This window comes from Otolemur garnettii, unplaced genomic scaffold (assembly GCF_000181295.1).
Source record: "Otolemur garnettii isolate 467f Iridium unplaced genomic scaffold, OtoGar3 scaffold00004, whole genome shotgun sequence".
NCBI lineage: Eukaryota > Metazoa > Chordata > Mammalia > Primates > Galagidae > Otolemur > Otolemur garnettii.
In genome coordinates, this window is record NW_003852399.1 from 23,671,038 (window position 1) to 23,743,126 (window position 72,089).

Below are 72,089 nucleotides of genomic sequence, written 5' to 3' on the forward strand. Positions count from 1 at the left end.
GTGAGCTGTAATGCCACGGCACTCTACCCAGGGGGACAGCTTGAGGCTCTGTCTTAAAAAGAAAAAAAAAAAAGAAATGTCAAATTAGACAAATCGTAGTATTTTTGCAAAATACTTTGAATTACCATTTCCCTTTCTGTCTCAGCTTTGGGGGTGAGTGGGGAATAATAGCACATGCTCATTTTGAAATCAAACAACAGAAAAGTGTATAAGGGAGAAAGGAAATGTTTTCCCCATTATTAACCCCTATCATAGTCCCACCCCCCCCAAAAAACAACTATTCTTAATTACTTGGTATGTGTATATTTCCAGTCCTTATACATAGACACATGTACACACATGACAGTATTGAATACAAACTAAATAGAATTATCATGTACCTGTTAGGTAGGTCACTACAGAAATTTTGAGATAGACTGTGTTAAGGTCCATCATTTCACTCTCAAGAAATGCAGTTGACAGCCTCCTTTCTGATTCGCCTGTGCAAGTTTCAATGTGCTGATCTTATCAGTGTTGCTGGGAGGGCTTCATTTATTTCCAACCATACAGATTTTACATTTCCTGATTTTTGTGTATCTTAAAACTTTTGGAGTGACCCCTGTACTATAACTTGCCTTTTTACGATAACAATGCATCCTGGGCATCTTTCTCTATGAACGCTTCTGGTTCCTTTATGTGTTTCATAATATTTTCACAGTATTCTACTATAAATTATATAATTAGTTACATATTTCAGATGCTTTCATTAATACCAATCAATAATATTCTAGTAAAATGTTCCTAATACAACTACTAATATTGATTACTAATATTCTAGGGTAATGCTAAACCCTATCTGCATTTATTTCACTTATTCAGTAACTTGTTTATTGCCAGGTGCCATCTGGAATGTAAGTATCATTAAAGCAAGGGCCTGTCCCAAGTTCCCCATTATATCCTTGGTCCTGGGTCAGTGCCTGACAGGTATATGTTTTGTTGTTACTGGGAGTACTTGGGTATTTCTTAATCCCATGAGTGATGCAGGAAATCAAGGGGCCCTTGTGGGGAGGGGGCTGCTTCTAGCTTCATCCTCTCTCAGCCCTTAAAGCTCCTTCCTGCCTAAACAGCTCCTGTTGGGGAGTCTGCTTCTCTGATGCCTTGGAATCTTCCCAGTATGAAAACTAGGAACCAGTTCAGGTCTTAGGTATTCCACCCCCACCCTGGCTCCTTTCCACTTGAAACTTCTCTGGCTGTATAGGGTATGGGGAGCCAGGATACATTCGGTCACTGGCATTCCCTGACCTGTTTGCTCTTGGCTGTATCTGATGCTCTCTTGATAGAATGAATCCCCTTGATTGATCCAATGTGTTGGGAGCTACACAGCAAGAACTACTTGATAGAAAAATGCTTTAAAATAGTCATTTTTCTTTTAATAAGAGTAACATAGATTCTTTAGCTGTCATCATTACTGTTGTGATAATGCCTAAACTCCTGAAATCTAAAATTTAAAACGGCCATAACTGTTGCTTTTTACCTATGTAGTGATAAAATGCAGAGAAAGGTCTGAGACCTAAGCTGATACCCCGGCTGCCTTCTTCACTCACCCATTTCATCCCCCTTGACCTCTGCCTCTCTGGTATATCTCAAGTTCCATGCCTGTAGCTTGAAGCACAGACAACACCTAACTTTATGACCTCCTACCACCGCTGGAAAATGATGGGGAGGGATTATAGTACCTCCCTTAGCTCATAGGAGGAACACAATCCAATCTGAACACCAGTTTCTAGTTCTTCAGAAACCCCAAAGCCAACCCAAAATATGCCCAAAAAAAATAATAATAATGAGAGTCACTGAGTTCAAGGTTTATATAGTGTGTATACTATCTAGACAAATACATGACATAAACTTTTTTTTTCTTGGTTGTACTCCAGAGATTGAATGGCAGATTTAGCAACGATAGGAGAATTTCTTTACAAGGCTCTAATAGTCTCCTAGGCTTGCAGTCCCCGGCCACAGACCGGTATTGGATTTGTGGCCTGTGGGGAACAGGGCTGCACAGCAGGAGGTGAGCAGCAGGCAAGCTTGTGAAGCTTCCTCTGTATTTACAGCCACTCCTCATAGAGAGCATCACCACCTGAGTGCTGCCTCCTGTTGGGTTCCCCTGTTCCCTCCAGTCCGTGGAAAAATTATTTTCTGTGAAACTGGTCTCAGGTGCCAAACAGGTTGGGGACTGCTGTACTACATCACAACTGGGCCTTCTCTTCAGCTGACATACCTATTGGAACATTGTCCTCTTGGTTAAGGTGATCGGATTTTAACATTGGTAAAGCGGGACACCATTGACGGTGGGTGGGGGGGACGGGGGGCATTCTTAATTAAAAATTTGCTCTATATGAAGTAACAAAATTTTTCATAGAATGCAAAAATAGTATTGTAATATATTTTTTAAAATTTCAACATAAGTACAATTTACAAATATAATACATTAAAAAATTATGTATAGTATTATTTTATTCTTTGGCATATTTCTCATTTGAGTGAATTTTTTTTAGTAGATTACTGTCATTGTTTAAAAGGTCATGAAATTTTTCACAAGAATTTGTTACATTATATTTCACACATAAAATGGCTTTCAAAGTCTCAACACATGTCCACACTTTATTTACTGTAGAAAAAATGCGTTCAGTCAGAGAATTAGTTCCTGGTAAGGACAGCGTGTATCCCACAATTTTTAGTGCATTATTGTATGGAACATGGTTTGTTTCAAAATGATAAAATATTTCTAACCATTTGTTCTCTATTGTGATTTTTGCTGATGCCCAAGATTTAACCTTTTCCTTATCAATATATATTTTTTAATAATGATACCTCATAAGTCATAAGTGTCACTTTCAAGGCCGGAGCTAGACTTTTTCCACCACTATATAATATAAACAATACGAGTACTGTCTGCTAAATTCATGAAATAAATGAATAAATAAATTACTTACCTAAATTATCTGAATAGCTGATTTGTTGACATCACTATCGTCTGAGAGACAGTTACAAAATATTTTCATGGTTGCCAATGCCAAAAAATGCCATTGTTCATTAAGTCCAAACAATGGTGGTTGAATTCTAACAACTGATCAACAATGCGATCTTTGATAAGCAGTTCTCAACAATTATTTGTTATTATTAAAGTTTAACATTCTAAAATTAACAAAAATAATATAAAACTCATATCCTGGTGATATAGCCACATGGCAGCCGAAAACCGACTATTCTTGTCCTGTTCTCCCACTGTTCCCTAGCTTGTAGTGCATTCTTTCCAAAAATCAGGACTTTTTAAAAACGCCACAGGATGCAGGACAAATTGTTAAAAATTGGGACTGTCCTGCCAAAAGCGGGACGTCTGGTCACCTTACTCTTGGTTAAAAATAATGACTTTTTGGTTTAAGTGTCAGGTAATTAGGAATGCTATTTTTGCCCTTGGTGAACATGTTAAGAGGAAAAGTTGACTCACCTGTTCAATAGGGAAGGGACTAAGGCAAATTCTAAAATCAAATCCTAATCTCCCAGCAGCTTCAGCAGTTTGCAGGTGCAGACAAGAAACACTCCCTTCACAGTTCAGCAGTTCTGTGGGAATTACCCAGCAGGTTGAGAACTGTTGATCAAAACTGGGGGGTCCAAGAACACCTACAATGGCTATGAGGACAGAGCCAAGTGTAAACAGCTAACTTTCTTCTTAGCTCCCTGGGCTCCTGTGCCTTCATCCAGAGATCAAGGGCCTGGGTCGGCTGCATGACTCTGAGAGATGTGGGTTAATACGCTGGTGGAGCTTCTAGAGATTGGTTGCCTGCTTCCTACAGAAGGCTGTGATTGCTTTAGGCTCTCCCTGATTTCAGATCTCACACTGTTGTGTTCATTTTTGAGCAATTTCTCAAGGTTGCAGAATATGGAAGCAAACTGAGGTGCTGCTGGGGTGGAGGAGGGAGTGGTGGCTAAGAAGAAAGTGCCGTCACTGGTGTTCTGCTGAGTGCAGCCCATTGCAGCCTTGCTTCCTTTGCTTGTGTCCCAGATATCCCATCCTGGGGGGCTCTTCTATCCTCTCGGAGCTGGGATCAAGTCAGCAGGTCTAGGCTTTGTTGATAGGGATTTGAAGTCTAGGGAAGGGACTGAAGAGAAAGAAGTGGGCACAGAAGTTCCTAATAAAAGTGGTGATTGCCAGTTAAGGAGAATGTGGTTTCAGGGAAGGAAAAGGAGGGCAGGAGAGGATGCAGAGGAGTGTGACTGGCTGCTTCTCACTGGCCTGCAGGTGTGGCTCACACCACTGATGCCGTGACCACATTCGCACCCAGACTCTCTCAGGCAGAGGTGGCTGGACCTCCTGTGTCACCATTAGCTAGATATGTGCTTAGCAAATTTTCTATTATAAAAAAAAACCATTTCTTAGGTGTCTAACTAGGACTGACTTACAATGTAAAAGATTTTGACCATTATCCTTTACAACATTAAGAGCCCCCCTTGTTAATAAAGGGGGCAGAAAAAAAAAACCAACAAACCATTTCTTAATTACATCATGTGATATATTAATAGATTCTTGTTATAAAAATTTAAATATGACAGTTCAGGCTAAAGTCTGCTTTGATTATCTCCTACAATGCTGATCTCCTCCACAGATAACGTTATTGCATTTTCTTTTCCTGTGCATTTACACACATACGTAATCATAGAAAACATGTAGCATTGTTCTGGGGTGGGTGCTGCTCACACACATGGATGGTATCATTATGCATTTTGGTACATGTATATGTAACACAGAAAATATATATAGTACAGTTCTGTGGCGTGAGGGTTGTTTATATATAAGATACATTCTGCAAGTATAATTTTGCAACTTTTTTTTGCACTTAAAATTCCCTTGAAGTGCTTTCATGTCATTAGACTTTATAATTTAACTGCTAATTCCTAATTGCGAGAGTGAATTCAGGATCTTCTAGCACCCTGTCACTTGTGGATTGAAGAGAACATGTTTTTATATCATTTGGGCTCATCTGAGAGTGCAGACTCTGCCTTGCCTCAAAGCCCCTGAGACACCCCCTACAAATTTGAATGTGTCATACACCACTTTCGTGGCCTTTGCTGTCATAAAAGAACACTTTTGCACTACTCAGTGTCTGTGCTTAAGTCAGGAAAGCCCTGCCCCCAGTATGAGAACGCGCGACAGAGAGGCAGTGATGGCTGTCGGTGGAGGAAACACAGTCCTGTTTGGTCTTACTGTACTTTTTATTTGCCTGCAGCCTGCCAACAAGGTCAGCTCTAGAAACACAGGGTGGCATTCTTTTTCACATGGAGCCTGGACTAATGGAGGTGGCAGTTAAGAGGCTGGAAATGCCAGGCAGGGGTTTTGCCCATGGTCAACTGTGTTTACCGGCCTGGAGGTTTCTGTTTTACAAATGTTTTCACGGGGGCCACTGGGCTGGCTATTAGGAAGGACTAAAACCACTAGGGAAGCTCTTAGTTTGCTGGTGAATTTTTCTAGCTAGGGTGGAGTCCATATATACTCATATTTATGTACTTCCTGACAGTGAAACTAATTAGGTCCTAGGATAGGCCCCTACGGAAATAAACTTGCAAAGTAGACAGTTTTACCTTAGCCCTTTGGAAAAAAGATGAAGCAAATATTAAGAGATTTCATTTTCTTCAGAGTTTAGAAAACTTTTTTCTTAGTCTCTATTGATTTTGTATCTCTCTTCTCAATGCATTCTAAATGTAATAGTATATAGTGTATTCATAAATATAGGCATTAAGTGTAGGGTTTAATAGATTCTTTACACTAGTTATGTTAAAAACCCAGTGTAAGTGAAAACAATAAAGCAGGAAATAAGTGTGTCGAATTTAAATGATGATGACCCATGCTGTGCTTTTGGAAAATAAATTATTCGAGAAACTTCCTCGAAGACATTTCTATCCAGACTTAAAAGGTTCACTCTCCCTCACATCCTTTCTTTGTGGCGAGAAATTAGAAAACCTATTCTTCCCTTCCAGGTTTCTCCTGGGTTTTCCTTTTTTCCTTCTAGGGATAGAAAACAAAAATCTCAGACTGGGCTACTAAATTTACTCATCTTAGCAATAATTTTGTTTATTTTTCTTTCTAATGAGTATTTACCAGTAGACGGCTTTCCTTCCTTTCAGTTCCTTGTGTTTCTTTCCATACCGCTCCCTTTCAGTTCCCCTCCTCCAGTAATATTTCTAATGAGCATTACTGCACCACTTTGCACCACCTCCCTAGCTCTGTCCCTCTGGTCAGAGGGTCCCTCTGTCTTTGATCACTTTGCCTCAGCCTTTTAATCTTTTCTTGCTCCCTCTGTAGACACATTGCAACTATGAGTTAATGAAAGTTTGTTTCTTTTGCACATGACAGATCACAGGGGCCACTGTTAAAGCCTTCGCCATCTGGAATTTAAGTCTTTGACTTGTGCTGTGTGGGCAGTGAGGTATTAAAGATTATGCTTTCCATGCAGAAAAGTAACGGCTTCTTGTGGTTATTACAAATTATATCTTTCATTTCCTGAAAGCACCAGCGAGTGCCTCCCTTGGCAGAGTTAAAACTTTCCAGCAGTAATACCTGGAAGCGGCCGCCAGCTGCCCATTGCTGAGAAGATGAGGAGCAAGGAAGCCTCGAAACAGTGATTTTGATGATGGATGGCAATTACGATCTATTTTTGGTCTTGTTTTACCAGGAAAGTTTAGGGATGATTCCTTTAGTCCCATGAAGAGCATAGCAGTGATGAATCCCAGGGATATTCTGAGTCTTTTTCAAAGAAGGCATTCCATAAAATTCTGTTGAGGGTTTGTGGCAGACTTTATTGCTGTTGGGGTTAGCTGCACGCTGCTTGTGCCAACTCTGTAATTTTAAATGTAAATACACGTGTATTATTTAACTTCCTTGCTATGAAGGAAAAATACTATATAATTCATATAAAAATTAATGTCTTCTGAGAAAGGAGGCTGCTGTTTTCTTTTGAATTATAAGGCTTTTGAAGTTCACTATTGAAAATACTTTAAAAATTCAAGTTTATTGATTACAAATCCTTTGGAATAGAGGTGGATATAAATGTAAATGACATATCACGATCCAGTAGGGTTATTCAAAGAATTAAATGAGGGCATTATGTTAGGAAAGTTATTTAACATATCACATTAGTAGATTGAAATGCTGGCCAAGGGCTCACTAAACCTTCTCCCTGTCTAGCAGACACCTAGATACATTTCTCACCCTTCTTGCTGTTGAGGGTGGATTTGTGCCTGAGTTCTTGATACCCGACTTTCAGGTTCTCAGTCTCAATGATTCTGTGAATGAAATCGACAGACCACAGGATCAACAGTAAGTTAGGTTTTATTCAACAGGTATTACAGCTCTCACAAAGAGCCAAACCTCCTTGCAGAGCAGGATAAGTTTTATACAAGTGTCACAGCTCTTACAAAGAGCCAAACCTCCTGGCAGGGCAGGATACAAGTGTTACAGCTCTTACAAAGAGCCAAACTTCCTTGCAAAGCAGACTATAATTGTTACAGCTCTTGCTTTTCTGCTCTCTCTCCCTGGGAGGCATGCCATGGTCTGCCTTGGGCTCTCTGCTCAGGGGCTTATATAGGGGCAATTGTCCAATGAGCTTTCAGGTCCTGAAAATAGACCAATCAGGAGCAGGTTTTGAAAACAGACCTATCAGGGATGCACTGGCGGAATCGCCAGTGTCTTCCCCCACTCCTGTCCAGTTCCTTTGGCTACTGGAGCCTCCATTAAGGGAGGGAAGCTCCCTGACACCCCCCCCAGCCCCCACCCCACATTGTTTACGCTCCAGCCTGCTGGTTCCTCTGCTGGCTGCTGTCACCAACACTGACCGCCAAGACAGGCGCAGATCCTCCAGCCCCGCTTGACTGAGCTGGCTGGGGCGCCACCTGTTCTGTATCATTCTGGCAAAGGAAATGTAGCTGGAAATGTTGCATGTCACTTCCAACTCTGGCCTATGAAACTTTGTCCTGAACAATCCTTTATTTACTCTCTCTCTTCCTCTATGACAGAGATGGTAGAGTGATACTTGTTTGAATTTGGAAGGCTACCTCAAGAACATTGGCATCTGTCACATGAATAACAGTTTCTTTAGCTACTAAGATTTAGAGGTCTGTTTGTTATAGAAGTTAGCCCCATACTGACTAATCTTGATAGCAAAAAGGGCATTTGATAAATTCAATACCTACTGTGAATTTCTAAAAGTTATAAAATGGGGGTTGGCACCTGTGGCTCAAAGGAGTAGGGTGCCAGCCCCATATACTGGAGGTGGCGGGTTCAAACCCAGCCCCGCCAAAAACAGCAAAAAAAAAAAAAAAATTATAAAATGGAACATGTTCTTCATTAAGTCATTGAAAATACCTATCTGTTATCAAATGCCAACATTGTTCTCCTGATGCAGTACTATAGGCATTTTTATTAAAATAAAGAAACAGCATGGGGCACAGTGACTCATACCTGTAATCTCAGCACTGTGGGAGGCTGAGGTGGGAGGATAACTTGAGGCTAGGAGATTAAAACTACTCTGGGGCAACATAGCAAGACCCCATCTCTAAAAAATTTTTTTAAAATTAGCTGAGTGGGGTGGCATGCTCTTGTAGTTCTGGATACTTGGGAGGCTGAGGCAGGAGGACGGTTTGGCCTCAGGAGTTCAAAGCTGCAGTGAGCTATGATCATGCCACTGTACTCTAGTGTAGGTGACAAATAACTGGCTAGAAGTTCTAATTAATAGATGAGAAATGGAATTACTATTATTTGAGATGAAAGGATAATCTACCTAGAAAATCCAGGAAAAATCAACTGCAAAATTATTGGAGTCATGGGCCATGCCTGTGGCTCAAGGAGGAGGGCACTGGCCCATATGCTGAGGGTGGCGGGTTCAAACCCAGCCCGAGCCAAAAAAAAAAAAAAAAAAAAACTGCAAAAAAATTATTAGAGTCATTAAGGAAGTTTATCTGATTAAAGTCATCTGTTATAAAGTAAATATTATAAATTAATGTTTTCTATATGACCTTTAAAAAGTAAATTATATATCCTTAAATGTAGTATACATAAGAGAATCATAGAACAGGAAGATACTATAAAAACAAAGAAATGCTCTGTGAAATTAAAAAATGATAGCTAAAACAAAAAAATCAACAGCTATTTAAAAAATAAGTTTGATCAACTTCTCTTAAAAAAAGAAGAAAAATTCAGAGAGGAGAGCAATGAGAAAATTAAAGGATCCATTCAGGAGGTCCAATATCTGACTAAACGGAGTTCTAGTGAGAAAAAGCAAGTCAAGGGAAGAAAATTATCACACATATATAAAGAGCATTTCATAGAACTTAATGACTAAATTAAACAACTGAATTTAAGTCCCTGCTTTTATTCAGAGTTCCTTAATTTTTAATGAAAGCCCTTTTTATTTTTCAGATACTTAGTTGTCATGTCTCCTTCAGCTCCTCTTGGCTGTGACAGTTTCTCAAAGTCACCTTCTTTTGGATGATTTTTGATGACTTTTGAGGAATACCAGTTAGGTTTTTTGTTATCTTCATTTGTTGGGATTTATCTGGTATTTCTCTCCTGAGTAGGATTTAGGATACAGGTTTGGGGATGATCACAGAGGTAATGTGCCATTTTCATCCTATCACATGAAGGGTACATGATCTCAACATGTACTGTTGACGTTGGCTGTGGCTGCGGCTGCCTTCTGAGTAGTTAACTCTGCTGAGGTGGTGTTTGTCAGGTTTCTCCACGGTGAGAGTTACTTTCCCACACCCCCATAATGTATTCTTTGGAAGCAAGTCACTATGTGCTGCCCAGAAGTATGGAGCAGAGAGTTATGCTTCCTATCAAGAGCTGATTATTTACCTGATAATAAACCAGATAAATAGCTAGGAGTGAGATGGGAGGGTCATGGGTAAGACCATGTCTGGCTGCGTAAGAAACTGTCAGTTTCCGAAGTGGCTCTATTACTTTGCCTCTTACCACCAGTAAATGAGCTCCTGTAGCTCTGCATCCTCACCAAAAACTGCTATTGTCAGTCGTTTGGATGTTAACCAGTTTAATAGGAGTACAGTTATTATTATTGTTTTCCTTGCAGATATTTTTATATTACATGATGTTATGTCTGATAATTCAGGGGTACCTGTGGACCTTTTTCTTTTTCTTGTGTCAATTCTTATTCATTTCTTGGTAAGAAAAAAATTTTTTTGCATGTCTGATTGATTATATGATAGACATTGTATTCATTTTTTTAAGAAAGAATTTCACTCTGTTGCCCCAGGCTAGACTGCTGTCGCATCAGCCTAGCTCACAGCAACCCCAAACTCATGGGCTCAAGAGATTCCCCTGCCTCAGCCTCCTAAGTAGCTAGGACTACAGGTGCCTGCCACAGTGCCCAGCTAGTTTTTCTATTTTTAGTAGAGGCAGGGTCTCACTTTTGCTTAGGCTGGTCTCCAACTCCTGAGCTCAAGGTCTCCAACTCCTGACCTTGGCCTCTCAAGAGTACTAGGAAGGATTCCAGGCATGAGCCACCATGGCTGGCCTGGACATTATATCTTAAAAAGTATTTGTAGATTATATAAAATAACCTTTCTTCCCTCAGAGACTTTCATTTGCCTCTGGTGGCTAGCAGTTTTACTAGTCCAGATCTACCTTCATTGAATTTCAGGGTTTAGGGTTTTTCTAATTTACCTAGATAACTTGAAACAAGGTTGCTTTCTTTAAAGTTCAAACTTACTCCTAAGATGCAGCCCTTTGGGGTCACAATTCCAAGCCTAGGATGGCTGCAGACTCTCTCCGCTTGTCTTCCAGACCTTGGAGGCTGTCAAGGTCACGCAGCTGGTCAACTGCTGGTCAACTGCCCAGCTGGCCTTTTCCGAATTATCAAATGCTCCTGGCAAAAAGAGGTTCCAAATGTTGGGTTGGCAGTATAAATTTCTGTCTTCTCTCAGGTCTCAACCTGGAAATTCCTCACTATAAAAAATATTCAGGGGATGATACTGGTTTTAATTTTATTTTTTGAGAGGTTTGTCCAAATTATCTGATCCACTGTTGGGAGCGGAAGCAGGATCCTGGATTCCCTAATGCTTCAACCCCATTCCCTAAGTCTCCCAGTAGCTTTAAAAAGGTATAGTAAATATGGCCATATAATTTACACATTTGAGAAGAAACTGTGACAACAGAGTCCTGGCTTCTCTATCCCCTGTTAAAGAGAGGCTTCTGACTCTCATAAAATAAAATAATTCATCTGAAAAATTATACTTCTTCCTGGGTCAGGACAACTATAACTAACCACATAACACTGCACAATTTTTTACACAAAGAAAATTTTATTAATGAAAAGGTAGCACAAAAAGTTTTTGTATACAAAGTTTAAAAATGTGTAAAAGTAAATATTTACAACATTTTCCTTACAGTACATAATTTTTTTTATGTTTTAACAGAAAGCTAAATAGAGAAAAAAACCAAGAGCAAGATACTAATTGGAGAAAAAACCCAAAAGTATCAGAATACCTTGCTTAAGGAATAATACTTAATGGAAAACAAAATTAAGAAAATTTCTTAGTATTTTAAAGAAATGTATTACAAAATACATTTTGTTTTGGGCATACAGACTACATTTTTTTCCATTTGATTGGCACTAAGATTGCTAGCATACTTTTGAATGTTCAGCAAAATCCTACTGAGCTACAGAAATAAATTCTACATAATGTCTGAGAAAGATATTGTACAATATGAAGTGTTTGTAGTATTCTAAATAAACAAAAATGAAAACAAAGGCAAAGTATAAGGTTATAATACAACCTTGGGTGGTCAGGAAACAAACAAACAAACAAAAAGGAAATCAATTGCACTTGGATTAGTTTATAAAAGAATAACATTTCATCTACTAATCCTCCAGGACACTTTATTTTTCAAATGTAGAAGAACTGGTGAGCAGCACAATACAATCAACACTGGACCCTTTCAGTAAGCACCTTATTTCAGTGGCAGACTAGATCTGTGAAATTCCTAAAACAAGACTTTATAAAATCCACACATTCTAGATGATAAAGTAGAGTTAAGAGGATTTTTGAAGTTGAGTTTCTTTTACAAAATCTTGTGGTGTGTCAAACAGATATTTTTATACTGTGAAAGAACATTATTTTCTAATTTTCTTAGCAATTCAGTGTTAAAGCTACCAAAGTAGTACTAAAATATCAGAATAAAATAAAAATAGTTGAATAGATTTTCCAGGATTTCTCAAAAAAGTTCAAATACATATAAGCTTATTTTTCAAATATATATAAAAAAGATATAACAATGTTTTAAATACTTCAGTAAAGAAAAATCTTGGCTTTATATCAAAAAAGTAAAATAGTATATCTTAAAATACTTTCAACAAGAGTAGAATCTTCATAAATAGAAAAGGAAGATTCCTCTAAGTCTCCCCTCCCACACAATCTAAAAAATATTATTAACCTGCACATTTCTATTTTCAGGTATGTTGTTGTCACTATTCTTTGTGTGAAATGAATTGTATTATTCACAAAAACTACTTTTTCCAGTAAAATAGTAGGCAATGCAGCTTTAAGTGCAAAAGAAGGATGTAACAGTGATTCTTACAAAACAGTGCAGTTGGTCATCTCCAGTGTAACGTGGATTTGATTCTAAGTGATGGGATGAAATGTTTTTCAAGTATCTGAATGACTACCAGCTCCCTGTTCTTTCCTCACGCCTGAAACTGGGTGAACAAGCAGAGATGTGGAACCTTTGAGGCTGTTTGGCTCTGAAGAACTGGGGACCTGCAAATTGTTGTTCTGCATCAGGCCAGTTTCAGCAATACCACTCTTTGGACTTACCCTAGACAAAAGAAAAAAGTTGATATACAATACATCCACAACCACAAACACGAAGCTAGATGTACTTAGGCTTGCTACCCATTTTTCATGAGTTTTACCCCAACCAGTATTGACCTTTATCTGAGGATAATTAACTAAAATTCTTTAAGTATACTTTAACAATTCAAAAACAAATAATTTTTTAAATATAATTTTTGCTGACTTCAGAAATTTCTCAAGTGCTGCCCATTTTGGGGTTAAACGGGGTGTCTTGTGAGGAATACAGTTAATAAGGCAGGACACCTGCCCTCAGTTTAGCAAATTTATTGATTTTCCACTATACAGTACATACTGTATAATTGGTTGAGAACACCGATATATGTAATACTACAGTTTGGACTCTAAGAAGTTTACAAATTTAGTGGAGGATAAAAGCATGTATCCAGATATATACAGAAGCTAACGTGGGAACACACAGAAGGTGCACTTAGCCTAGTCTGAGAGGGCCAGGTAAGACAACCTTAGGACCTTAAAGTAATTAGCTGTTAGCATTCTGGTTAATTTGATGTTTACTTGTATTTTGGTCACCTGTGACCATTTGGGAAAATTCATTAAAGGTAATGCCAATATCCTTTCATGTTTAAAAAATAAAATAATTTTATAATTATCTTTGTTTATAACTATACCTTTTAGACAGTATCATAAAAACTTAGCCAACATTTCAGATGAATCACATTTACCTAAGTGTACAAGCAACTGTTTACCACAGATATGAACATTACTTTCCTACTTGAACAATATAATATATATTAAGGTTCTTCTCAAAGATAAGAATTAAACTGCTAAATAGTACATTTATAGGCTAAACCCAAACTTCCTGTGTTAAAAAAATAGATACATCATAAGATGCTTTCTTTTGCTTTAATAAAAAATGTATTAACGCAGTGTTTAAAATATTGATCTTAGACAACAAAATCCAATCTCACCTTCCTTCACTCCGTGCACTGTCAGATACACTGTTCCCATCATTCACACTGCCTGCCTGGCCTTTCTTGTCGGCCTGTTCCCCACAGAGTTGGGAGCTGGATGCTGCTGGGGAGGTGGGTTCACTACAGTCCTGTTCTCTTGATTTGGAGGTGCTTGCTCTGTCTGCTCTCCCCTCTCTCACTGATGTTTCTGGTGAGGTTTGGATTTCTGTCAAAGTTTCTTGTCCTAAGTAATCATGGTCAGTGATTGCTACTGCAGAAGTGCCATGATTTGTGGTAGCTCCAGTGCTGGTTCCCATGGATTTGGAAATGACCTTCAGCTTGTGTGAACTTGGTTTGTAATGCTTCTTTTTGTGTTTAACTTTAGAATTGTGCTTTAAGAAAAACTCACATGACTCCTGTAGTACTCTTCGACTTTCACTGATTGGACTAGAAAAAAAATCCAAAGAGAAGATTTACTGAATAAATTTTAAGCATCATAGTAGAAGTCTTAAAAAAAAAAATCACATCTTTTGCCAATATCCTCATTCATTAAAGCTAAAAATTCTATGATTTTTATTATTATAAAATCTGGGATTATAGGTACTATCACCCAAGTAGATACCCATAAAGGGAAATCTTTTGTATGTATACTCAGTTGCTTTTGTCAGCATAAATAGCAAACTGGAAATAAATAGGCAAAAATCAAAGGATGAGGGTAAGGAAACGCAAATCAGCTTAAAATAGGGGACCAGCTTATTTATAATCCTATATAAATGCATCAAATGTAAAGGAGAACAGAAGAAAAAGAATATAATTTATGTTTTTTTAAAAAATGTAATCCTTTTCTAACATTAATGTTAGCAAGTTACATTGATGTTAGGCTGACTATGTAACCATGGGATAGACACATAATAATAGTGCAAAAAAAAAAGTCCAGTTAAATATAATTCTTAAGACTTCCAAAACTAATTTGAGAAAAGGTCTACAGTTCTGAAATTTATACGACAAAAAGTTCATTAATCAAATAAATGGGAAGCAATTTCAAAAACTCTATAGTACATTGTATTCAATATATACATAACTAAAATGAACTATGTGTTCAGAAACATAAATCTATATTGTTATAGAATATTCTGTAAGTTTGAATTTTTAAACTCTTAGGCAAGGCAAATAAGTGATGTTTTAGGTAAGAACTATGTGTAATAAAATTTAAATAATGTTAAAACATCACTTATATTTGAATCATACTTCATAAATTTCCTTATATATGGTCCCATTTCATCTTTTATCACTGCTGTAACAGGATAAAATTATTTCAAAGGCTGTACTCAAAATAATTAATCCAATGATAGCAGTAATAATATTAGATGTACTATAAATTATGGAAACAAAATGCATTTCATAATCTTGCATTCATATTTCAAATAGCATAGTATATGTCAAAGACTATCACAATAAATACCAAAATAAAGCATCTCTCTTCCATTAAAAAGATTTCCAAACTCCACGTGGCTCATCAAATTGATATAGCAGTTGATATAATGAAACTCCAATACAATGATTATTTGAATAGTTCCTTGGTATTTTAATCTATTTGTTATAAAACACTGTCAGATAACTCCGTGAGTTCTTACTCTCTCTTGCGATTCCGTTTGAAAAAACCAGCCCACTCTGTGCATGTCTTTTTGCTTCCAACCCAGAAGACAGCAGAGATGCCAACAATTAAGGTCATCAGGTATTTTATCATAAATAAAGCCAATTCTGGTCGAGAATTTGTTTTTGCCTACAACAAAAGAGTGAATTTTTAGTGATACATTTAAAGCAGAGAGAAGAGTCTATTGTCAATGTAAAACTTAAACTAAAATAATAAATCTTCAATTGTATTATCATAAAAGCTTTACAACAACGTAACAGAATGAATATTGCTTTAAATGCAATACATTTTTTACTTAAGTTCTGAGCAAACAATCCTTATCTGTGCATCAAAATGTCTAGAAAGGAGAAAGTACTAAAATATATTTAGGATCAATTTCTGAAATCTCCTGATTTCTTGGCATTTTTTTCTCTATGGGTACAGCCGCCTCCTAACATTGCTAAAATATTTGCCTGTTTTCCTTCACTATAATCTTTCACAAAAATACACTTAAATCTATTACAACAACACATATTTTATAGTCCTTATGCATTGTTAATGTTTATATGTTATAAAAAACTGGGCTGGTTAAAGCAAAATAAATATCAGTAAAATGTCAAAACATAGATATTTCATAAAAGTTAAAATCATACTTTTAAGCATAAACCTTCAAATAATTATTTTTAAGTGCTACACACATATCAAAAAATATTACCTATTCTGCACATCTTGCTTTCTGCACTTACTAATGTTTCTGGGAGACCATTCTCTATGAGTACAAATAGAGCTCTTAATTCTTTCTAAAGGATGTTATACCGTGTGGATGAACCATAACTTATTCAACTCCCCCTATTAATAGACATTTACTTCCAACCTATTGCCATTTGCAAATAATGTTGTGTGACTATCTTTAGAATTTCTCATATTTATGAGATCTTCCTACAGATTCCCAGAAGGGCAGGAACAAAGAGTATGTGCATTTAAAACCTGACATTCACTGTCTAATTGCTTTCCACAGAAGGTTGAACTAACTGAAACTCTTTCGATTTTTATTTACTTTGAACCCTCTTTCTTTCTTTTTCTCATTAATATATCAGATTGCTGGTTTTATCCCTATGGGTCTAGAAGAATTGTTTATAAATTAAAGAAATTAGCCCTTCCACTACGATGTGATATAAATAATAAACTTTCCCATTTGGTCTTTTGCCTTTGGTTATAGGTTTTTATTTCTTTACCATACAGAATCTTAAAAAGTTTTTTTAACTTAGTCAAATTAACAATATTTTCTTTTATAGTTATTTTATATCATACTTATAAAGTCCTTATCTATTTAAAAATTATAATTTTCCCCTTCTATTTTCTAATATTTTTGAAAAATATATTGCATTTTGCATATTGAAAAGTGATTACATAAAACATAAATTTTTAAAAACTAAAGATCTTAAGCTTTTTAGCAGTATGTAAGGGTTGTCCCCCCACCCCTTGCCAGAAAACTGAGGACTCTAAGAGACATTTAATACAGCAGGAACATGATGAGCTCAGGACCACGTTTTTAGTAAAAATAGAGTAAAAACACGTGTTTAGTAAAAACAGACTAGGGACAATGTGTAAGGCAAGTAAAACGATTATTCCCACATACCAGTACAGAAAATAGGTCCCATCATGTTACCCAGCAGTAACTTTCCTATAAAATAATTCAGTCCTCACTCATTTGATCAGATACACTATGATGATGGCACTCACATTCAATATAGTTAATACTATATGTAGTCAACAATAATGTAAAAATCTATTAAAATAAACTTCCTATTAAAACTTCAACTAAAATACTTTAAATTTTATATTTTCAGAAGTTTATTTATTTATTATTTTTTGAGACAGAGTCTCACTATGTTGCCCTCCATAGAGTGCTGTGGCTCACAGCAACCTCAAATTCTTAGGCTTAAGTGATTCTCTTGCCTCAGCCGCTCGAGTAGCTGGGACTACAGGCACCAGCCACAATACCCAGCTATTTTTTTGTTGTAGTTGTCATTGTTGTTTAGCAGGCCTGGGCTGGGTTCGAACCCGCTAGCACCAGAGTATGTGGCTGGCACCCTAACCACTGAGTACCGGCGTTGAGCCCAGTTTTTTAATCTTAAAAATACTACCATTATACTGATAATAAGCATCAGAAACACAAAACATATTTTGTTTTGATAGTGTCTTTTTTAGTTAAGAAATTACAAGATGAGTTAGTCAAAAATCAAATTCTGTTTTTAGTACAGTTTATACAAAAGTTATAATATAATCAAATTAAATATACCCAAATAGGGATTTTGTTCGTACTAACTGAAGAATTAAAAACAATTCCCGGCTCGGCGCCTGTGGCTCAAGTGGCTAAGGCACCAGCCACATGCACCTAAGGTGGCGGGTTCGAATCCCCAGCCTGGGCCCGCCAAACAACAATGATGGCTGCAACCAAAAAATGGCCAGGCGTTGTGGCGGGCGCCTGGGGTCCCAGCTACTTGGGAGGCTGAGGCAGGAGACTCGCTTGAGCCCAGGAGTTGGAGGTTGCTGTGAGCTGTGATGCCATGGCACTCTACCCAGGGGGATAGCTTGAGGCTCCGTCTCAAAAAAAAAAAACAAAAAAACAAAAAAACAACAATTCCCAACTGGGGCAGCTCCTATGGCTCAGCAAGTAGGGCACCAGCTCCATATACCAAGGGTGGCAGGTTTGAACCCGGCCCCAGCCAAAAACTGCAACAAAAAAATAGGTGGCGTTGTGGCAGGTGCCTGTAATCCTAGCTACTTGGGAGGTTGAGGCAAGAGAATTGCCTAAGTCCAAGAGCTGGAGGTTGCTGTGAGCTTTGATGCCACAGCACTCTACCAAGGGTGACAAAATGAGACTCTGTCTCTAAAAAAAAAAAAAAATTCCCAATTGAACAGACATTGCCTCTGCTCTTCATTACTACTAATCTGCCTTTGTAACTCAATTTAATTTTTAAAAGAATAAAGGAGGCTCTTTACTACTGTAACTGAAGCTAAAGCCTGAAGAAAGAACTCTTTAGGACATTGACCTCAGTTTCTACTGATGCACAGGAAATCATTTCCTGTGTCTGTTGGATTTTCTCACCCCGAATCTAATTTTATGTCTAGGACTAATACAAGTATATTTCAAGGGAATATTTTCTACATTAAAAGTAGTGACATAATCCAAATGATGGCTTTTACCTGATATGGACATGGAATATGGTACTGACGACAGTGATCAGAGACCCATGTTATCTCCCAGGTAATCCTGTTCACTTGCTCATAGATGTAACATCCAAGAAGTATCACTAACGGCACAAGATACAGGCCACTGAAGACTCCAATTCGAATCATAAATTTCTTTAGTTTTTCTTGGTTCCGGCCATCATGTTGTATAACTTGTCGAACATGATTTAAGGAAATAATGCCAGCTAAAAGAAGAGAGAGCCCAACAAACACACAGAGGCACAGTGGCAAGAGTACAAAGTAGCGAGAAGCATCTAGATCATAAAGGCCAACAAAGCAAACTCCACTAATGTTGTCCCCTTCAACTTTGTTCATAGCAAGAAGCATAACAGTCAGGAAACCCGGTATTCCCCATGCAACAGCATGAAACCACACGGCTTTTTGTTCAATGGCTTCACAACTCCATTTTCTTCCTGCAGCTAAAAACCACGTAATGGTAAGAATCACCCACCACACAGTGCCGGCCATTGTGAAAAAATACAAAAACATAAACAAAACAGTGCAAGCCTTATTTTGAGAGCCTAGAACAACCGTGTCGCCAAGTTCTAGCTTATCGTCTGCCTTATTGCAGGCTGTGCTATTGCCTAGCAAAAATCCGATAAAGTACATAAGTGATACAATGCTGTAACAGACAGAGTAATATATAATTGGTCTCTCTGGATATCGGAATCTTTTAACATCAATTAAAAAAGTAAGGAATGTGAATAGAGTTGCACAAAGACAAAATATTGAAACTATTCCAATAAAACTTTTTGCAAACTCTAGCTCATCACTTTTAAAATACATGTTGGGGCATGGAGGTGCACACTGATCAATTCCAAGAAACTTATAGCCTTGTCCCCCAGAAGTCTTAAGATGCCTTGGACACCAAAATCCAATGTCTCTTTGGACTTGTTCTGTTTTCTTCTGAGGACCAAGAAACTCTGTGTGTGGATCAAAAGTTACAGGAACAGTCTCATCACAGTACTGTAATCTGTAAAGATTATAAAAATTAAGTTTTAATGCTATGCTTTCCAACTATGAAAGATTACTTTATGCACTCATAATAAATGGGAAGACATACAAACTGACATAGATTACAGGCTAGAATTGGGTAGAAATTTTTGAAGTTGACTAAAAACTTGTGGCTGTTAATGAGGCCTGCAAGCAAGAATATATATAAGGCAGATGAATGTGAAAATCCACTTATTTGGGAACACTCAGTCAATTATTAATTTCAAAATAGTTTCTGCTTTTAAGACTAAATATTAAGAATGAATTTATCTTAATGGTCTCCAGACAAAAAAGCGTTGGCTTATCTGTTTATAGAATATGACATATAAGTCTTGGAGAAATTCACTTTTATTTATTAATGCCCATAAGAAAAGTAAATCAACCATATGACTAAAGTGATGACAATTACAATGACTGGAATGAGATCCTTCCAGATTGATAGGACAGGGTACAAGTTTTTAAAGAAGGGCAAGAATACCACCCAAGAGGTGAGCTGAGGACCAGCTAACTCCTATCACTATTTTGTTTCGCTCTGGCTGTTTGATTCCCTCTTTTATGGACAGAACTGAGTGGTATACCTCTGTCACCATGTACGGAACTTCGTCACGGAGTTTGAGTTTGTATATACCAGTAATATTTTGGAGGCTCCATATGGTTTAAAAAGTAGTGGAGGTTTTTAACAAGAAAGTATTTTAAGAATAGACAATGATGAAATATATGACCATAAAATAAAATAAATGAACTTATGTATCAGCCTTATTAAAACATAAACTTATGGCAGTTTTACTTTATATCTTTTTAAAAAAGCAATATAACATTACAAATACAGTTGGGATTCCTTTCTGGTCTTATTCCTTTTTTTCTCCTCAGAAGTATTCATTATTAAAAATTTGGTTTTTATTCTTAAGCATTTAAAAATATTTTCACTACTTTTTTGTTAACCATAACCCAATATACTATTGTTTCACAGGTTTTAAACTTTATATAAATGACGCCGTGCTGTACATATCATGCTGTAACTTCTATTTTTAAACTCGACACAATATTTTTTAGATTTACCCATCTTGGCAGATGTGGGTTATGAGGATTCATTTCATTAACTGCATGGTAATATTCCAGTGTAATTATATCACAATTTATTGATCATTCTTCTACAGTAAACTTTTATATTTTTTCCCATTAAAAAAATTAGAAATAATCTATAATCAATATTTTGTGCATGAGTTCCTACAGAAAGAGATTTCCTAGGATGTAGCAGGGTATCAGCAGGGTATCTTTATTATATACCACTCAGTTCTCCTAAAATGATTATGCATCTATCAGAAATATGTGAGTTCTACAAAATTTCTATAGTTTCTTCAGCCTAGAAATAAAAAAATTAAAAAACTAGCCAGCCTCACAATTATTGTCTGAAGTCTCAGTGTATCAGTAGAGTATTTACAATTACAACCCCCCACTATCTAGAGAATAGGAAAAAATGTAATTCATCAAGACTAATATGATTGAATTGATAAGTTCATTTATGAGTCAACTGTGTCTAAAATCCTACTTTCTCCATATGAACTCTAATTGCAAATGATCAAGCCAACTAGTATTTACCACGTTTATCTACTATCATAGGAAGGTCCAGATGGAAAAATTATTTATTTTAAGAGAAAATAAGTATATACATGAGGTTTTTTCTTTTGAAGATAGGGTCTTGCTATGTTACTGAGGCTAGACTCAAACTCCTGGACTCAAGAGATCCTCCCCAGTAGCTAGATCTACAGGCATGTGCTATTGTGCCCCGTTTATGCCTGAGATTTTTATATCCAATAAACATCATACATCTTTTCAAAATATTACACTAACCCTAGTCCGAAGGTGTATGTAAAAAGCATAATGTGTTAGCATTTTAGCCTTAACACAGAATATTTCATGTTATAAAAACATCTGTTAAATACCTTTGCACCATTATCATTTTGAAATGCACTTATTAATTAAAAAATCTGTTGCAGTTGAGAGGGTAAGGAATGCAAAGCCCTACTGATAAATCACATCAGTTTAAAATTTAACACAGGGCTACAGTTTAATACAGGACTTAAATAATTTAAAAAAATAGATTCTACTTCCCAATTCACTGTACCAAGCATTCTCAAATGTGAAGTAAATTTTAGTTGGTTTAATTATTCTAAAAAAATAAAAGTATGTATTCATGAAAGCAAGGCAGGTATATCAGTGGGGGGGGGGGAAGTTGGACTATCATAATAAAGGCAGGAAAATGATTTTAAAAAATAGTATAACAGAAGAGTCCACAGACTCTTGGGTGGTGCGGTAGATTCATATTGCCGTGGGAAAAGAAGAGTGAGGGAAAAAAAGGGAAGAGGTGCAGCAGGTTACAATGAGAAGGATTAATCTCCTGGTAAGCTATCAGAGGATGGCTGGCGCCAGAGCTGAAAAGAAAGCTCAGTTTCTCGCAAAACTCCTCACCTACCAAAGTATGCTTGTACTCCGATAAGCTGAGGAAACTACAGGCCTCAAAGAATGAACGTGTCCTTTTAACCTCACTTTTAAGGCAAAGGCAGGGGAATGGTAAAGTCACCTTCCTGAGTAACCAAGAGCCTAATGTGCCATAATGTGCCCTAACCACACAATTCTGCTGCTTCTCAAATAACATAAGCTGCCTTCAAGTTTTTATCACAGAGCTAAACATGCTATGTTATGCTAGAAATCTTTTGACAAGCTAGAATTTCGTTCCCCTCCTTGTGTAGTGTTCTCAAAGAAAATAAGACCTCATAAAAGCCTAAAGTTCTTATTTATAGAAATGAAGAAAATTTCTCTGGTGTAGAACATGCCAGAATTATTATTATTTTTTAAAGACAGGGTCTCATTATGTTGCCCAGGCTGTCCTAGAATTCGGGTCTCACGTGGTCCTCCTGTCCTAGCCTCTCAAGTAGCTGAGACTATAGGTGTGTGCCACTACACATGGGACAGAATTATTTGTAACTGAGTTTAAATAATTAAAAAAAAAATAGATTCTACTTCCCAATTCAATGTATCAAGCATTCTCTAACATAAAATAAATTTTATTTGACTTTCTTATGAAAAGTATTAATTTCTCAAAAAAGGTCAGACTACAAAGATAAAACTCCAAAAGAGTTGGGAATTACAGCATAGCTGCCAGTGTCAATTTTTATGAGTTATAATTTCCTCTGTTCTAAAATTGAGTAGGCAATCCCATAAAGCAAGAGCAAGTATTTTCTCTACAGGCCTTATCATCTTCTAATACAAATATAATTTATTTCATCTTCTCTCTTTCCACTATTAGGCAGGGGTCCTCAAACTTTTTAAACATGGGGCTAGTTCACTGTCCCTCAGACCGTTGGAGGGCTGGACTGCAGACTCCAAGATGAGTTGGCTGCTAAGCAGAACAGGCAGCTTCAGCAAAAACACCCGGTGGGCAGGATAAATGTCCTTGGCAGGCTGCATGTGGCCCATGGGCCGTAGTTTGAGGACGCCTGATATAAAGTATACAATGGCAAGAATTTTTGCCTGTTATAGCTCTAGGGCCTAGAACAGTCCTGGCACATGGTAAACATATAATAAAAATTTGTTGAGTGAACCACTGGTTTTCATTCTTTTTGCTGTCATCATCCTTGGTGAGTTGGCCAAGGACAAGCCATTGACAATCTGGCTTCCCAGATCCTTAACCTCATCTCCAATGACTATCCCCAACATACTATGACCTCTTGTTACCTTGCCCAAACCTGCCACAACCTGTAAGTGTACACTGTCTCTAAAAGTTAACACAGGGCTGGGTGTGGAGGTTCATGCCTACAGACTCAGCACTTTGGGAGGCGAGGCAGGATTGCTTGAAGTCAGGAGTTAGGGACCAGGCTGGGCATTTAAATAAAAAATCAACTCAAGCATTCTTCCACTGGTCTGCAAATTCCTATCCTTAAAGTTCATTTATTAAAACATACTCACTATGCCTTTTTTCTTTTTTTTTTTTTAAGAGATAGGGTCTTGCTCTATTGCCCCAGCCAGAGTGCACTGCTCCATCAAAGCTCACTTATAATCTTAAACTCCTGAGCTCAAGTAATCTTTGTGCCTCTACCTCCTGCGTAGCTGGGACTACAGGGCATGCACCACTTCTTGTTAGAGACCAGGTCCTGCTATTGTTGCTGAGGCTGGTGTGAGCCACTGTGTGCAGCCTCTGCCTTTTTTAGAAACTTCACTGGGCTCTCCTCCAGCTTGTTTCCCTGCATCAGTCCTGTCCTTTCTGCATTTCAGTCCTCATCCACTTACACTTTCATAGGCTACTGTTTCAGTAACACTCTTCTCGTTACCCTTCATTTTGTAATGCTTCTTTATATTTGCACTGAATCCATCTGACAAAACCCCAACCATACATGCAAAGAGCTGCTTTCTCGGCTTAGCACCAAGTATCCCACCACTCCTGGGGAAGGTCCCAATGAGACAAATTCCGACTCACCCCACTTACCTAAAATGCCCCACTCTTCATAACCACTTCTTTCAGACTTACACCCTTGTTCCCTGGACTCATCAGAGGACCGTGACTCTTAGTAACTCGTGATGGAAATAGAAACCATAGGACAGGAATTCTTGCAACAACCCTTACCAACCTTACAAACCTATCATTTCCACAGCAATCCCATCCTCTTTCCTACTGTGACAATAGAGGCTCCTTCTATCCACGGCCAGTATTTTTATCTGTGCTTGGGATCCTACCTCCTTCTTAGAAAACTTCCACTGATAATCCCTTCTACCCCATACTTGCTTGTCTCTTCCTTCTTCCCAGGAATTTTAGAAGTATTCAGTGCCTTCCCATTAAACTCATCAACTTTCCACTTTTAGAGCCAAACTTCCTGAGAACTCTCTCTATATCTTGCTTCAGTTTCCACTTATCCTTTACCAGCTGCAATCTGTCCTTTGCCTCAATCACCCCAGTGAAACAGTAAGTAATAACGCTCATTCCAACTTGCAGCCCCTGACACATACTCTGACGTGAATACCTTCTTCCCTTCTGGACACTCATTTCCCATTTTCCCTCTTAGCTCAGTTGTAACCACACCACTAACATCTTGCCAGGAGGAAAAAAGGGAAAAGGTATGATATTTCCAGTTTGAGGTAGTCAGGAAAAGGTATGAGTCTCCACCATCTCTCTCTCCCATCTACATGGCTCTCAGAGCTGCACGGTGGAAGCAGCCTGGATTCCTAAAGGAACTGCTAAGGAGCGCGGCCCCACCCTCTGTAGACTGTGACACCAGGGCCATGCTCTACACAGAAGCTGATAGGATTGAGCCACGCATTCCTATCTTAAAATGCCTGAAGACTTTCTCATCACGTTTAGCATGAAAATAAGCAAGATGAGCCCTGAACAGTCTTGACTGCTGCTTCTCTCTCCTTCTAATCTTGCACTACATTCTTTCTAACTTTCATGACTCCAGCCACACTGGCCTTTTAATTCCCTGAATATGCTACATGCCCTCAGGCCATAAGGTCTCCAAACAAGCTATTTCTGCTACCCAAAATGCTCTTCCCTCCCCTCCTTGCCTCCTTACCTTTGTCTTACCCTTCATTTTAGCTCAACAACCATTTCCTCCCCCCGCCCTCCCTTTTAGGTCAAAGGCATCAGACTTCTCTTTTATTGTATCTATCACGATTGTGATTCTACACTTATTTGATTAGTTTATTTCCTTCCCACCTTACTGTGAGTCCCCTGAGAGCAAGAACTAAGTCTGTTTTTTGCTTACCTTTGTGTCTGCAATAATTTACCACCACAGTGCCTAGCACATATTAAGAATGCAATAAACATATACTGAATTACTAAGTAATGAAAGCCTGTTGCTAACACTCTGAAGAGCTAATACCAATATCAAAATGCCTTTAGAAGCTGTCTGTGAAAAACATAATTTACCTGTCACATTCAAGTTCCTCAGGCCATCGGATCCCAAAAGTGTCAATTATTTTTTTGCAATCAGAATATACTTTCTCACAAAATTTACGACAAGGTGGAACCACATCAATTTGTTCTGTGCAGGTTGGTACAAAAGCTTTGCAAAGGAAAGTTTCAACGTTTGCTGAACATTCCAGATTTGCAAGAGGAAGAAAATGCTATTAAGAAAAACAGAAAGTTAAGGTTAGAAAACATCTTAGTAACGAAAGAATAAAATGAATTCATTTAATGCTTTTTCACTTACACGCTAAAATAATCTTTAAATCACCCTCTATCAGACTTCATACATAGTAGAAGACTATTATTTATTTCATTATACATTTTTCCAGAAGCCATGGATTACTATGAAACCATTTGTCAGAGTCCCAATGAAATCCACACTGTCATAGCTGATGATACGTATATTCTAAGTCTTCTTTCTACTCAACTTTAAAAAAAAACAACTGACACAGTAGATCTTATCTTCCTCTTGAGGTATTTTTTCCTCTTGTCTTCTAGGATATGAATTCTCCTGGATTTCTACCTGTCTCATTGGCTGTTACTTTTTGATCCTCTTCTATTTCCCAATTCTAAGTATTGACATGCTCCAGAGCTCAGGCCCCAGACCTCTTCTCTATCTATACTCACTACTCAGAGGAAACTTGTCCGGCCTCATCACGCCTGTGAACCTTAGACTTGAACGAACATTGGCTTCCTGGACAGGTACAGTTTGTTGTTAACAGGCATCTCAAATCCAATGTATCTAAAACACAATTCAGTTCCGCTGCATTCCTATCCCCAAACACTCCCTCAGTTTTCCCCATTTCAGTAAATGAGGCCATCATCACCAGTCCTTCAGGCTAAGGATCTCATGATTCATTCTTCACTCCTCTCTTCCACCCCAATTCCAATCCATCAGCAAATCCTATTGGCTTTCCCCTCAAAACATCTTACAAATCTGACATTTCCCACTGGCCTCCAAACAGATCTTACTATTTCCCATGCTTGCTCATCTTACAGTCAATTTCCCATATCAATCTATACTCTATCCAATGTGATTCTTTAAAATATAAGTTTATCCTTGTTTGAACTCTTCAATAAAATAAATTCAAAGTATTTGCTAACTTCTAAGGAGGCCTTAAATTTCTTAGCCTTTAACTATGCCTCCAATTTTATTTTCTATTGATATTTTCTCTTTTTCACTCCATTGCTACTAAAACGGTCTTTTGTTTCTCATCACTCCGTAAGTATTTCTGCCTCAGAATCTTTGCATTTGTTGTTCTCCTGGCTCCTCTCCCAGACAGCCACGTGGCTTATGACTTCATTTACTTGAGTCTCCATTCAACTATCACCTCAGAGAGGCAATCTCTGCCCACCTTATCTAAAATTATTCTGTCATTCTCTATCCTGTTACTCCGGTTTGTATTTCTTTTAAGCCCTTATTACTATCTGACATTTCATTACACATCAGTTTATTTAATTTCTGCCTTTGCCACTAGAATGTAAATTGCATGAGGGAAGGAACTTTGTCTATTTATTCACTAAATCCCATGAGGGAAGGAACTTTGTCTATTTGTTCACTATTATATCTTCAGTGCCTAAAACAGTGTCTGCTATATGGTGACTTTTCTATACGTATTTATAGAATAAATGAATGACTCTCCAAAACACTGAATGAACAATGTCAGTAAAAAATTTCAGAGCATTTAGATAATATCGAAAAAAATTCAGAACATTTTTACCTTCTTCCAGAGGGAGAAAAAACTCTGGATGTATGCAAAGAAATTAAAATGTGAATATGTGATAATATCAGAGGCTAGAAGACAATGAAGAAGTAACTATAAAATTCTGAAGGAAAAAATTTTTTAAAGTAATTTTTTTTTTCTTAAGGACTGGAAAACTGTAGTGTTGCCATCATAGCTCAACACAGTCTTGAACTCCTGGGTCCAAGTGAAGTCCTCCTGCCTCAGCCTCCTGAGATGAAATACCCACCACCACACTCAGCTAATGAAAAAAAATTACTTTCAACCTAAGATTCTATACCTAGCAAAACATTTAGTTGAGGATATAATGACATTTTGGGCCCTGTAAGGAATAAAAAAATTTAACTTTCATGCATCCCTTTACAGGAAGCAATGAGAAGATACAATATTCCTGAAATATACTGAAGAAATATGTGAATAAGCTAGGAAGAAAAATGATAAAGGACCCTGGAATTAATTGATTCAACACTGGAGAGTAGCAAGAGAAATCTTCAGAATAAGAACTGAATCTAGACCAGCAAGCAATCAGAGCATATTTGATAGAAGGACAAATGGCTGAAAGAAACAAGCGTCCAGGAGAACGGAAGTAGGGAATTGGAATTTACATATTATATGATATTTTGGTCATCTGGAAAAATTGTTCCCAGATGTCTGTTAGCACATTAGAAAAAGGTGTAAGTATATAAAAATCAAAGAAAATGGGGAAAATGCAATTATTGCACTAACTGTTAGGAGGAGGGTGGTATTACAAAAATAAATATAATTAAAGTATACCACTTTACTCAGCAGTGCACAATACTTGATATTCCTAAAAATTCTAGCATTGACTACTGATTTAACCAAAAATTGTTTTAAGAGGCCAGGAGAAGAGTCAGAGTGAAAAGAAATGAATGATCAACTACCAGGACAACAGGAAAAACTAAATAGAAGTTTCCTCTTGTTCCTTTGTAATTCTTCCCTTTCTTCCACACTCTTCCTCATCTCCTAAGTAACCTCCCACCCGCTGGCAGCCACCAATCTGCTATCACTACGGAGTGGTATTTTTTATAATTTTATGTAAGTGGAATCATGTTTTTTTTTTTTGCCTTGCTTCTTTCAATCAATATTATTATTTTGAGATTCATCCACATTATTCCACATATCAGTAGTTCATTCCTTTTAATTGCTTGATAGTCTCTTTTTATCCATTCACCAGCTGATGGACAGTGTGGAGAGCCTGTGTGACATCTGAGCGTGGATATCTACTACTAGATGGTTAAATAAATAGAGCTATGGAGGTAGGAGACTTTAGGTTAAGAAAGTCTCAGTTTATGGATTAGAAAGTCATCAGTTTAAGAATAGTCATTGAAATAACTGATAAAATTATGTAAAGAAAAAGTATAGAGTAAGAGAAGAAAATTCTGATTCTAGGGCAATGTGCCGTATTTATATATATTAGCATCTCCTGCCTTTCCAGATGCCATTGAAATGAGAAAAAGGGTTTAAAATTTAAAAAGAAATCCATAGTTGCATTTTAAAAAAAGAAGTTCTCATGAGTAAACTATAAATTTTCAGAAGTTTCTGGAAGAAGGAATGAGACCTTCTTTCAGCAGTATGGCAAACTAAGTATCTCCTGCCAGAACACATTCAGATTCTGGATAAACTGCAACAACTATGCTTTAAAATGTATTGCTGAGCACTGTATAGACTGCATAGAGTCACCCTAAAATACATAAAGCAAAAAGCACAACAGAACTACCAGGACAATGTACAATTCCATGGTAAAAATGAGAAACATCAATACATCTTTCTTAATAAATGAAAGGTCAAGCAGGCAAAAAAAAATTAATAAGTAACTATAAGATTTGATTAGAGCACCACAATTAACAAGTACTATTTAAAGGGCACATACAGAACCTACACCCAACAATTAGAGGGAGCTCTGGAGGATGCTGGGCCAATGGAAAGTTCATCCTGTCCTGATGGGGCAAAATGACTGAGGGAGCACAGGCTGTCATGGTTGGTACTCTGTATCTCTCTTTTTGAATGAGGCCTCCAGACCCAACCCTTTGCCAATTAACTGGAAAATGTTGGAGAGCAAAGAGCACAGTACTTTTCAAGATTTCCTCTATCTTGAGAGGGAGAATACCCAGACTATGTGTGAATCTTCTTCTGGGACTAAGGGGAGAGAAGAGGCGCCATGGGCAACTGGTAGTATTTACTTCTTTGTTGTGTGCCCCCAAAAACCTACCTCCTAAATTTTTTGAGTGGTAATCAGATTCTTTCAGGGGAAGAATTAAAATACACTGAATTTATTCTAACTCAGAAGCCATTTTGCAAGAGCCATTATAAACTGATGGTCAGAACTTAAGAACTATTAGAATTAATTACCCAATTCAAGGGCAGGTAAAGTGAAAGTAACACACGTTCTTTCGCTCTATGAAAACTTTCTTACAGTGCCAATAGGACAAGTCACTTCTCTCATTTAATTCTTCTCCAGTGCCAAAGTTGCTTAATCCAATAACACTGATGTTCCTCTACACACAAAGGATAAATTGAATGTTGAAAACTCAAATACTTTCAAAGGCCAGAGAAGTAGATTTGAAGGGGTATAAGACAATAGGAAGTAGTTGTGTAACAGCTGCTATTCAACTCTAGCAGACTATTATTTGCAAATGTGGACACAGATTTGTTAAGTGTATCAATTTTTTACAAGAAAACAGCATCTAGATTTTTATGTGAAATCTTTTCTGGCACTTTAACATGTACATTTAAAATACTATGCAGGACAAACAAACATCTTCAGGTTAGATCCAGTGTAGGCCGCCAACTTCCGAGTTTTGTTATAGCCCAATAGACTTATTAAAGAATTTTAGATTTGGGAGGGACCTACAAGAACCTTTAATTATTTTCAAAGTGTATGTGTGTGCCTGTGCATTCACATATGTCCATTTTGACATTTTTGACAATTTGACAACATTTTCTTTAGATAAGAGGTTACAAAGAAGATCAATATACAAAATAAATAAAGGCATAGGCTTTCTGGTAGAAAAGGAAGCTCTCCTTGCTGAGACACCTTGCACAGCTCCCCTTCACTACCGAGACCTCAAAGCACCTCCAGAGATCACACTGGAAACCACTGACCTAATCCAAACCCAATTTCTTATTGAAATTGTTACTGAAATTCCAAATCTATTCGGCATTAGAATCTAGGTTTCCTTATTCCTGATCAAATGCTACCAGTACCAGTATTGTAACTACTCATAATAAATCAGAGCGTTAATTTATTCAGCACGTACCATAAGCTAGCCACTGTGCTTTTTCATACACTTTCATATACCTTTTATCTTTACAACAATCCTGTTCTTATCTCTACCTTGCAGAAGAGAGATTAAACACCTTGTATAGTCACAATAGTAGTAAGCAGCAGAGCAGGATGTGAACCTGGGTCCCTATGACTCATAGGGTATGTCCTCATTAACCTTTATACTATGCTGCTATCAAATTCTTCCTGAAAATCACTAAATGCTGACGAGGATAAAGGGAGAAAAGATGTCAGACGAAGACTGGGACTCTTCTACATGAAAGAAACTCTTCATTTTGGAAAAAAAAAAGTTTATAGGACAGCTATCAAAGACTATAAAACCTCTAGCTATGTTTACCAAATTCCAAATGATGCATTTACCTCCTGAAGCAGGTAATTTTGGAGCAAGTAATTTTACAACAAATAATGCATTTTAAATAATGGGTAGTAGTCAGCTGGGTGTGGCAGCTCATGCCTATAATCCCAGTACTTCAAGAGGCTGAGTCCAGGGGTTTGACACAAGCCTCTGCAACACGGTGAAATCTCATCTCTAAAAACATAAATAAAATATAATATGGAGTCAGACTACTATTGAACTCATTATACTTATCAGTTGAGAACACAAATAGAATGAACATATTTCCCTAATCTTTTGAAGTAAAATCTTGATAGGAATCTTTTATGTTCTCGTACAAAATGTCCTGGGTTATCGTTCCCAGCAACCAAACCTTGATGGAAAGACTGCTAACCTAACCCACCGTGATATTTCTTATACCCTTAATTTTATATTCTGAATTCTATCACATTGTCAAACCAGTGTTAAGCATAGAAAGTGCCAAACCTGTGAATTAAACCCATAAATTAAAGTGTAAATCTGTGAATTGAGCAAATATTCAAACTCTCTGACTTGTTCTATCTGTTCTCTTTTCTCCCAGTTACTAACACACTTTCTTCAAATATTTTAGTAACCTACTGCCTTCATGATCTCATTATAAATTCCTCATTTTAAAATTTTATTCTCAAAAGAACTCGTCTAACAACTGGCCACAAGGTGTCTACAATGCTTTTGAGATTCTACCATTCAATAATCATCAAAATGGTCAGCTCGGCGCCTGTGGCTCAAGTGGCTAAGGCGCCAGCCACATACACCTAAGGTGGCAGGTTCGAATCCAGCCTGGACCCGCCAAACAACAATGACGGTTGCAACCAAAAAATAGCCGGGCATTGTGGCAGGTGCCTGTGGTCCCAGCTACTTGGGAGGCTGAAGCAGGAGACTCGCTTGAGCCCAGGAGTTGGAGGTTGCTGTGAGCTGTGAAGCCACGGCATTCTACCCAGGGTGACAACTAGAGGTTCTTTCGCAAAAAAAAAAAAAAAAAAAAGACCAAAATGGTTAATTACAGTTTTTAGCACTCAGAGAAATAAAAGGTAAGGTCCTCTAAGAAAATGGTCAGTCTTGGGCAGAAATCCCTTGAAATAGCAGTATATGAGTACCGGAAGAAGAGGACAATTAAGAAGGCCATTCACTCCTCTATTCTGAAAAATAGCTCAAGCCAAACAGTAACATACATGGATACGGAGAACCAAAATACATTGAGTATTTTATATAATCCTTTGTGGGAAATAATGTCAGCATTTTAATTCTAACCAAATTTTAGCTAGTATTTAATTCTAATAGTTTAATTCTATTTATTTAATTAACTACCTATGGCACTTCTGTCAGATAACTTTCTGCCTCGAGTCTCAGTATCCATCAATAAATGAGAGCAATAAACTAGTGGATGGTCTCTAATCACACTTACGGCTGAAAAGTTTTATGAAGAAAATAACACAGATTTGAGCAGCTGAGATGGAAATACATTTCAAAACAACTGTGAGTACTATAATGAAATTTTCTACTTGGTAGGTAACTGTCTTGCATTGAACTCTGTAGTGAATATGTACTGTTTTCGTCTGCCTAGGAGTCCTATTTTGTGGAATCCCAAAGTAAGGGATGTGCTACAGAAGTTAAGGAGGAATGAAGGCGTGTAACCTGGCAACAAAAACATAGGCACCTAATCAAAGCTTAGCCATTTGAATACTCCAGGTAATGATTCCTAGGGAGAGGGTTGGGTAAAAGAACAGATATAGTCAGAATATTTGAAGCAGCTACAGTGTGATCAATAATCCTTGAAGTGCCAAAATAAGCGTCCATTGACAGCGGTTCAGGACAGGAAGTATCTAGTGATATCAGCATTGGTAACTAATTGGTCCTGTGGCATGATCTTAGTTATTCCCTGGTTCCCTTTGTCCCTCCCTATATTCTGAACCTGGTTCTCTAGCATCCCTGTTCATATTCTGCTTAGTTAGGGTTAGTTTCTGTTGGTTACACTGACTAGTGTAGAAATTTCACAGAGAATGGGTTTCAAGTGACCTAAGCAAAATGAGAAGACTTCTAGAACTGGGTTTCTGGCGCAACGCAGTGATTATTCTGTTAGTATTTAGAGATGCAAATCTTTAGAGAATACTAAATTGGCATATAGTAACAAAACAGCAAAGTGAGTTATCCTTGCAATCATGTCGATTCTAAGTATATCTTGGAATGATGCACCTAGTGAAGACAAGGTCATGGAGAGATAAAATGAGTAGCTACTTCCAGACAACTAAAAATTAATATGAAGAGCATGAATTATTCAAACATTGTGGGATAAGGTCTTTTAATGGCACTATGTGATTTAGAAAGAGAAAAATAGGCCTTTCTGAATTCTTAACTCAAGGTGTGGAGTAAAACCTAGGACCAAAAAGACTTAAGGCTCAAGAAGTTGAAAACCCAAATTTGATCCTGCTCATTGCTAAATTATATCATTTAATTCACTTCCCTTTCATACATGAGAGCTGGTGATTGGAAAGCAGTAAGGCCCAAAGTTCTGAAGTGGGGATGTGTGACAAAGGTCAGAGTACTCACACAGTGCTAGGAAGCTGCTGCCCTCAAGGCAGATCCTCCTCCTCTGAGAGATGTACTTTTTAAGAAGAAAATAAACAGTCTCAGACAGGCATTGTAGCAGGCACCTATAGTCCCAGTTACTTGGGAGGCTGAGGCAAGAGGATCGCTTGAGCACAAGAGTTTAAGGTTGCTGTGAGCTATGATGCCACTGCACTCTACCCAGGGTGACAAAGTGAGACTCCATCTCAAAAAAAAAAAAGGAAAAAGGAAAGAAAACAGTCTCATACCCTATCCCTACTATTCAAAAGCACTACTGCAGACCAAGGGCATTTTCAGAGATTAGGGACATCACCAAAATTCCTACTACTTTCTCACTTTAACTTTCCAGTGCAACTGAACATGTTCTTAATAAACTGTCTTAAGCAGGGTGGTGCCTGTGGCTCAGTGAGTAGGGCACTGGCCCCATATACTGAGAGTGGAGGGGCTCGGCGCCTGTGGCTCAGGCGGCTGAGGCGCCAGCCACATACACCTAGGGTGGCGGGTTCGAGTCCCCAGCCCGGGCCCGCCAAACAACGATGATGGCTGCAACCAAAAAATGGCCAGGCATTGTGGCGGACGCCTGTAGTCCCAGCTACTTGGGAGGCTGAGGCAGGAGACTCGCTTGGGCCCAGGAGTTGGAGGTTGCTGTGAGCGTGATGCCATGGCACTCTACCCAGGGGGATAGCTTGAGGCTCCGTCTCAAAAAGGGAAAAAAAAAAAAAAAAAAAAAAAGAGAGTGGAGGGTTCGAACCTAGCCCCGGCCAAACTGCAACAACAACAAAAATTGTCTTAAGCAACCTTAATCAAAGTGCTTTTCAAGATGCAGGCTCTTTGCAGCAGCAAATCAGTTCAACCCTGGTACCTCGTATACAGCTCTAATTTGGTCAATTCTTTTTTCTCCAAAAGCAATTTGCTTTTATCCAGCAGGAACAGCACATTTTCACCAACTTGCCTTACAGCAGTGGTTCTCAAAGAGTGGTCCCTGAAACAGTAGCGTCAGCATTCCTTATGGAACCTTGTTAGAAATGCAAATTCTCAACCTCATCCCAGACCTCCTGATTTAGGAACTCTGGAGTTTATGTGATCTGGGTTTTAACAATTCCTTCAGATGATTAGGATGCATACCAAAGTTTGAGAATCACTGCCTTTCAGATCTGTGCCTCAATTTTGCTGTCAGAGACCCTAATCATATCACCATTTCACAAGGCATCACCATACCCCATCATACTGAGGACATAAACTGTAGATCAAAAGGTAAAGGGGACCTCTCCCTTTGGTTTTGCTAGTAGCTCTAGGTAGAGACTGACTATAAAGACAGAACATCTAGAGCTCATCAACCCAAACTACCACTCATGAACTGAGTTGCCAACTCAACTACTCAGGAAGGCAAGTTTACCCAATAGCATTCCTTAAAGACATTGAAAGTAGCACGAGCATATTGCTGACCCTCTTTGAATGCCTACCTCTGCCATATTATTGTCCTTTCCTTAAAGCACACCCATGGTTTGATGGAGAGTTCCTGCTGACCAAATAACTCCTGAGGAAGTGATCACAGCCTAGTTTATACAGGCTGTCCTAACCAAGCCTACAGTGGGTATAACTCCACTCAGAGGTAGCCCCAGTAGGCAGAACTTTAATTGCTGTGTCTTTTTTTTTTTTTTAATTAAGACAGCATCTCACTTCATCATCCTCAGTAAAATGCCATGGTGTCATAGCTCACAGCAACCTCAAACTCTTGGGCTCAAGCAATTCTCTTATCTCAGCATCCCTAGTAGCTGGGACTACAGGCACCTGCCACAATGTCTGGCTATTTTGTTTGGTTGTTTAGCAGGCCCAGGCCGGGTTCAAACACACTAGCCCCAGAGCATATGGTCGGCTCTCTAACCACTGAGCTCTGGGCACCCACCCTAATCACTGTCCTATAGAAAGACGGTCTAAAATAAGAAGTTACACTGATTCACAGGCTATAGCTAATGATATAACCAGATAGGAACTTGTAAAGGAGCAAGACTGGAGAACTGGAGATCAGGAATCTGAAAAAGCAGTACATGGCGAGACTGCTCCAAAATGAGCCCATAATGTGAAAATATTTTTGATACATGTGAATGCAACCAAAAGATCCCAATACAGAGGGGGCTTTTAAATATGTGGACAAGATAATCCACTGTGTGGGTGTCAATCAGCCTCTTCTCTAGTTACACCAGTATTTGCTCGATAGACTCAGAAGCAAAGGGGATGGTGGCAGAAAGGAGTGCCAGATTCAGCAACACAGACCTCTCCTCCCTAAGATTGATCTGGCTACCGCTGAGGAGTTAATTTGCCAGAAGCAGAGCAGCAGCCAACCTTAAGCCATATCCCCAAGGGGACCATCCTTTAGTGTCAAGTTAAGTACCCTGGATCTGTTCCATCCCAGATTCGTCCTTGCTGAGATGCTCTGCTCACAACGCTCCTGTGGAGACCACTCCTGTGTCATGGTCTTGGCTGCAGCTTAATTTCCTTACAAGCCTGAGCTTGAATTCCAGCTCATCTGTTGATTCTATGAGTCACCTATGACTCTTCTAATCAATTCCTTTTCTGCTTAACAAGTCTAGGTACCCGACATGAGGTGGGAAGTGCACAGGAAAAGAAGAAAATCAGTCTAAACACAAGGAAAGTAAGCTCCTTTTTCAGAGTTAAAGTAACTAAAGAGCTATATAAGTGGAGAAATAAACAGAGAAAATAATATTAAAATAGGTCTAAAAGCGTTTTCTGGAAATGAGTAGACGTGGGCAAAAAAGAAACCTAAGAAAATAAGTTTTGCCAAAAACTATATAGAACTTAAAAGTAAAATGACAAAAACAGATGGGCTGTCTTACATTTCTTCCACCAGAATATAAATTCCATGAGGGCATGGAGTTCTGTTTGGTTCATTATTGTATGCCTGTTACCTGAATCATGCCTCAAATGTTTAATTGTTTAGATACTCAAAAACTTGTTGAAGAAATAAACACTTGCTGGTCTCAGTAACATATAGGGAAAGGACCAGCAAGCTCCCCATGCTATCATGATATGATATTAGAAAGAACCATGATGTAGGCCTGGGATTGACGGCACTGTAAGATCTTGAAGAGGATGCATATCTGGGCTAGAATTTTAATTGAGAGAGATCAAAAGAAGATGATATTTGATTTTTTTAAATAAACATATAAAGCTAAGCTTAAGCAGAGTGTTCCTATAATAATATCTTGGCTGTGGTTGCTTCCCTTAGTACTAAAAATACAGAATATGTAAACATTTGTCACTTTTCTGAAGCATGAACCTGAATCTCATTGGTACATGGAAGTAAGCTACTTTATCGGTGACTAGGAACAAATGACTGCCAGGCATCTGATTCTGTGCTCAGACCTTGTGCTTTCTACTCATGCCAATGTACACAGTAACTCTCATATACTGACACAAGCTTGACTTCTTGCTTTAAAATGGCACCAAAAAAAAAGTCAACTTCTAGTGATGGTGATAAAAACTGAGTGAAAGTCATGAAATCTGAAACGTAATTGGAAAAACGAAGTGATGGACCTTAGTGAAACAAGACTCACTAAAGTCTAAAAGACTCCATAAATGTTTTCAATTGCACTTTGCAGAGCAAAATATCAAAGTGGTTACAAATGGTCTTGAGTAAATTCTCGGACCACTGTATAAGAAAGTGGTGCAAAATTCACTGCTTATTTTCACAAACATGATCAATCTCAGGCAATCAGCTTCTCTTAAAAATGTAAAGTGAAGTCTGGAATACAAGAGAAGAATAAAAAGCAGGAATATGCATTATTTCCATAAAGGAAAACTTAATTTTAAACTGTGTTTTGGCAGGGGGCATGAGAAATTTTAAACTGTTTTGCCACAAGAGCCTTCCTATGGAAATTAGACAAATGTACATATTAACTGATAGACACTCCAAAGGATCTCTATAGTGAAAAATCAATCTTTTAATTTAAAACTTAGAACTTTAACCTACAGATTCCACAAAAAACCTATTAGAACTAATAAACAAATTCAATACACTTGCAGGATACAAAATCAACATTCAAAAATGAGTAGCATTTCTATGTGCCAACATTAAACAATCTGAAAAAGAAACTAAGAAAGTAATAGCTACAAATAAAATACCTAGCAACAAACATAATCAAAGAAGTGAATGATCGCCATAACGAAAACTGTAAAGCATTGATGAAAGAAACAGAAGATGCAAAAAAAATGGGAAGCTATTCCATGCTCATGGATTAGAAGAATCACTATTGTTAATATGTCCATACTACCCAAAGCAATCTATAGATTCAATGCAATCCCCCTCAAAATTCAATGGCATTCTTCACATAAATAGAAAAAATAATTCTAAACTTTAAATGGAACCACAAAAGACCCAGAATTGCCAAAGCCATCCCAAACAAAATGAACAAAATTAGAGGAATCACATTACCTGACTTAAATTTATACTACAGAGCTATTGTAACTAAAACAGTGTGGTGGTACTGCCATAAAAACAGGCACAAAGACCAACAGAAAAGGATAGAGAACCCAGAAATAAATCCACAAATCTATGGTGAACTTATCTTCAATGAAGTTGCCAAGGACAGTCTCTTCAATAAAGTGTGCTGAGAAAATTGGACATACACATGCAAAAGAATAAAACTAGAGCCTTATCTCTTACCATACACAAAAATCAAATCAAAGTGGCTTAAAGACTTAAATTAAGATGTGAAACTATGAAACTACTAAAAGAAAACACTGGGAAATGCTTCAGGACATGGGTCTTGTCAAGGACTCCTTGAGTAATACCTCCAAAGCACAGGCAATCAAAGCAAAATTGGACAAATGGGATTACATCAAGCTAAAAAGCTTTTGCACGACAGAGGAAACAACCAACAAAGTAAAAAGACAACCCACTAAATGACAGAAAATATCTGTAAACTACCCATCTGACAAGGGATTAAATAACTAGAACATATAAGGAGCTCAACAGAAAAAAAGAAATCAAATAATCCTATTAAGAAATGGGCAAAGAATCTGAATAGACATTTCTCAAAAGAAGACAAACAAATGGCCATAGGTATATGTTCAATGTCATTAGTCATCAGAGAAATGCAAATGAAAACTACTATATCATCTCACCCCAGTTAAAATGGCTTTCATCCAAATTACAGGCAATAACAAATGCTGGTGAAGATGCAGGGAAGGGGGAACCCTCATACTAATAGGAATGTAAATTAGTGCAACTACTGTGGCAATCAGCTTCTCTTAAAAATGTAAAGTGAAGTCTGGAATACAAGAGAAGAATAAAAAGCAGGAATCTGCATTATTTCCATAAAGGAAAACTCAAAAAAACTAAAAATAAAGCTACCAGATGACCCACTAATCTCATTGCTAGATATGTATCCAAAGGAGGGTAATTCAGTATATGGAAAAGATACCTACACTCCCATGTTTATTGCAGCACTATTCATAACAGCCAAGATTTCCAATCTGCTTAAGTGTTGATCAATGGGTGAATGGGTAAAGAAATTGTGGTACACACACACAACGGTGTATTACATAGCCATACACACACACAAAAAACCCCAACACAAAATTCTGACATTTACAACAGCATGGATGGAACTGGAAAACATTATGTTACGTAAAATAAGCCAAGCACAGAAAGACAAATCTTGCACGTTCTCACTCCTCTGTGGGAACAAAATATTAAAAGCAATTGATCTCATAGAGATAAGACGGTAGAATGTTGTTTACCAAAGGCTGGGAAAGATAGGAGAGAGGGAAAAAGTGAATATGGTTAATAGGTACAAAATACAGTTAGAATGAGCGACATTTCTTAGCACAACAAAGCAACTATAGTCAACAATATGTTAGGGTATACTTTAAAATACCTAAAAGAGTGGGACTAGAATGTTCCTAACACAAAGAAACTATAAATGCTTGAGATGATGAATTCCCCAATCACTCTGATTTGATTAATTCACATTGTATACCTGTATCAAACCATCACATGTACCAGTAAAGACATACAATTATTATGTACCCATATAAGTAAACAAAGAAAATCCTATAATTTTAAAAATTGTAATTCTGGGAAAGCTAGATATTCAGCAAATGTTAATGAACACATTACAAATGCACAGACTAAAGTAACAGAGCTTCATTATCTATGTGCCACATTTTCAAGGAAAGGAAATAATCACAACACAACAGTCTTCCCATGGTCTAAAGAACCATGTCCCTTTGTGGACAGGCTCTCCTGAGGGCATAACTAATAATATCCCAGACTGTGGAACACCAAAGAATGGAATAGGAAGTTGGTACCTATAAGCAGAGCCTCCCAAGAGAAATATTACCCTTTCTGTTCAAATACAGGTCTGTCCTTACTCTGCAAATCTGGAAGCAGTCAAGGTACTTTCTCTACTACAATACTTCAACATAGCATCACAAAGGAGGGTTTAAACTTTGATTTCTACAATTAAAACACAATAGTAGTCGTTATATACACAACTGACTTGGAACACTTTTCAGTATGTGTTTCATTTTATAAGATTAATATCTTACTTTCAAATTGTCTTCCTTAAAAAACAAAGAGGTTAATCACACTAAGAATTTTCTTTCCCGTGTATGAGATAAAAAGCCTGAGAATAGGGAGGAAAGGTACTAGCAAGAAGGGGTCCACTAAATTCTTCTAAAAGCCCTGAAACTGAAAATGTTTAAAAACTACTGCACAACAGAAATGGATTTTTTCTTAAAAAGTCTATTTATCCAGTTTTTCTCCATTCCCTTATTTTTAGTTGAATAGAGACATTTTAACAGTACAAATTAACAGGTGGAAAGGAAAAGGGTTTTTTTTTTTTTTCTCACTTCCCTTTAGACAGCTTAAAAGTGGAACAACCACATGCTGTTCCAAACACAATATATGACTTTGCCTTTGCCTAGATCTCAATGAAGGCAATTCAAAAAGAAAAACACACTATTTCTGTTTCCATTTTCCCTAGATCAGTCTCTCAAGGGACATCAACCTCACAATTTGAGGAACAATGATTGAGGTATGTATATATGAAACAAAAGGAACACAATGGAAAACCAGCAGCCATTCCCTTTTTTTCCACTTGGAAGAGTTAGACTATACAACGTCCTTTTCATTACAAAGCCAAGCTACTATTCAGAATTGTAAACTACTTCTTCAAAATACAAATGACTTCAGGTTCACATAATACATGTAATAAAAAATAAGGGAAAAACTGAACTTCCTTATTTTAAGCAATCTCTAAAACAAAACTAAAAAATCAGGATAACCCAATTAGACCCTTTTGGCTTATATAAATTTGAGTTTAAAAAGTATATGAAAAGTAAATAACATATACATAGTAACTCAGGTAACATATTAGTAAGAATGCATAATAATTTTTATTATGTGCTATACTATCCTTAAATCACTTTCAGTACTTTAACCAAGGTTCAGCAAATGACAGCCCATGGGCCAAATATGGCCCACTGCCTGTTTTGGTAAATAAAGTTTTACTGAAACACAGCCACACTCATTTGTTGACATACTGTCTAAGATGGCTTTTGTGCTACATAAAACTCCACTTTTGTAGAGTTTAGAAGCTATAACAGAGACTGTATGGCCTGCAAAGCCAACAATATTCAGCCCTTTACAGAAAAAGTTTGCAATCTCTGCTCTAAACCAGTAGGTCTTAAACTTTAATAGTCATAAGAAACACCTGGACAGCTTGTTAAACTACAGCTGAGCTCTATCTTCAGCAACCACGATTCAGCCAGATGGGGTGAGGGATCCATAAGTTTGCATTTCTAAACAAGCTGCTGGTCTATGAGCTAAACTTTGAGAACCACTGTTCTAAATCATCTCATATGATTACAGATTGACAATGAACATAAATGCCTAAATTCTATAAAACACTCTAGCTGTCACAAAATAAAAACTGAGATACAGAAGAGGAATGAGATTTCTGGACTTATATGGAATTCTAGGTGGCTAAAAAGGTACAACTGGTTATCATAATCATCAGACAATTCTTCAACCCCTCCTCCTAACAACCCCTCCTCCAGCGAACACTAGAAACTCAACAGGGACTAGCAGGAACCAAAAACAGTTGGTTTTTAAGTGTAAAACCCAATCTGTTCTTTACAGAAGCTGTAAAACACACTTATAGTAAAAGCCAAGGTACACACAGCTTAATTTAGTACTTGACTATAAACTTAAGTATGATATTGGAAAAAAATAGCCCAGGTATAATCCAGTGGTCCAATCAAAAGATGAGTTCCTTCATTTGATATAAACAAATAGAAATGGTAAAAATCAAATTATTTAAGCACATTCTAACAAAGAAGTGTAGAGCCAATATGGGAAAGACAATTGAGGATGTCAACTGGTAGATTTCTACCCAGGTAGAACAAGAGAATGACTTGAAAGTCACCAAAAAAATTTTAGGATGTCTTTCACTTGGACACTGTAAAAGATAGAGATGGAACGTAAAAACTGGAGGAGAAAATTCTCTTTGCTGACGTACAAGAAACATCACCTTTTTCTTTATTTAGCTTTTATCGTGCTCGGAGGCACTGTACTAAGCATGAGGGATAGAAATGAATTAACACCATCCCTACCTTCAACAAGCTCACAACCTAGGAAGAGAAACATGTAAATACATTATAATACAGCATGAGTTGTATATATTAAGTACTATAACAATGTAGAGAGTGAGCTGATTGAATAAGCTTGGGAAAAGGATGAAAGAAGTTTCACTAAAAATAGTTACTGCTTTAACTAGACCTGTCGGAATTGAGCAGGTGTGCAAAGATAGTAAAGGGCCTGCCAGAGAATACTCTATATGCAGAGGTACAGAAGTGAAAGAGTAATAGCGATATTAGTTCTATAAACAGGTCAGCTGGCTGATGCAGAGTGTGCAATGTAGGAAGGGATAAGATGCGAGGCTGGACAGGAAGGCTGTGTCCCACATAAAGAGCCTTGGGTGCTACTCTAAAACCAGGTCTTTATTTCTCCAGCTTTAGGGAAATGGTGAAGAATTTTAACCCCAAGGTGAACTGCATGGATTTTCACTTTAAAAAAAGTACTTTGGCAGCACTAGAAGAGAGAGATTGAAGGTTACGGATTTTATTTTTGATCTAACTAAACTTTGTATTCAAGGCACCAAGGAGAGAAAAAGAAGGGAGGTAGAGCTAAACAAAGGTTAAAAAGATCACCCAATTTAGTTTTTATCTAGATGAAGTTTACAAAGTAGCAAAGGGCTGAACTTTATATGTTGCATTCTAAATCATAGGAAATATCTTGTTTACCCAGTAAGGTCAAGGGCTTTTAAAAAAAAAAACAAAAAGTTAAATAAAAAGTTTTCTCTGTCTACATGATGCTCCACATAGAAAAGACTGTCAGATCCTAGTTTTCAAAGCTTGGGACAAATCACGGCTTGTTAAGGCTTCACTTTCTTCACCTATGTAAGGGGAAGGGTTTAGGGGTTCTTAACCTGCGCAACACCTAGAAGTATATTTCAGTATAAATGGTTTCCTTTGTAATCTTACCTATTTATTAATTTAATTAATTTTTCAAACATTTTATTCTGAGAAGGGGTTAGTGGCACAAAAGAAGAAAGTCTGCATGACCTTTAGGGTCCCTTATAATTCTCAAATTACAGGATTTTGGATATTCAATCCAGGAATAATAGAGAATCTTTCTAAGGACAAACAGGATTGGAGCAGTGGGAAAAGCACAACACTATATAGACACAGACAGAGAGACAGTTAGACAGATATTAAAAGTCTGACCCAGCTCGGCTCCTATAGCTCAACCGGCTAAGGCGCCAGCCATGTACACCTAAGGTGGCGGGTTCGAATCCCCAGCCCGGACCCGCCAAACAACAATGACGGCTGCAACCAAAAAATGGCCGGGCGTTGTGGCGGGCGCCTGTGGTCCCAGCTACTTGGGAGGCGGAGGCAGGAGACTTGCTTGAGCCCAGGAGTTGGAGGTTGCTGTGAGCTGTGATGCCACGGCACTCTGCCCAGGGGGACAGCTTGAGGCTCTGTCTCAAAAAAAAAAAAAAAAAAAAGTCTGACCCAGGTTGGTATTGGTTTTGGCTTTTCATTTCCCCTTCCTTCCCTTCCTCCTTATTGTAGACTTAGGGTAATGCTGGTATTAAGCAACTGCTTGATGACCTTCTTCTTTGGTATCCTTAAACTACTCAAGTGTGAGTATATTATAAGAACTTCACTGATAAAGGCTATGAGAAAGTTTAGTGGGTAAAGAAGATAATATAAGGAAGAGACTGATAACGTTAGCAATCAAATAAAGGAGGTAAGAACACAAAGCCTTCATGATAATATCCAGACACAAAACTACCTGGGAAAGAAGCTAGGTAAATAAAAAATATTTATTTATTTGTTTTTTCTTTTAGTCAGAAACAATGGATTTTAAACAGAGATCTGTGGAACAAAGCTAGTTGTTACCATCTTACAATTACAGAAATCTAATAGCAGGGATGCATTTCTCACCTATCTTTATCAATAAAGAACTTGAGTCTAAGTCATGTCAATTTATAAGGTCACTGCCAGCATTCAGACTTAAAATGTATGTAGCTACTAAATAGAAAGGAGACTCAATTTTTAAAAACATCTAAGAACACTATCAAAACATGAATTATAAAACATGTACCAGAGAAAACGTGGAAGACGTAATTACTGCTTGCCAACATTCCCACTATATATTTTAATCAGCTTAAACCATCAAAATGGTTCTGATTAAACAACGAAAGTGTCACCGTAGCATTTGTTCAGTGTTCAATCTTGTACTGTTTTGAAAAATTACAATACTATATAGACGGGGTGGCCATAAAGTTCGTGTGCAATTTAAAATCGTGTGCACACAAGCTTCATGGCCACCCTGTATAACTTGCAATATCCTTTTAAATTACAACTACTTAGTATTAAAAAGTGCTTCTATTCTAGACAGGAGTCGACAATGAGGTAGTCAGACAACTATTCAACTGAACAACAAAGGAAGACTTTCAAAGCTGCAAAACCAAACCTCATCAGTTCTAAAAACAGTATCTGTATTAAATTTGTAGTAGTTTCATCTCTCAGCAATAATCTGAGGGGAAAAAGCCTTTATCGTACAGTTTTTCTGGAGAAAAGGTCCAAAAAAATGACATACTTGCCTTCTTGGAGAGATTTATCAGCCTGACGAATCTTCTGGGAAGGCAGGCTGCTGTCTCCACAGGTAGCTCCTTCTTCCCACACCTCCCTAGCAATTTGCATATCTCTAAACCAGAGTCAGGTAACTGAGGCACCTAAGGCAATCTTTAATGTCACTCTACTCCTCCCCTGACAAGTGGTTTCTTTTAACAACTATCTTATAAAGAATAATTAAGCGCTACGCTTAAAAAACAAAGTCACTTTTTAGTACAACCCTGTCTACAGTCTCCAAATATTCCAATAATTTGCTTCAGAACTGTGCCAAGTGACAATCTTGCAACTACCATTAAAAACATGTAGATTTTTTCACTTTTAGTAGAGGCCATATAGATTATATGTTCAGTGAATTAAAAAAAAAAAAAATTCAGAATTTCAGTTTCTAGAGGAACTGCCATAGTTGACTCAGGAAAGTAAAAATTTTTCCAGGTACAAGATATTTAGCAATCATTTGTAACCATACTTCATCATAAAACAAATCCTATCTTAAGCAAACCCAATAAGTAGGGCCCTAAGTGTCCACAAAGCGTAAGTCAGTAGTAGCAGAGGATTTAATTTCCAAAAGGATTTTTCTTTTCTTTTTTTCTTTTTTTTTTTATTTTTGGGGATTCATTGAGGGTACAAGAAACCAGGTTACACTGATTGCATTGTTAGGTAAAATCCCTTTTAGAATCTCAAAAGGATGTTTCAATTGCTAAGATTCCTGTGCCTCTGACGATACAAAAACTATTTGCATCTTCTGAATCCCTGATACTCTGCCTCCAATACAGAAATGGCTTCCTTGTCCAGAAAAAGAATGATTTGCCAATTTTAATACATTGAAAAAAGGATTTTTCAAAATATGAATTGTACACAACTTGAAGAAATCCCCTGCTGTTTAAAAATAAAAGTTATATTGCTAGTTTATTCTAGATCAGAGCATAATCTATATTATAAAGGTATGAAGCACTACTCACCTCCATTTCCACAGCAGCAATACTCTGATCATAATGACCCATGAGATTAGGGAAAAATGTCATATTGTAAGCCATTTTCACACATCTGGGAACGGTAACTGGCTCACAGGTGAAGAGACTGTGCCCTCTTATGAGGGGTATAAAAATACATGTCAACAAAAATGTAAACATTTCCATGGCCTTCAAATTCCTGATTTTACCACATGGCTCGGATTAATCCCTCTTTTCATGCTCAGAAGATCCTCATCCAAAGAAAATGTTCAAATTCCTCATTTCATTATTTTATCATTTTGAAGGAAGCTGCTTTCCTGAAAATGAGTCCCAGGTCAATTACTGTAAAAACAATCAAAAGGGTGTATCAGCAACATTTCTCATCAAGTCAAATCCGGACGTCAAAATGCAGAGTTAAGATTTTTCATCCTAGGTAGATAACACTGGAAAATCGATGGAAATTCTGTCCTAGAGAGATAATTTTTCTATTCCTGCCTGGAATAGAATATATATGACTTGCTGGGGAAATTTTATCTCTAGGGAACCGATGATGGAAGGCAGGTACTGAAAGGAACACACGGTAAAAAAGGGGGCAAAGGATAAAACGAATGGAGGAAAAAAGGAATCCCGGTAAATTAGGAATAAGTTTAAAAGGATTAGTAGAATCTTAAAACTTAAGGGCCCCTGCTGGAAAGCTTATTTCGCACAGAACACTGAGGCCCTGGGGAATTCCTGAAGATCTGAAGAGTTCTTGAACTTTTAAAAGACTCGAGAGCGCCAGTTTCTGGAGCAGTCTTCTGCGGATATTCTTTTCCTGTTTTTCAAAAGGCCAACTAGAGGGAATCCTTTAGGATTCCTCCACTGGAGGACAAAACAGTAGTTTTCATGGGCTAGAAGGAGAGAGATACCGTCGAAAGAGAAAATAAGCAAAACTGTCCCAGGAAGGAGACGGAGGTCTCGGCGCGAAGGCAGCTGTGGGCCCCGAATTTCACCCCCTCGCCCCCACCCCCACCCCCAGTCTTCCAGCGCCCAACACCCGGGCACCTGCCCCAGGCCTCCAGCCCCGCAGCAGCGTCCCCGGCCTGCTCGGCGCCGCGAGGACCCGGCGTCGCCTTTCAGGAGCTGGCTCCTACTCGGAAGGAAACTTTGGCTGGTGCGGACTGTCCCGCCGCCACCTTCCCCGCACCTGCCGCTGCCGGCGCGGCCCCAGCCGGCCGCGCTCTCCTCCAGGCCCGCCCCGCTACCCCCGGACACACCCGGCCGCTCGCCCGTCGGGGCCGGCGGAGGCTCACCTTGGACGGCGATCGAAGGCCACTTTCTCGCCCCGTCCCAGTGTACCCCGCGACCTGAGGCGGCTCCCAGAGTGTCTCGGACTCCAGCCGCCGCCGCAGCCGCACGGGGAGCGAGAGCTAAGGGATCCCGCGAGACTGCGCCGCCAGGTCGGCGGGCAGGTCCGGGCTCGCGGCGGCGGCGGCGGCGGCGGCGGCGGCGGTGGGACTGGCCCTCTGCCCGGGCCCCGCCCGTGCTGCGTCGGCCCAGCCTGGTTCGGGGCCACCCGGGACCCGGCCCAGTGACCGGTGTCGGGGTTCCGAAATCCCGCCGTGTAGCCTGGAGGTCTCCGCCACTTTGCCGTCTGTTAAGGTGCCTGAGGCACAGGGCTGTGTCCTGTCCTCTCGGGGTCAAGAGGGCTTCACCCTAGAAGGATTTTTTGAAGCTCTTGGTGATGCTCAAATTAAAGCTCCCTTTAGAAAGAAAGAACCCACTTAGTTGCGGATTTCAGGAACCAAGAAGGCTAAAATGGGGCCGGTTTGCTCTGAAAATTCAGATGTCCAAGATCTGAGTTAGAAAAGGGATAACTTCCTGACAACTGTTCTAAAACAATAAAACCCTTTTATTAATTCTGGGAGACAGGTCATCCAGTTGATTTCAGTCCTGGCGGGTCCTACACTTTCACTGTTGCAAACTCTTAACAGAAAGGGGAATTGATTTGGAAGTCAAACTAGTTTTTAGTATCACCTCTGCCACACATCTCAGATAAATTCCCTAATCTTTCAGAGATTGAGTTTCTTCACAGTGTAGCAATGATAATAGCTACAAAGATTGTTAGTTAACATTTATTGACATTTATTGAGCATGGGCTGTAAGTCAGATAACAAGTTCTTTACAGGCATTTACATCTAATCTGTGGGATCTTCCTGTGAGGTAAACAGAATTATAAAGAGAAGCAAATGAACTTGTAGAAACACGAGTTTCTTGTTGCATTTGAAAAATGCACACTAACTTTTAAATGGATATATTCTTAACAGATAAATCATCGCGTTCAAGAAAATAAACGTCAGATTTCAGTACCTGAGGTGAAGGACACCGCTGAATAATCTGAGTAAGAGTATTGAAATCTGTGGGGTAAGGGGGTGAATTTGGAGAGCGGAATTCCTTTCTGATTTTATCAAAAGCTTAGGACCCATGTTGGGGGAGAGGTAGTGATGAAGAAATATTAACATCAGTAAGAGGTGGACAATTTATGTATTGCAGAATACATTTCTATATAGGAGGTTTCTGTGTAGAAAGAATAATTTTACCTTAAATTTCCAAATTTCTACATAGGAAGATGATTTCTCTCCAATTCTTACAAACTTTATGAATCTTTCTATGACCAGGCTTGAGTATCAGGGAGTGACATTTTAAAATAATACTTATTGGCTCTGCACCTGTGGCTCAAGCGGCTAAGGCACCAGCCACATACACCTAAGGTGGCGGGTTCAAATCCCCAGGGGTCTGCCAAACAACAATGATGGCTGCAACCAAAAAATGGCAGGGCTTTGTGGCGGGCGCCTGTAGTCCCAGCTACTTGGGAGGCTGAGGCAGAAGACTTGCTTGAGCCCAGGAGTTGGAGGTTGCTGTGAGCTGTGATGCCATGGCACTCTACCCAGGGGGATAGCTTGAGGCTCCGTCTCAAAAAAAATAAAATAAAATAAAATAATACTTCTTGACATTCAAATGAACAGGTTACATGATTTGCATGGAAAATAGCAAAACTTGATTTATTCAGAAATAAAGTATATTTTATTTTAAATTTCATTTAATTACATAGTGAGCAGTAATGAACTAGAATGATTTTTTTTTTTTTTTGAGAGTCAGGGTAGATTTGGAACATTTAGGCAGTTATCTATGTCATCACTTGTCTTTCAGTATAAAAAGTTCACCCTAATGGTATGAGATTAAGAGCACAAACTTTGGAGTTCAAAACCCCTGGGTTCAAAGCCTAGCTCTAGCACTTGCTATGTGGGTGAACTTAAGCAAACTACTTAGCCCCTCTTTGCTTTAGTCTCGTCATTCATAAAATATGGAACTATCTGGCAGTGGTAGTTTTATCCATTTCCTATCTCTGTTTTTCCTCTGGGGTGATGCTAGGGAATAGTGGTAACTAAAAGCTGAGGAAGCAAACTTTCACCTTTACTTTTAAGGATAATTTTGCAAGATACAGAATTCTTGGTTGGTAGTTTTTTCTCTTAATACTTTAGATATTTCACTCTATTCTCTTCTTGTTTGCATATTTCTGAGAAGAAATTGGATGTAATTCTTATCTTTATTCCTCAATAGGTAAGTTTCTCACCATTAAGTTGTGATGTTACCTGTAGGTTTTTTGTAGATGTTCTTTGGCGAGTGAGGACGTTCTTCACTGTTCAGATCCTTTCCCATATCTATCGATGTGATTGTATGATTTTTCTTAGAAGAAAAATGTTTTGTTTAGAGATGCATTGCATGAATTGGTGTGGTAGGTTGCATAAATTGATTTTCAAATGTTGAAACAGTTTGCATAGCTGGGATAAATCCTGGTGTACAATTATTTCTATATATTGTTGGATTTCATTTGGTAATTCTTTGTTATGGATGTTTTACATCTTTGTTCATGAAAGATATCAGTTCTGTAGTTTCCTTGTAATGTTTTTGTCTGCTTTTGGCATTTGGGAAGTGCTGCTGGGAAGTATTCCCTCTGCTTCTATCTTCCTGAAGAGATTTCAGAGACTTGGTCTAACATTGTTGATGTGTGACATTAATTGGAGGAAATTCTCAGTTGTTGCTTCAAGTATTTCTTCTTTCCTTTCTTTCTTCTACTTCTGGTATTCCTATTATATACTCATATATATTATATTTTTGTAGTTGTCCCAATAGTATCTTATGTTCCCCAGATCTTGTGTATTATATTCCATTTTTTCAGTCTTTTTTCTCTTTGCTTTTCAGTTTGGAGGTTTCTATTGACTTATCTTTAAGACTCTTTACTCAATGATGCCCAGTCTGTTAATGAACCCATCAAAGGCATTCTTCATTTCTGTTACAGTGGTTTTGATCTCTAGCAATTATTATTTGTTAATCCTTAGAATTTCCATCTCTCTTCCTACATTACCCATCTATTTTTTCATGTTGTCTACTTTTCCCTTTACATATTGATAGAATCAGGAGTAAACTGCCCAGGTAAACTTGCCCCGCCCAGGCAGGGTCAGGTTCATGACCCACCCAAGAAGGGTCAGACTCATGTCCCTCCTGGGAAATAGAAATGCCACCAATCTTGGCTGCCCTAACCCTTTAAATCCCTATCTGACATAGCTCATGTGTGGATTTCTCCCTGGTCAGGAATCTTGCCCCACCTGTACTCTAGACAGAATAAAGGCCCCTTTAACTGCATGAATCGGATCTCTCGTTTTCCTTTCATCTTGCGTCTCAGGATGATTTTATTCTTGGGTTCAGAACCTTTCACATATCAGTCATAGTATGCTCCAGGTATGATAATTCCTCCCTGCCATTTCTAAGTCTGGTTCTGATGCTTACTCTGTCTCTTCAAACTGTGTTTTTTGCTTTACAGTGTGTCTTGTTTTTTGCTGAAAGCCAGATGTGATGTATTGGGTATAATATGTGGGGGTAAATAGGGCTTTAGTGAGTGGTGTTGAAAGTGTGGCAGGAGGGGGAACATTCTGTAAACCTATGATTATGCCTCAGTTTTAGTGAGTTTGTTCACCTGGGCTATGAACTTTACAAAGTGCCTCTCAGTTTTTACCCGCCTAAGGTGGGGCAGGATGGCTAGAGGGGACTGGGGTTGGATATTTCCCTTCCCCCAGGTTGTTTAGGCTCTGGGAAAACCCCAATATGTTAGAGTCTGGTAAAGTAGTTTCTTTTGAGCCCAGATCTTTTTAGGAAGAACAGAATGTTTTGATAATTCCAAAATGGTGACTTTTCTTCCTGCTACGCATAGGAAGAGATTTTTCTCTAATCTTTATTTAGAGAACCTGGAAGCCCTCCTAGAAGTAAAATTCACAAAAATGTGGGTGTGTCCCCCAAAGACCAGGCCTCCTGGAATTTTAAACTCTCAGACGGTCCACACTGAGCCTCCAAGAATTCATCGGTCGGTGTTCTGGTTTTCCTACCCTGGAGATTTCTGCTGGTGGGTTTCTGCTCTGATAAGTTGTAATTCTCTGTATCTGCCTATTTGTCTCTCTAATTTGGGGACAGTGCTTGCCCTGTGGCCTCACTTCTCTAACAGATCTAAGAAGAATTGTTGATTTTTAGTTTGTTCAACTTAATTACTTATTAGGATAGAGTAACATCTTCTAAGCGCCTTACATGCCAGACTAGAAATCCAATTTCTCATTTTTAAAAATAAAAAGAATTTTGTTGATAATTTCCATTGCTGCTGCCTAAGCAGAGCAAAGTTTCTCCAAGTTAAAATTAAATTAAAAAATCCAAAGAGCTATAATACCTTTGGAAAGTTACATAATTTGCCATATTCTTCATAGAATACTAATTATATGAAAATCTTGACTATAATAACGTAATGAAATGATTTTGCTGACATGAAGGGAAGAAAACAAATTCTATGGACTAAATATATGTTTATAAATTGTCTAAGTTTTTATTTTATTGCCTATCCAAACGTCTCTAGCCCATCACTAGAGACACCTGCAATTGTAATTGAATTGAGTCAAATCATCTATGATATTTTGCCTACTTATTAAAACATAGCTTTGTGGCTCGGCACCTGTGGCTTAAGCGGCTAAGGCACCAGCTACATACACCTAAGGTGGCGGGTTCGAATCCAGCCCAGACCCGCCAAACAACAATAATGGCTGCAACCAAAAAAAATAGCTGGGCGCTGTGGAGGGCGCCTGTGGTCCCAGCTACTTGGGAGGCTGAGGCAGGAGACTCGCTTGAGCCCAGGAGTTGGAGGTTGCTGTGAGCAGTGAAGCCATGGTACTCTACCCAGGGGCTCAGCTTGAGGCTCTGTCTCAAAAAAACCCCCCAAAAACAAAAAAACAAACAAAAAAAAACATAGCTTTGTACATTAAAAATTTTTTTTTGTTTTCATATAGGTACTTTTTTTCAAGGTAGGAGGATAGAGCATATTTCATGTAACAGTTGGTTAGTTTGATATACATATGACTTTTAACTCTGTGGACCCCACAGTATGGTGTCCTCCTTTGTAATTTTATTTGGGCCTTGCACCACTGACCTGATGCTGAGGCATGAGGGGCTTGAGGAGCAAACAGCAGTCAGGGACCTCAGCTGGAGGAGGCGGGGGTAAGCAGAGGCCTAGTTGAGAAAGAGGGAAAGAGAGGAATTTGGGAGGCAGCTTGGGCCCCTTTGCTCCTGAAGTTCTCAATCAAATTCTTCTTTTCCTAGCTCTTGAAAGCTCTACTCATGCCTCCAGTCCCTCCAAGTGACATTGGCGAACTTGATCACAAATTGCCTTTAGAGGAGTCTTTGAACATGATATAAAGGGTAGTCTATACTTAAAAACTGACTTTCACTTGAAGCACATTACCTTTCACTCCCTCCTCTAAAAGCTAATTGCTGCAGTGTTGTAGTCTAGCAATTAACTTTTGGGTTGTGTTCGTTGTGGTTGTATCTATTATGGTTGGCCAGAAATAATAGACCTTCTAATTATTACCTCCAGTATTACCGGAAAAATAAAAATTTCAGTGCAGTAGTAACATGACACTGCAGGAAAGAGCCACATATTTTAATGACAGTTTGATGTATAAAAGTGCTTCTTTGGAGCTCTGGTATTGTCATTGCAAATAAAGAGATTCACAATGCTAAAGAAAAACAGCCTCAGCTCTACTAGCATTTTCTTTTATGTTACATTTATCCTGCTGAGTTTTGTTTCTAGTGGCTTCAATACTTAGCATCTGGTCATCTTTCATATTTAATATCTTATCCTTTTTACTAGAAAAGTGGCCATGTTAAGTCAAATATTAGTAATAGAATTTTTTTCTTAAAGGTTTAGCATCTAGAAAATGACTTCTTGCCAGAAATTTAGTGATTTAGACAACTAAATTAATTCCCTTTCATATGCAAAACTAATTTTACATCAAATTCTGCATTGCGAGCTGCTAATGATGCCATGAGTTTTTAAAAAAAACAATTGCATTAAAAGCAAATGAGATAATTTCATGGGTTGGGAGAATTAATATTGTTAAAATGTTCATACTACCCAAAGCAATCTACAGATTCAGAGCAATTTATTTTTTTTATTTTTAATTTTTTTGCAATTTTTGGCTAGGGCCAGGTTTGAACCCACCACCTCCTGTATATGGGGCTGGTGCCCTACTCTTCTGAGCCACAGGTGCCACCCTCAATGCAATTTATATCAAAAGCCCAATGGCATTTTTCACAGAAATAGAAAAAATAATCCTAAAATCCTAAATATCCTAAAAAGAACCACAAAAGACCCTGAAGAGCCGAAGCAATGTTGAGAAAAAGGACTGAAGTTGGAGGCATCACACTTCCTGATTTCAAACTGAATTTCAAAGTGATTGCAATCAAAATAGGATGATACTGGTATAAAAATAGATACATAGACCAAAGGAACAATAAGGGAAAGCCTAGAAATAAGCCCTCCCATGTGCAGTCAACTAAACTTTGACAATGATACCAAGAATATATTAATACAAAGGGAAAAGGATAGCTTTTTCCATAAATGATGTGGAAAAACTGAATATACACATGCAAAAGAAGGAAATTGGATCCTTATGCCACATACAAATTAACAATTTTTTTTTTTTTTTTTTGTCAAGAGTGGTCTTGCTTTGTTGATCAAGCTGATCTCTAACTCCTGGTCTCAAGCAGTCCTCCTGTCTCAGTCTCCCACGGTGTTATGATTACAGTAAAAATTAACTTCAAATGGATTTAAGACTTAAATGTAAGACCTGAGGGCAGCACCTGTGGCTCAAAGGAGTAAGGCACCAGCCCCATATGTCGGAGGTGGCTGGTTCAACCCAGCCCTGGGCAAAAACTGCAAAAAAAAAAAAAAAAAGTAAGACCTAAAACTATAAAAATCTTAGAAGAAAACATAAGGGAAAAGCTCCTTGACATTGGCCTTGGCAATGATATTTTTGGATATGACACCAAAAGCACAAAGAACAAAAGAAAAAATAAATAAGTGGGACTATATCAAACTAAAAATCTTCTGCCCAGCAAAAGAAATAATCAACAGACTAGAAAGGCAACCTACAGAGTGGGAGAAAATACTTGCAAACTATCTTTCTGATAAAGAGTTAATATCCAAAATAATTCCTACAAATTAATAGCAAAAACAAGCAAGCACTCGAACAAACCAACCCAAATAACCCAATAAAAAATGGGTAAAAGACCCGAACAGACATTTTTCCGAAGAATACATATAAATGGCCAATAGGTAAATGAAAAGGTATTTACCATCGCTAATCATCTAGGAAATGCAAATCAAAACCACAATAAGATATCACTTTACACCTTTTAAGATATTATTTTATTACAAGACAAGAGACAAGTATTGGCAAAAGTGTGTATAAAAGGGAACCTTGCGAACTGTTGGTGGCAATGTAAATTAGTATAGGCATACCGCATTTTATTCATTATTTTATTATGCTTCCCAATACAATACTTTTTACAAATGAAAGGTTTGTGGCAATCTACAAGTCTATTGGTGCCATTTCCCCAACAACCTGTACTCACTTTGTGTCTTGGTGTCACATTTTGGTAATTTTCACAACATTTTAAACTTTTGCATTATTATGATATCTTTTATGGTGATCAATGATTAGTGATCTTTGGTGTTACTATTAAATTGTTTTGGGGGCACCAAGAATGGTGCACATGGAAGGCAGGAATGTAATTGACACATGTTGAGTGTATTCTGACTGCTCCATTGACTGGCCACTTCCCCATCCCTCTTCCTCTCCTTAGGCCTCCCTATTCTGAGACAAAACAATATTGAAATTAGGCCAATTAGTAACCCTCTGGTGGCAAGGAAATGAAAGGATGAGTGGCATATCTCTCACTTTATTGCCCTGGGTAGAGTGCCCTGGCATCATCATAGCTTACAGCCACCTCAAACTCTTGGCCTTGAACAATTCTCTTGCTTCAGCCTCCCAAGTAGCTAAGACTGCAGGTGTGTGCCACTATGTCTGGCTAGTTTTTCTATTTTTAGTAGAGATGGGGGTCTCACTCTTGCTCAGGCTGGTCTCAAACTCCTGAGCTCAAGGAATACACCTGCCTCAGCCTCTCAGAGTCCTGAGATTATAGGTGTAAGCCACCATGCCTTTCTTAGTTTGGAAGAAATTGATTCCAACCCTCATGGGTGACTTTGAGGTATTCAAGACTTAAGGGGAGAAAGTAATTATAGGTGTGGAAATAATGTGATTACTAGAATTAGAAGTAGAGCCTGAAGATGTGCCTGAATTGCTGCAATCTCATGGTCAAACTTGAATGGATGAGGAGCTGCTTCTTAGGGATCAGCAAAGAAAGTGGTTTCTTAAGATAGAATCTGTTCATGGTAAAGAGGCTGTGAACACTGTTGAAATGACAACAAAGAATTTGGAATATTTCTTTTTTTTTTTTTTCTTTTTTGAGATGGAGCCTCAAGCTATCCCCCTGGGTAGAGTGCCATGGCATCACACTCACAGCAACCTCCAACTCCTGGGCTCAAGCGAGTCTCTTGCCTCAGCCTCCCAAGTAGCTGGGACCACAGGCGCCCGCCACAACGCCTGGCCATTTTTTGGTTGCAGCCATCATTGTTGTTTGGCGGGCCCGGGCTGGGGATTCGAACCCGCCACCTTAGGTGTATGTGGCTGGCACCTTAGCCGCTTGAGCCATAGGCGCCGAGCCAGAATTTGGAATATTTCACAAACTTGGTCAATAAAATAGCAGCAGTGTTTTAGAGGATTGACTCCCAATTTTGAAAGAAGTTCTACTGCAGGTAAAATGCTGTCACTCAGCATTGCATGCTACAAAGATATCATTCATGAAAGGAAGTCAAATAGATGCAGCAAACCTCATGGTTGTCTTGTTTTAAGAAATTGCCACAGCCACCCCAACCTTCAGCCACCCCCACCTTGATCAGTTAGGAGCTATCCACATTAAGGTGAGAAACTCCCTCAGCAAAAAGATTATGACTCATTAAAGGCTCAGATGATCACATTTTGTAGCAATAAGATATTTTTAAATTATGTACCTTGTTTTAATGTATGTACCTTACATTTTTGGCATAATTCTGTTGTATGCTTAATAGACTATAGAATGGTATTAACATAACTTTTATACATATTGGGAAATCAGAAAATTTATATGACTTGCTATAGTGAAAAATTTATTACTTTATTTATTCTGGAATAACACCCTGAATATCTCCAAGGTATGCCTGTACAGTCGTATAGAAAATATGTGGAAGTTCTTCAAAAAACTAAAGATAGTACTACCATATAGTCTAGCAATCCCACTTCTAGGTATATACCCAAAGAAATACATCACAATGCATATGTACCTCGAATCATCACATTGTATATCTTGAAAATACACAATTTTTATTTGTCAATTCTACCTCAGTAAATCTGGGGGGAAAGAAATGTAAAATAAATATCACACATGCTACGAGTATGTATTATAGGCTGATAAGTGAAGGAAAACATGGAATTAAAATTTTAGGGACCGTGGAAATAAAGAAATATTACTATTTTGCAGGTCAAAAAATTTTATAGAGGAGGTGGGCTTTGGGAGCTACTTGAATGTAAAATTATTGAGAGATTTGGTGTTTCTGACATGGTATGTGGATTGGGAGACAGTTCAGAGGGAGCAGTGGGATACTTAATGCAATGGATCTTGTATGTTTGCATTAGAAGGCAGCAGCAAATTTACTGTGACTAATAAAGCTTAAGCTTCAGGGACCTTTCCAAGGCTCTCATTTGATATTTTGAAATCTTACATTCTCTTTCTTTAAAAGTGTTCCTATAGGCTTCTATGACTTGGCCTATGTTAAAAAAAAAAAAAGAAGATCCCTAAAATTGTGTAGCGTTAAGAACCTCATAGCCAAAATTCTTGAAAAGTGGAAAATAGAGGAGACCAGAGAAATAGAGTAATTCAGGTGAGTTTTAAGGCAGTTAATAACATTTAGAAGAGTTTAATTGATTTCCCTTAGGAAGAGGGGAATGCTATTTTTTACTAATAATAAGCTTTATAGAACTATTTAACTTTTGTATGTACAAATTTGGCAAAACTTAAAGCTTTTTATTTATTTGGGGGGATATGGAACACGAGGCAGTCCATGTACATGCAGGTTCGTTACAGAGATCTCTGAACCAGGGTAAGCCTCTCAGTGTCTGTCCCTCCACTCATTTCTCCAGTCTGGAGGGCCTTGCTTCCACAGGGAGAGCTCTTGGGAAAAGGAAATTCTTCTCTCCTACTCCTTGGCCTGGCCTTTCACCTTCTCCACACTGCAATGAGTGAAAGTAGAATTGAGTTATCCTCAACATGGATTCAGCCTTCAAGTAATTGTATTAGTGAACAACTAAAACCACAATAAAAATGTGGGTCAATTTTTGTCTCTTTCAAAATATAATTTTGGATGATCATTTTTATTTTTAGTTGTAAAAGATGGCACTTAAGTTACTATACTTTTGCTCAAATTAAATAGATTATCATCTTTTTTTTTTTGAGATAGAGCCTTAATTGGATACTGTAACAGTGGTGGATACATGTCTTTGTACATTTTGTCAAAACTCACAGAATGTAAACTATGGACTTTGGGTGATAATGATGTGTCAATTTTGGTTCATCAATTGTAACAAATGTACCACTCTAGTGGGAGGTGTTGACAGTGGGGGACTATATATATAAAGTGAGGTCAGATGGGATATGGGAGATTTTCACATTTTCTGCTTGATTTTACTGTGAACATAAAACTTCTCTAAAAATTAAAGTGTATTAAAAAAAAGAAGAAAGGAAGGAAGTGAGGCAGGGAGGGAAACAAGTTCTGTGAAAACTTCCCAGGGTAAGAGTGGTATCATGGCCAGGCACAGTGGCTCACGCCTGTAATCCTAGCACTCTGGGAGGCCAAGGTGGGTACATTGCCTGAGCTCACAGGTTGGAGACCAGCCTGAGCGGAGACCCCCCCCAACCCCATCTCTAAAAATACCCAGGCATTGTGATGGGTGCCTGTAGTCCCAGCTACTTGGGAGGCTGAGGCAAGAGAATCACTTGAGGCCAAGATTTTGAGGTTGCTGTGAGCTGTGATGCCACAGCACTGTATCCAGGGTGACAAAATGAGATTCTGTCTCAAAAAAAAAAGTGATATCTTGCTTTTGAGAGCCCAGTGGTTACTTTGAAGAAGTGGGAGTGATTGGGGGCCCCTATCAGGGCCATAAAAAGCTATAGGTAAGACTGAGTTGAGATTACAGGAGTGTCCTAAAACATTGGTCAGACAATGCATGAAATAAAAGAGAAATCTGTATGCAAATACACAGGCAGTTACACTACTCTGCCTAGAAGCAGTGGTCAAATCCTCAGCAGTGGGATGGGGTGATAGGGACTTCCCACTGTCCCACATTATAATAAGTCAATAATTACTAAATGATACTTTGGGTGGGGGGGACACTGCACCAGGGCCCAAGAGATGTCTGGAAAACAGCAACAGCAACAATACAATGGTAGGGAAATGAGTGATACTGCCTACTCTAATAGGAAAATTAGACAAGGCAGAAGACATTTTTAGAAAGGCATATATATTTGGGGTATGTTTCATCCAGTTTGGCAAATGGAACTCCCATTTAAGAGGTCTCATAGCAGAGAGCGCTACACTACCAGACTGTGCAGAAAATGTTGGAATAGACACATTCTTTGGCTTTTTTCCTGTGGACTGGTTTAAGTGTTGGCAGTCTCTTATATTCAATAAGAAAAACAGTGATTTCAGACATTTTGTAATAATTTTATAATTATCTTGAGCTGTAGAAAAACTATAATCTAGGAGAAAAAAACTGACCTGTCTTGGACATTAGGTATGATTACTAAATCTGTTTTTATCATTTTATTTAGCATTTGATTCCCTGCCTAAGCCTTTTGGATAAGCCCACACCATATGTTTTTCTAAACCCGATTTATACATACTTCCAATTTTGGATGGGATGGAAACTCATACTGGAGAACTGGTTCTCTTTTGAAAAAGTGGTGTTTCTTTAACTTGCTCCCATCTTTTTGATAATGAGTTTTTAAAAATACTTCCCCTAAGCGTAGGTTCTAAGTTCCAAGCTTTGGAGTAGAAGTCCCCAGAAACAGTAAGAAAAGATTTTGGTGATATCCCAGGCTTTAAGCCCTGTGAAAATCATCCAGGGGTCCTCAAACTTTTTAAACAGGGGGCCAGGTCACTGTCCCTCAGACTGTTGGAGGGCCGGACTGTGGGCCCCGGGATGAGTTGGCTGCTAAGCAGGACAGGCAGCGGCAGCAAAAACACCCTGCCGACTGGATAAATGTCCTCGGTGGGCCATAGTTTGAGGACACCTACGAAACTACCAGGTTTTGTGCCTATAACTCTAGCCCCTGCACATAGCCTCCCCTTTTAGGTCAGACAGCAATTTTTTCTCCTAGATTATAGTTTTTCTACAGCTCAAGATAATTATAAAATGTCTGAAATCACTGTTTTTCTTATTTAATATAAGAGACTGCCAACACTTAATTGGTATTATAATATGGCTAACAGCAACAGCTTAGACTTTCTGGGTTCCAGTCCTGGATGGTCATTTACCAACTCTGTACCTTAGGTAAGTTCCTTACAGTCTCTGCCAGTAGAAAAGAAACCAAACTCTGTAAAATAATTTAAAGAGGTTTATTCTGAGCCCTTTATGGGCAACTATGGGCCAGAGAGCCACACCCAAGAAGCCTTGAGCAAGTGGTTCTGCTGTGGGTGTGTTACAGTTTGGTTTTATACATTTTAGGGAGATGGGGATTACATGTAAAATCAAATTGACACGTGGAAGGCATACACCAGTTTGACCTGAAAAGGCAGGATATCTTGAAGCAGGATAAGTTTAAAGATTACATGGATGAGTTTTAAGATTCTTTGATTTTTCAGTGGGTTAAAGAAATGAAGCTTTGTCTAAAGGACTGGAATGTTTTAAGTTAAGATGAGGAAATCTGTTAATCAGAGACAAGCCACCAGACGTATACCCAGATTCAAGTGGCCTGGGTTTAACCTTTGTCATTCCAGGTGAGGTTTAACCTTTGTCATTCCAAAAAGGACAGGGAGGAGAGCGACCAGGTATATCTGACCTCCCTTCTCTTCATGTACCCAGAAACTCAGTTTTAAGGTTTTGGGGGTGTCGACTTGGCCAAGAGAGTTCATCATTCTATTGGGTGATGGGCTTAAGATTTTATTTTAGTTTACAGATGGTTTCTACATCTGTCAAATCATTTCAGTAATAATAACACATTTCTCACTGGTTGTTGTAAGTTTTAAGAATTAATTTATGTAAAGCATTAAGACTAGTGCCTGGTAAGTAGTAAGATGCCCACTTAATGTTTGTTATCATGCCCATTGACAAAAGTCCGGAGGACTTTCTGAGATACAGGCAGATGACAGTGGCATAAATTATTCTGATTGAAACATCAGGCATTCCCTGTCTCTTCCCACAGGATTTTGGGGATTACTCAGCAGCCATTTAATATTGCCCATGAGCTTACAGGCCAGCTGGTTGGTTCTTCTGGTCTCTGCTGAGCTCTCTTGTGAATCTGTGATCATCTTACAGGTCAGCTGGAGGATTGTGCTTCTAGAAATTGGCTACCTATTGGCTGGACCCTTCTTCATGTTGTTTTTCATCTTCTGGCAGGCTATTCTAGCTAGGGCTCATTCATTTGGTAGTCTCAAGGTTTCTGGGAGCAAATTCAAACTATGTAAGGCCTTTTGAAACTTAGACTTAGAACTGGCGTAATATTGCTTCTACTGCATTCTTTTGGCCAAAGCAAGGCACAAGAGCAGCCCAGATTCAAGTGGTAGGGAAATACCATCTCTGAATGGGAGGAGCTTCGAGGTCTTCTTGCAAAATGTGATAGATAAAGAGAAGGGAAAAATAATTGCAGCCATTTTTGCAAGCTATCTTCTACACTACACAATTTAATAATTTCTTCCTCAGCATTTCCAGCAGGTGGGCATGTACCGAGAACATCTTAAAAAGTGGGAAAGTCATCGTTTTACTAGGCAGCTCTCATTGTGGGAATGTTTTCTTTATTGTGCCTCTATAGAGACACTGACTCTCATAGAATCTTTGAATCATAGCATTGAAGGTCATTCAGGCAATGGACGTTTTGAAGCCAGATTCCTGTACAGGAAGCCACAGGAAGTCTGCAATTTCCACTGATTTGTCCCAGTTCTACCTTTTGGAGCAAAACAAAACATTACGTATTTGCTGTTCATTTTTTTTTTTCACTTTTAACAAAGTAATTTCCTTCTCCTTTTTCCCCATGTATTTATTTGTATAAATGTATATAAGTGGGTACAAGTACAATTTTGCTACATTGATATATTGCACTGTGGTGAAGTCAGGACCTTCAGTGAATCTGTCACTGAAGCAATGCACATGGTACCCCTCAAGTACCCTCCCATCACCCACCCCCTCCTCTCTGAGTCTCCGCTCTCCATTGCTCCACACACTACTTCCAAATGTACATATTAACTTCAGCTTTTTCCAGGTTGTTCCTTTTATCACAAATGTAATCATGGAGGTATGCTGGAGTGACTGTAGAAAGGACATGAAAATGGAAATTCAAACCCTTTCAGATTAAACAATCTCATAATGGTGACAGTCTCAGCTCCCCAAGAATGTGCCAGGCCACTTTGTCCTTGATCAAGTACATCTCTTTGAAAAATCAAAGTTGGGAAGAAATTGCCCTGTTTGTCCAGATACTGTATAAGGAGTTTTATATGATATGACATAGACTGTAGGACTTCATAGCAGCTGTAACTAAAAGGATTAGCAACTAGATAGTCTGTTTCTGAAAGCACTGACTAATGACCTGGGGCTTATTTCCTTTCATCAACATATCTATTGTTCCACAGTAGAAAGGAAGATTGAAGCAAATTATTCACTTAGTGTTCTAGTGCCTTAGAATATTTTTAAAACAATTAATCCAAGTATTGGCAAATGATTCCTTTGAAGATAACACCTCCAGACATGAATATATCTAACATGAAAGAGAAAGGATGGGGGAACAGATGTAGGCCTTGTAGCTTTTTGTTTTTTTTAATGTAAAGCTCTCTCAATGGTGTTAACAGCATATCCATGGGAAAAATTCAGAGCAATACACAGTGTTGCCTGGCTTTAGTGAAAGGCCTGATGTGCCATCACATATTACTAACAGCAGCCGATTGTAGCTGCCTGTGGGCTAATCTTGCAATTGTTAAGTTCTATTTAGGACTCCACATTCTGTTCAAAGTCTCTCTCTATCACCAGGGCTAGAACGTGGTGATGTCATTGAAGCTCACTACAATCTTTACCTCCTGGGCTCAAGCGGTCTTCCTGCACCAGCCTCCTCAGTAGCTGGGACTATAGACACCTGCTAAGATGCCTGGCTAATTTTTCTATTTTATGTAGAATGAGATCTCCCCCTTGCTCAGGGTGATCTCAAACTCCTGGCCTCACACAATCCTCTTGCTTCAACTTCCCAAAGTGCTAGGATTACAGGCATGAGTCACCACACTTGGCCTCAGCAATTCTTTTATGTTTACATTTTCCTCCAGACTCTCCCTGATAAATTATCTAAGAAAGGTACCATGTCCTACAATGTAATTGAGCAATAAAAATATTTGTTGGTTGTTTTTTTGTTTAACCCCATGAGAGAATTATTTCACTCTCAGGTGTGTCTCATGAACAGTTTCTAACTTGAACCAAGATAAGATGCTCTTCCAAGGCTGTTGCAAAGATGGTTGTGTCTTGTGAAATTCTTGTTCTTTCCATTGGAGTAACTGTTCATTCAGCAGCCAACAATCATACATAAGCTGTATCAACATTATATGTGTAAGACATAAAGTAAGGGGTAAGTCTCCAGATGCTAGTCTGTTCTTCTAAACCATCAAAAACAGCAGAAGAGATTGTGGCAGAAATGGCTAGATTTGGCACAAAATATTACATTTCATAATTAAGCCTCTGTATTGTATTAGAAGTATTATAAAATTATTTGTAAACCTTGTGTAAATCTTATCTTTAAGAATATGACAAAGAAAAATCGGACATAAACATACAGTGCAATATATCATGGTTAAAGCTTCTTAGCATATGAAAGTGGTATCAGAAAAATCACCCCTGGGAACCAAACATTAAATAGCAAAAAAAGTTTATATCATGGCATAAGATCCAACAAACATTATTTTGATGTAATTGTGAACTTCTATAGAATATGATAATTAAGTCTTCCATAACAGTGTGGCTGTAATAGTATGATAGCTAAGTCAAGTTAAAAATAAGTCCATAGTATAAAAAGAATAAAGAGACACTGAAATCACTTGCTAAATAAGGAGATAAATAACATAGAAAAGAGGAAGAAAAGAAAATGTTTGGCAAATATATTCACAGAATTATAGTTAAAAGAAACATCAGGAGACAAATTGGACTACTATTCTCCATGGATTTCCTGTATCTTATTCCTCTCTCCATGAACCAAGTTTTGAAAATACCTGTGTTTATTTTAGTTGATAATTATAATGAACATTTATTGAGCACTTACCATGAGTTAGGCATTTGCTGAATGGTTGCATCATCTTGTTTAGTTCTGTCAATAACTCTATAATCTTAATCTGTAAGTTTTCTTATCACTGTCAGTTTTTTTTTGGCTGGGGCCAGGTTTGAACCCACCATGTCTGGTATATGGGGCTGGCGCCCTACCCTTGAGCCACAGGCGCCGCCCCTTATCACTGTCATTTTTACAAATGACTTCCAGAGATAAAGCAACTAGCTCAGGGTTACACAGCTGGTGAGTGGCAGAGTCTGGTTGGGAACCAAGTCTGTCTGAGCATTGGAACCTCTCCCAGTCTGCTCCAGGTTTGCCTGCTTGCTTGTAGCAGCAATCTAGCCCTTCCATGATCTGCTGTGCATTGCATGTGCTAAATCTCTCCTGTCCAGTACAGAAACAATTAGGTCCATGTGGATCTTCAAATTAAACTAATTTAAAATTAAATAAACTTTATAATTCAGTGCTAGTCATCCCATATATATTCCAAGTGTAACTCCAAGTATATATTCCAAGTATGGTCTCTGTGTAACTAATGACTGTTATATCAGACAACACTGATTATAGAACATTTCCATCATTGCAGAAAATTCCAGTGGACAAGGCTGAATTCCATCTAGACCTTGTAAACAGCATTCTTTCAATAAACTCAGTGCCAGTGGGAAGCACTGATGGGAGGTGGAAGAAACCATTGATTTTCTCCAACAGTCTCTGATGGTTATAGACTTCAGTGTCCTTTGGCAGTTTTAGAAGCAGTGGCCAAAGGCCACAGATGCTGGTGGGTAACATATGGCAACAGTGGCAGCTGCAAGCTCCAGTGGTGTGTTAGTGGTTTTGGCAGCAACACCAAGCCTCAGCAGTCCCAGATGAATGCTTCATAAGCCTGGTAGCATCAATTTCTTTCTTTTTCTTTAACCTTGGGGCAGTAGCAGGTTTCCCCAGTCACTAATCTCTCTGTTATCTCACTGTCCTGTTTTTGCTCCTGCGACTCTTCCAGCACTTTTATAACTATTCCTTCTATTAATTCCTCTGTTTCAAATACCTGGTGTTTCTCACAAGAGTCCAACTCTAAGTTCTTAACCAGCAAGCTAGGGTGGAAAGAAAATGGAAAGAGTTAAGATTAAACCAAAAGTAGGGTGATTCTAGACCCAAACTAGAGTGGTGATTAACTAAAGTGAATACCTAAATAATCAAGCTACTTTGGGAAAGAAAGATATAGCTTTTTTTTCTGTGATAAACATTTATTAACTACATAATTTTAAAGTATTTTAAAAATGTTTGAAGCTATAGGTCTGCCCTTGAACTTTAATCTCATCCTACATTTTTATTGACAAACTTAAAGTTGGATTTCTTAGGAATGCTAAAACAATTAAATTAGACATAACTAATCAACTGATCTTAGCCCTGACAAAAATTATAACTTACACCTACTAAACATATTCAAAAGTAATGATATTTATTTAGAGACAGAGCCTCAAGCTGTCCCCCTGGGTAGAGTGCCATGGTTTCACTGCTCACAGCAACCTCCAACTCCTGGGCTCAAGTGAGTCTCCTGCCTCAGCCTCCCGAGTAGCTGGGACCACAGGTGCCCACCACAACGCCCGGCTATTTTTTGGTTGCAGCCATTATTGTTGTTTGGCGGGCCTGGGCTGGATTCGAACCCGCCACCTTAGGTGTATGTGGCTGGTGCCTTAGTCGCTTGAGCCACAGGCGCCGAGCCAGTAATGATGTTTATTAATGGCTAAAATGGTTAAGGGACACAGAGGAGGATCAGAGAATATAAACTCTCATATCATTTGCTCAAGAGAACCTTTCCCTGAAAGAAGACCTTTGATCACTGACTTCTTATTTATTCATGTTGCTCTCATCAACTGTTGGTCAGGGACAGAAAAAGTAAAGGTGGATGAAACAGGTCTTCCAAAATGACAGAGTAAGGAGTTTAATGGATCTTCTCACCAGTAAAAAAGTGATATAACTTGGTGAAAAACATTTTTTAAAAAATCATTTAAAGTCTGGAAATTGCACAAAGGGCAAATGACAATGGAGAAACATTCATTCAAGAAAATCTACTAAATTTTGTTGAGAAAAGTGGCAATTTGTGGCAGTTGAGCTACAACCAGCTGCATTGTTCTTTCCTCTGCTCTAACTCTGTTTTACAGAAGTTCTACTCCAAGTATGTGTAACCAAGAAGATGGACAATCCCTCTTTCCCTAGCTACCAGTCTGGGGCCATAGTTAACATTTGTAGGGCAGGCCACTGGAAGGCTCTCCTCCCCCACAGCATTATATTACAGCATCTCTGTAATTCTGCAAAGAATTTTAATGCATTTAGTGTGTGTAATGATAAAGAGTTATGTTTAATGTATGTAATTTTGCAGATGAAGGTAATTCCAGATAGGTATGGCTGAGAAAACTAGGTCTCTATTCCCCCACATCAGAAGCTACTCACCATAGGGAGAAGAGACTTTATAGAATTAATTCAGCCAAATCACCTAAGAAATAACTCATGACAAAGCAAACATCAATACCCCATTGAGGTGAAGTGAGGGACAATCAATATCTAGAGTTGTTACATTATTTAAAATGCCCAATTTTCAACAAAAAATTATGAGACACACAAAGAAATATGAAAGTATTACTTATAAATAGGAAAAAAAAAATAGCAAAATGGAAACTACGTTTGAAGGAACCCGGATGATAGACTAAGCAGATATAGGCTTTAAAATAGTAATTATAAATCTGTTCATAGTCCTAAAGGAAAACATGCTTTTAAATAATTAAAGGAAGGTATGATGATGATGTCTCATCTGATAGGGAATATCAGTAAAAATATAGGAATTATTAAGAAGAACCAGTAGAAATTCTGGTGTTGAAAATTACAATAACTGAAATAAAAAAAACTCATTAGAGGGGTTCAACTGTATCTTTGGACTAGTAGAATAAAGAATCATTGAAATTAATGAAATATATTTGAGATTATACAATCTAAAGAATAGAGAGAATAAAGAAAAATAACCTCAGAAAAATTTAGGACAAAATTACATTAATGGAAGTCCAAGAATGAGAGAAAGCAAAGGACAGAAAAAAAATTTCTAAAAATAATGGCTGAAAATTTAGCATGTTTGATGGTAAACATTAACATTCATGAAGGTTAATTAATCCCAGGTAAGATAAACACCCTCACTTTCCACTTTTAAAACGTAGAAAGACAAAGAGAAAATCTTACGAACAGCATGAAGAAAATAACTCATCACATAAAAGGAAATTCTGCTAAGATTAACAGTCAACTTTTCATCAAAACAATGGGTATCAGAAGGCAATGGGACAACACATGTACCTCTTGATACATGCTAGCATGGCTATAGGAGAAAAGACAGACAATAACAAATGTTGGTGAGGATGCAGAGAAATTGTAACCCTCACTTTTGCGGTGGGAATAAAACCATAGCAGTTGCTTTTGAAAACAATTTAGCAATTTTTTTTAAATTTCAGGCTCCTTTATTCCATGAATATTTACAGAACATCAACTATAGGCAAAATATTGACATAATCATTGAAGATAACATTGGGACAAATACATCAATTTTATGAGGAAACAAAAGCATTATCTACAAATCAATTATGAGATAAATGTACTCATTACCAACACTCCTAGTAAAGTTGAAGATCCTAGCTAATACAATTATGATAACTTAAAAATCCCAATGGTTTGTAAAAAAAATACAAATTTCATTACTTCTGACTTACCAAGTTACTTGAAGTTACCAAAAACAATAGGAAAATTCAGCAATGTAGCTAACTTCAAAATAACTATACAAAATCAATTATATTCCTATGTAAAAAAGAATAATGTAATATTCTTTATATTCCTATGTAAAAAAAAAAGGACTAATTCTCACACAAACTGGATTTAATTTTGATTAACGTATATTATTTAAGCATCAATTTTTAATTCAACATGCCAGTATGTTGTTAATCATATTGCATCCTTACTCATCTGTGATATATGTCTGTAATTTCCCCTTTATAATAATATATTTTTTCTAATTTTACTATCGGGGTATCCAGACTAAGTAGAATGATTTTGAAGTATTTCTATTTCTATTGTCTATAAGACTTGGCATGATCTGCTTTTTTTTTTTTTAGAATTTATTTTTTACTTGTATATATATATATTAGTCATCTTTTTTTTAGACTTTGGTAAAAACATAATAAGGACAAAAATTTGTTTGCCATTTGTATTTTGTCTTGTGTATTTTGTAACAAACAAGTAGTAAATGATTATGTATTCAAAAAAAAATTTCACAGCTCTTGTTAAAGCTATGTTGATAGGTAGTATTTTGGTTGCTGATACAATGCTATCTTTCTTTTTCTAATATTATTATATTTGTTAATTATTTTTTACATAGGAATATAATTAGCAATTTTTCAGAAAATTAAACATAGGGTTATCATATGACCCAGAAACTCTACTCTTGGGTGTATATCCTAGAGAAATAAAAACCCATACCAACACAAAACTTATACACAAATGTTCATAGCAATATTATTAAGGATAATCAAAAAGTAGGAACAACCCAAATATTCATCAACTGATGAATGTATAAATAAAATTTGAAATATTCATGCAACACAGCATTATTTTGCCATAAAAAGATAATGGAGTTCTGGTACATACTGTAACATAGATGGTCCTTAAAAATATTATGCTAAATGAAAGGAGCCAAAAGACTATATGTTGTATGTTGCCATTTATATGAAATGTCCAGAATAAGAACATTTATAATGGCAGAAAATATATTAGCATGTGGTTAGGATTGGGAGAGGGCCTAACAGAAATGATCACTAATGAAAAATGTCTCTCTTTTAGGAGAGACAAAATATTCTAAAATTAGATTGGGATGATCATTGCACAATCTTGTGATTATACTAAAACATTTAAGTGGATGAGTTATGTACTATGTGAATTATATTTTAATAAAGCTGTTAAAACATAAGTAATGGATAATAAGAAAGTTGGATGTGTTACGTCATATTATTGGTTCAAGGAATGTGTATAAAATCTTTAGTAGTTTAGAGATGAAAAAGTTCTTATTTCTCAATTAGCATACACATACATCTCTTTACCCCTAAAGTCTCTGGGCATTGTGTTTTCCACCACAATTACCAGAGTAGAATGAGTGGTTCTGTAGATTGGGAAATGATGAGTATTATGGCATGGAACCAACACAAACTGTGTTGGGCAGTGCAGCTCCATGGGGATCTGAAGAGTTCCCTTAATCTGGATGTCTTTTCCTTGGATTGGTGCCAAAATATAACCAATAAATAAAACTGGTGTTGGGAAAGATCAGGAAATTATCCTGACCCAGTTGATAGTTTCCATGGACTCTGCAAGTAGGGATGTGTGAAAGGTAGGAATCAAAAGCCAATAAAAATGTTTTTTTTTTTTTTGACAGCAATACTAAAAAGACCTCCTTTTCTAGAAAACAATAACATTTTAGGAGGCCCAGGGCCAACTCTAGCCCAATAAAAATAATAACAATAATAATTACCACCACCACCATTTTCTGAGCCCACGTACCAGATATTATTACCTGACTTAATGTGGTAGTTACTGAGTTCTTATGATGTGCCCAACTCTGTGTTAAATGCTTTATCAATTACTAAGAAAATCCTCTGAGGTAAATCATTATTACATTAATTTTACTTATTAGGAAAGTAAGGCTAAAGAGTTTAATATTTTGCCAAGGCCAGATGATTGTTACAGAGCAGGGATCCAAACTCCGAACAATCAGAAACTTAAACCCATATGGTGAACTATGGATACTGTTTTACTTCATTTAAGCCTTGCAGCAACTCTACCAGGAAAGTATTATTAGCCCACTGTTGCTGTGCACCTAAGCCATGTTCTCCAGTATCACCACTTTCGGTGACAAAGTTGACATTGTAGTTTCCAGCTACTTGATCCCTTTGGCTGTGTTGTGATTGCTTTTGGACTTGAGTAGACAACATCAATGCCATTCAGAAGGCCCACTATAGTCTTAACATCCATTTTATATATGAAGTAACCATGGCTTCAGAGAGTTTATGTAACTTGTTTATTTTTCATAGATGAACACGTCAGAGCCTTAGATCAAGGTATAATTATTATTGAGGATCTCAAAGTAGTTTGACTCAAAGAAGAATCACAGGTTTCACCTTCCACCCTTGGTGCCTGAGTGTTCTACTACTGCTCATCTATTATTCTCCTCTACTCCATTCAAAGAGACTAGTGCTGGTCCAGCATCCCTAACTTGGGCAAGAGAACTCATCTTTTGCTTTTGGAGATTCATCTGCCATCCATTGTCAGTCCATGTACCTTTGATGGTCAGCACACATTCTCATCTTCCTTAATGAAACTACACCCTTATCCTGTAAAGTTGTCAGTGGATGAAAAATTGACACTAAGGGGTAGCTAGAGGCTAGAGGGTCCCCTCTGGTTCTCTGAGATCTTTCTTCCCCTTAGGAATCTCACACCCATCACTGCTGTCATTGCTACAATGTCCCCAGAGAACTCCAACTTTCTTCCCACAAGTATGGACTGAGCTCAGCTAAGACTTTCTTGACAGCTCAGGGACCCCAGAAGGGATTTGCTGCAGAGTAACTGGCTCCTTGATATAACTATTCCCACTAGTTCTCCTATAGGCTTTCTCCACAGGGTGTAATTGGGGGACAGGCAATATTTTCAGCATTTAGCTGTTTGTGAATCTGTCTTCTTGCCCACCAAATGGAGGACCCAGCCCCCTTGTAGGCAGGGATAGTTACTTACACCTCCTTGCATACTTGGTTCTTGGCACAGGGCCTGGCAGACAGCAAGAGCTCAAAACCTATTGGTCAAATGAATTAATCAATGTTATAATTCATGAAACCCATTATTTATTCAGCATTACAGTGTTTTACATAACAAATTTTAACACAAGAAATGCATGCCAGGAACTTTAACTACATTAATTTTAATATTTGAGGAATGTATGTACTTAAAATACAACACGCTGTTCTGTTTATCATTTTGTTCATCTTAACCTCATTAGTTTTTCAGGAACTTCCAGCAGATGGCACCAATAAATACTGCCATGGGACTGAATTAGAAATTGGTTATTATTTTTCAACATGAGCTTAGAAGTTAAAATGAATAAAACTTCCTTAGTTTAATTCATAATAATAACTTGCATTTAGTTGGCATTTTCTCATTAACAAAGTGCCTTTAGATCCTTGTCTCAGGTATGTCTCACATTCTGTCAACACACTGAGAAAGTTTTATTATGTACTTTAGACTTTTGTTGACATGTCATTTAGTCACAGTAGCCAAATCATTTATGCTAGTTAATGACAGTGCTATAATTTTGTGTTTGCACTACACCACTATTTCAAAGTACAAAATTCTCATGGAAACTTTGGGCATGAACCTACACGTGAGAACTGAACAGTAACTCAGATCACTAATAATTTAGTGAATGGCTGCTCTGGCTCATTAAACAGTAATGATTTCTCTCATTTGTATGGTGTACTGTGAATTCAAAGCACTTGTACTTGCAACATCCTTTGATCCTTGCAGTAGCCTTGTGATGTGGGCCAAACAAGTATTATTTGTGGATGAAGAGAAAGTAGTCTTTCTCTTCTCCTTTTCCATTCCTCATTCCTCCTCCTGGACCTCATCACTGCCAGCTTGGTTGATTCAGACTTAACATCTCATAAATCTTAACAAAACTCCGGTGACACATGAATGGCTATTAACATTTGTTTCATTTAGCAAGTTACGAGGAAATATTTTGGAAAGGTTAAAACTTCTTTGTAAGAGTATGCATTTATTCTGATATTTGGGTCCCAGATAGAAAGGTCCTTTTCTCCTCCCTTCCAGAATGTGTTCCATTCTTTGCCCATTTTCTGTGGGCTAAAATCCTCTCACATGAGGAGATTTTGTGATGCAATTACCCTTGAAGCAATTAATATATGTTTTATTTATTTATTTTTTTTTGAGACAGAGCCTCAAGCTATCCCCCTGGGCAGAGTGCCGTGGCACCACAGCTCACAGCAACCTCCAATTCCTGGGCTCAAGCGAGTCTCCTGCCTCAGCCTCCCAAGAAGCTGGGACCACAGGCGCCCGCCACAATGCCCGGCTATTTTTTTTTGGTTGCAGCCGTCATTGTTGTTTGGCGGCCTGGGCTGGATTCGAACCCGCCACCTTAGGTGTATGTGGCTGGCGCCTTAGCCACTTGAGCCACAGG

At 38.0% G+C, this 72,089-nt stretch overlaps 1 protein-coding gene across 3 annotated transcripts; it reads right to left on the minus strand.

Annotated features, from left to right (window-relative positions):
- Nucleotides 1-11,330: 11,330 nt before the first annotated feature.
- Nucleotides 11,331-47,149, minus strand: FZD6 (frizzled class receptor 6). Of its 3 annotated transcripts, none has more exons than XM_023518001.1 (7): nucleotides 47,101-47,149; nucleotides 45,818-46,150; nucleotides 25,607-25,803; nucleotides 18,649-19,666; nucleotides 15,440-15,588; nucleotides 13,824-14,252; nucleotides 11,331-12,859 (listed from the first exon to the last, which is right to left on the minus strand). In XM_023518001.1, exons 2-7 carry the CDS (start codon nucleotides 45,992-45,994, stop codon nucleotides 12,691-12,693), a joined length of 2,139 nt encoding a protein of 712 aa, XP_023373769.1. In that variant the 5' UTR covers nucleotides 45,995-46,150; nucleotides 47,101-47,149; the 3' UTR covers nucleotides 11,331-12,690. The 3 variants fall into 3 exon arrangements, with proteins under 3 accessions (XP_023373769.1, XP_003782474.1, XP_023373772.1); XM_003782426.1 differs by lacking the exon at nucleotides 47,101-47,149 and having other exon boundaries at nucleotides 45,818-45,902; nucleotides 46,018-46,150; XM_023518004.1 differs by lacking the exons at nucleotides 25,607-25,803; nucleotides 47,101-47,149 and having other exon boundaries at nucleotides 18,649-19,093.
- Between the last annotated feature and the right edge of the window lie 24,940 nt (nucleotides 47,150-72,089).

Bases quoted from the DNA above. Each gene is read 5' to 3' on its own strand.
- FZD6 (XM_023518001.1), bottom strand. From the start codon at position 45,994: ATGGAAATGTTTACATTTTTGTTGACATGTATTTTTATACCCCTCATA. The intron at 19,667-25,606 runs GTAAATTATGTT...TAATCTTTACAG, and splicing joins GAGGAACTTGAATGTGACAG to ATTACAGTACTGTGATGAGA. The intron at 12,860-13,823 runs GTGAGATTGGAT...TCTTTTGTCTAG, and splicing joins AGTGCACGGAGTGAAGGAAG to GGTAAGTCCAAAGAGTGGTA.